Here is a 72,089-nt window from a genome sequence, read left to right as displayed (position 1 = left end):
ACGCTTCCTCGCCGAACGATACTACAATTCGTTTAGGCACTTAAGATAAATGCCGCGGCGAAGCCTTTTGTTCTCCTTCATGGAGTCCGCCAGTTGAGCGCGGACGTCTTTCAATTCCACGTCCAGTCGAACATTGGCATCTTGGAGCATATTCTTATCATGCTTCACTTGCGTCAGAATGCGCTCACCGGCCTTTAGTTGCCTCTGGAGATGCGACTCGTCATCCCCGCCGCCCTCCGGATTTACTCCGGGGTTGTCTACAGAACTTTCTGTTAAATTTTTCATACTAGCCAGTTGCCAACTGGTGTATTTTCATATAATTCAAATAAATATTACCACATGAGGCCTTCTGGGATTCCTCTAGCTTGGCAACTATGGCCCTCAGTCGAGTCTTGCACTCCTCTAGCTCCCGAGACAATTGCTCATTCTTATCTACAAGAACCTGCGCATGAATTGATACTTAAAACTGTTGTTTCAACCGTTTCAAGTCTCAGGAGCTACTTCTATATATATATATGCTTATCAAGCTTTCTTACCCGTATATCTTTGGTATACTAGACTATCGCCCGAGCGAGTCCGCTTTGAGCAGCTCGGATGTATGCGTCTCCCGAATTGAAGGCATCAAATGCCTCTTCGGAAAAGATGTTGTTGCGAAGCACGGCCCGTCGATGCCGATGATCCATGGCACTCTCTACCTCCGAATTGGTGGCGGAGTGCATGTCTGTGTTGTCTGTCGGAGGACTATGCGGCGTCGGCCCTACGTTCGCCTCCTCTCTCGAAGTTGGTCTTGGAGCCCGACTGGTGGAGGCATGGTTGGTAGGATCTTCGGATATAGTCCGGATACTCCTCTTCCTGCCAAGATGTACAAAGGGCACTGTTATACTTCAAACGACAACAAAATTACATGACAGGTTGTTTTCTTACCTCTGTAGAGGCGTGTCGGTTCTAATCGCCTTCCTCTTGATCCTACCCAATCCGGACGGCTGTGGCTGACGGGTCCCTAGGGGCTCGGCCCTGCGCTCTGGACGTCGCTTCTGCAAAAGCACAACATATCAGGGATAAGGTGTGACATCAGGAAGGAATTCTCTTCGGAGGATCGAGTTTTTGGCTTGGCTTACACGCGACGAAGGTAACAGTCCGGGATAATCGGCGATGATAACCACTGGGGCGCCGTCACGGCTCGCCCGATAAAATATCCCGTCAACAAGCTCCATGGCCGCATCTGGGTCTTCCTCGAGTCCTAGATCCAGGGCCCTTTCGGGGTCCTCTGGCTGCGGAGAAGGGCTGGTGATTCCTTCCACGTCCCTCCTCAGTTCCTGCTTGGAAATATCAACGCAGGTAAATTTAGCAAAGAACGCCACAATAAGTGAAGTGATAAAATAAATGACGACTTACCCAGCTTGGGGGATTGTACATGGAGAATCTATCCCGCGGTTTGATGTGGAGGAATTCTTCCTCTTCTCCTTTGTACAGGTCAGACAGTATCCTTGCCAGAGCGGTGGGGGAGTCCAGACCCTTACGGCCGTAGCGGGTGGCATCGTCTGTCCCGTTGTAGTGCCACATGGGATTGCTCTGATATTGAAGCGGTTGCACTCCCCGCATTATGCATATTGCCATCACCTCGACTATCATCAGTCCAGATTTGGCCAGTAACTTTATCCTACTCGACGCGTAGATCGGGACCCCCTACCCGAGATCCACCAGTTTTGACACCGACACAGGGGGCGATGGTTCTGGAGACGCCCTAGGGTGAAATCCCAGACACCGGGTACATGGGGGGCAAGATCCCCATGGATTATGCAGACGGGAGCCACAACAAGTCAGGCTCCCAGCCGGTTACCGCGCCGGAGCCTCCAAAGGTTCCGGATTCAAGTAGGCAGCCCCTCGCTAAGGAGGGCAAGCCGGCCGTGCCGATGATCTCCGTCCAACTAAAGGCATCGGATAATTTGCTGGAAGCGCTTCGCGGAACTTACATTGACGAAGAGCACCGTACTCTTATGAGTACGGTGCTTGAGAAAGTTCGGTCCGCCAAAAGCGGAATGACCGAAGCCTGCACCAGCCTTCTAACTGGCTTTGAGGTAAGTAATGAAAAGTGTGAGAAAATATCACCCGATAGACAGTAGCCCCTGATACTCTGGTTGGTGTTCGGAAAGAAAAGCCAAACGGAGGGTCAATTTATAATCCGCAGGAGTCTAACAATGAATGTCTATGTGAATAAGCAGGCGTTGCTGCTGGCCGCTGCCGCCCGTACGGCGGAGGTCGCCGGACTGAAGAGAGACCTGAAGCAGTCTGAAGAAGAGCTTAGCCTCACGAAGAGGCAGCTCGAAGAGAACAAAGGTAAGTGATACCCCATCCGTGTGTCATGTAGAGGAGAAAAATTGGTGATGCTAACAAAAAGCATCATGATTCTTTAATAGGGGCCACGACCGAAGTGGTGGCCCTGAAGAAAGCGCTATCCGAGGTAGAAGACAAGGCATCCACGGAGCGCACTGAGCATGAAAAGCAAGATGCTCGGGTGGGAGAGGTACAATAAGAGCTCTAGGAGTTCAGCAAGAAGTTCGAGTCCTTGGAGCATGACTTCAAGACGCAAGAGTCCGAGCTTGCCAAGGCCCTCCAGAGCGTGAAAGACGCCAACGCCGAAGCCCAAAAGTCCCTCCAGGAAATCCAGGCGGCCAAGAAGATAGCGGCGGGTAAGGCATTCATTATGCAAAGCAAGCATGTGGAGGAGGCATTTCTTTTACTTAACCGAGTTCGGAGCTCTCCAGGGGCATTTATAGATCTGCCACATAGCATATCGGATGCCACGGAGTTCTACGTAGTGAAGAAGGGAGCTCAACGGAGAAGTTGTTCTGGTCCCAGTATGCCAGAGCCGGACACCCGATGCCCTTGAGTGACCAACTGAAGCAATTGGTCGAACTCCACAAGGCGGCCGAACTGGCCATGAAGGGCCTCATAGTCCGGATGTGGCCTGGTGAGCCCCTGCCCGACAGCTACTTTGGCCTTATAAAGAGGATGGTAAATGCATGTCCACGGCTTGAAGTTATCAAGCAATCCGTCTGTATTGAGGGTGCCCACCGGGCCTTTGCCCGTGCGAAGATGCATTGGGCCAAACTGGATGCCGAGAAGCTGGTGAAGGATGGACCACCTGAGGGTAAGGAGCATCGCTACCCCAAGAAATACTATGATGGCGTTATAAAAGGCGCTCGCCTTGTGGCCGATGAATGTACCAAGGACATAATCTTTGAGTGAATGTACTCATGTCGTTTTTGTAATATGAAAATGAGTTTGTTTGCGCTTATATGACGCTTTGTTGATTTAAAATATTACCTTCTGTGCGGCCGTTTATAAAATTTTGAAAGTAGGCCACTCGTCGGCTTCTGCCCCTGTGTAACTAGTACTGGGGTGTTCGTGGAAAACCCAAACACTCTTTATCCAAATTTTTGGTCCTTTAAGGAGGTGTTTAGGGCAGCGAACAAGGCAATCGGACTATGCAGCTTTATAACTCTCACTTAGCCATAGAAGTCTACAATTTTAAATTTCGGCGAAGCCCCTAGTATTCGGAAAGCCGAATTGGGGCGCTATGCACACCTAAATCAGACAAGGCCGATTCCTCGCCTGAAGTGGAAAAAATCTTTAAGGATTTTAGACCTCTCGAATAGCGACTAGCTCTTGCCGCATCATGACAGTCAGTTTTTGGCTTTCTCTACTGAGGTGCTCGTCCGAAAGAACCGAGACACAACCGCAATAGTTCTCCCTGTGCTACCTTAGCCGATATAACGGAACGTAAGGTACCAAAACAAGGGAGCCGGGCTAACCCAACTATTGTCCCAAGACATGATTCGGAGCTGATGCATATAATGCTATAAGTTCGGGGTGCCACACTGTCGAAAGTGTTTGGACTTATCTTGTCGTATTATGGGGAATAATAAGAAGCCCCTGGCAAACTGAATGTACCGAAGTGTACGGATGGAATAAATATTCAAGGGAAAACATGAAGATAGAAATAACAAGCTGACGTTGTATATTGTTTCCCGATGTTATTTGAATAATATGTCAAAGTGTATGTGTACAATTAATGCGTTAAGCAGAAACAAATAGGACTATTTGACATGTCATATCCAAGGGCGGGCCACATGCGGGTATGTAAAACAGGTATAACGATCATTAATCAGGGACCACCTGGGTATTCCCTTGTGTGCAAAGCCTCTTACCTCCTTGGTTTTCCCTCCTATGATGAGTCCGATGATCAAGCTCTCTGAGGGGGCCGCCCGGAAGTAGGGTCCTGAAAGAGAAAGAAAGTTACAAAGGTATGCGGGCCTCGTCACGGTTGAACCGCACTATGGACCGCCTCGTCATCGCGCCTCCGCCTATGCCCATGGTGTTTTGAGTGCGTAATTGTGTACGAGCGGCACGAATGCCGCTTGAACGGGGCTGGGGCGGAGGCTTGATTGCTAATCGTGCTCTTGGCGTGCCTGATGGTACTGTTGCGGGGTACTTCGGACTCGCTTGACGGTATTCGGGGTTGTCATTGCCGAATTGGCGGTCTACCGAAGAAGGCTGATCTGTACTTCTGCCGCGAGGGCCGCAATATGCTCTTCTGTACCGAGAGAGCGGTCTGTGTTTCCATTGACTGTTATAACCACGTGAGGTCCTGTCATCTTGAGCTTGAGGTATGCATAGTTTGGTACCGCATTGAATCGAGCAAACGCGGTTCGTCCAAGTAGTGCATGATAGCCACTACAGAAAGGGACGATATCAAAGATTAACTCCTCACTGCGGAAGTTATCCGGAGATCCGAAGACCACTTCCAGTGTTATTGAGCCCGTACAACGGGCCTCTACCCCTGGAATTACACCTTTGAAGGTGGTTTTGGTGGGTTTGATCCTTGAGGGATCGATGCCCATTTTGCGCATTGTGTCCTGATAAAGCAGGTTCAGGCTACTGCCACCGTCCATAAGGACTCACGTGAGGTGGAATCCGTCGATAATTGGGTCGAGGACCAATGCGGCTGAACCGCCGTGACGGATGCTGGTAGGGTGGTCCCTACGATTGAAAGTGATCGGACAGGATGACCATTGGTTGAACTTTGGGGTGACTGGCTCCATCGCATAGACGTCCCTTAGTGCACGCTTTCGTTCCCGTTTGGGAATCTGGGTGGCATAGATCATGTTTACCATTTTCACCTGGGGAGGAAATTTCTTTTGTCCCCCAGTGTTCGGACGCCGGGGCTCCTCGTCATCATCGTTGTGCAGCCCCTTGTCCTTGTGTTCGGCATTTAACTTTCCGGCCTGTTTGAACACCCAGTAATCTCTGTTAGTGTGGTTGGCTGGCTTATCAGGGGTGCCGTGAATTTGGCATGAGCGGTCGAGTATGCGGTCCAGACTGGACGATCCCAGATTGTTCCTTTTGAACGGCTTTTTCCGCTAACCGGATTTTGAGCCACTGAATCCGGCGTTGACTGTCGTGTCTTCGGTGTTGTCGCCATTGTTATGACGCTTATGTCTATTGCGTCGTGGCTTGCCGCTACTGTCGCGGACATCTGAAGTGCCAAAGTTTCTTGGCGTGGTGCTACTACGAGCCAGCCAGCTGTCCTCGCCAGCGCAAAAGCGGGTCATGAGTGTCATGAGGGCCGCCATGGACTTTGGTTTTTCTTGGCCGAGGTGTCGGGCGATCCACTCATCGCGGATATTATGCCTAAAGGCAGCCAGGGCTTCGGCGTCCGGACAGTTGATAATTTGGTTCTTTTTAGTTAGGAACCGGGTCCAGAATTTCCTGGCTGACTCTCTGGGTTGTTGGGTAATGTGACTTAAGTCATCAGCATCCGGTGGTCGCACGCAGGTGCCTTGGAAGTTGTCGAGGAACGCGTCCTCCAGGTTTTCCCAACAGCCGATGGAGTTTGCCGGCAGGCTATTCAGCCAGTGTCGGGCCGGTCCTTTGAGTTTAAGGGGAAGATACTTGATGGCGTGTAGGTCATCACCGCGGGCCATGTGAATGTGGAGAAGGAAGTCTTCGATCCATGCCGAGGGGTCTGTTGTGCCATCGTATGATTCGATGTTCACGGGTTTAAACCCTTTTGGGAATTCATGATCCATTACTTCATCGGTGAAGCAGAGGGGGTGTGCGGCGCCTTTGTGCCGGGCTATGTCGCTACACAGTGCGACTAAGTCTTGCCGGTTATGTTCGTCCCAGTCGGACTTGTTGTTAGTGTATCCAGCGTGACGGTCATCGTCAAGTTTTCGGGCGCGCCCCCGTGATCCGTAGATCGATCGTGGTTGTCCTGCTTTGTTTTCCAATATATCTCGCAGGTCCTGCATATTGCCCCGGGCCGTAGTGAATTGGCGTGGGGGTGCGGGCTGGTATTCGGGATGATACGCCGTTTTATCTCGGCCAGGAGGTGGCCAGTCAGCCTCGTCCTGTGCTGGTAGTGTAGGCTCTACGGCCTCCTCCTCGAGTTGAGGTAGCAACTTGTGCTTTGGGTAACCTTTGGTGGGGCACTCGAGTCCGTATTCCTAGGCTGCCAGGACTCGGTCCATCTATCTGTGAGCAGATCTTGATCAGCTTGGAGCTGTTGCTGCTTCTTTTTCAGGCTTCTTGCAGTGGCTATAAGCCGGTGCTTGAAACGCTCCTGCTCTATGGGATCCTTAGGCACGCCTAATTCATCGTCGCCGAGGCTCACCTCGTCTTTGGAGGGAGGCATATAGTTGTCATCCTCCAAGTATGTGTATGTCGCCTGTTCATCTGGGCTAACCTGCCCGTATTCCTATTCGGTCTGCTTGAAGGTAGGCTGATCGGGATTGTATTCCTCTTCGGCACCATCCGGATTATTTTTGTCTCCTGTGCCGGTATTGCTGTGGCGGGGCTTAGAGCGGCGCTGATGACGCCCATGCTTTGATTGCTTCCGTAAGGGGTTATCCTCTGTTGCCTCATCGCCATTGTTTTCTTTGGGAGTGTCCACCATATATATATCATACGAGGAGGTGGCTATCCAGCGCCCTATGGGTGGTGGTTCCTGTTCTTCTCCTGCATCGTCGTCCATACCGTTGATGTCTTCGGAGTCGAAGTCAAGCACGTCGGTCAAATCATCGACAGTGGCTATTAAGTGGGTGCTGGGTGGGTAACGAATTTCTTCGTCGCCTGCTTCCCACTCGAGCCGGACATAGTTCGGCCAAGAATCTCCTGATAAAGAGAGAGACCTTAATGAATTTAGCACGTTGCCTAAGGGCGAGTGCTGAAAGATATCCGTGGCGGTGAACTCCATTACCGGAGCCCAATTGGATTCAATGGGCCCGGATGCGTGCGGTCTGGAACCTACGGCCGGACACAAGTCCGGGGGTCCGGCGACACACATTTCCTTAGAGGTGGAGTCTGTGTTCGGCTCTAACGCCAATGAGTATGCGGCTTCCATGGCGGGGTCTATCCACCCATCCTCGGCCGGCATGATCTGCTCCAGATTTAGGTCCGGAGCCGCCGCAAGTGCGATATCCCGAATACTGTCTGACAACAGATCGTGCTCGTCGATACCATTCGGCGCTCCCGGCGTGGGCCCGAATCCATCGAAGATCAAGTCTCCGCGGATGTCGGCCGTGTAATTCAAGTTTCCGAACCTGACTTGATGGCCAGGGGCGTAGCTGTCGATCTGCTCCAGATGGCCAAGCGAGTTGGCCCACAGTGCGAAGCTGCCGAACACGAAGATCTGTCCGGGGAGAAAAGTCTCACCCTGGACCGCGTTGTTGTTGAAGATAGAAGGAGCCATCGATCCTTATAACAATGACACAGAGGAACTCTAAATGAAAGCACCAATGTCGGTGTCAAAACCGGCGGATCTCGGGTAGGGGGTCCCGAACTGTGCGTCTAAGGCTAATGGTAACAGGAGACTAGGGAGACGATGTTTACCCAGGTTCGAGCCCTCTCGATGAAGGTAATACCCTACTTCCTGCTTGATTTATCTTGATGATATGAGTATTACAAGAGTTGATCTACCACGAGATCGTAGAGGCTAAACCCTATGAGCTAGCCTATGATTATGATTGTTCTTGTCCTATGGACTAAACCCTCCGGTTTATATACACACCAGAGGGGGCTAGGGTTACACAGAGTCAGTTACAGAGAAGGAGATCTTCATATCCGAATCGCCAAGCTTGCCTTCCACACAAAGGAAAGTCCCATCCTGACACGGGACGAAGTCTTCAATCTTGTATTTTCATAGTCCAACAGTCCTGCCAAAGTATATAGTCCAGCTGCCCGGATACCCCCCTTATCCAGGACTCCCTCAGTGACACTCACATATCTATACTGTTATAAAAACAGAGTTGGTGATGATGGTGTTCCTGCCATCCTGTAATATAGGTCATCCGATTTATATCCGATGGATAGGAAGGAAACTATGGCAATTTGGCAAAAAGAGACCCACACCCCTCTCTGCATTTGAAAATAAGGCGTTCCCTCATTCATACTTTCCTCCCACAAGATAAACTACTCATATAAATGCATCTTGATGTTCCGTGCAACGCATGGGCATCTTTCTAGTAGGGAGAAGGAGTTTGTGTGACACATATCTAGCTATATTAAGGGATAGGTAGATAGCATTTGTGCGAGGCATACTTAAAGCATCACAAAGATAAACAAACGGTGTGCATGCAAGTGTCGGAAAAAATGAAGCGAGAAACAATGTGTGTGTGCGCGCGCGTGTGTGCGTGTGTGTGTGTGTGTGTGTGTGTGTGTGTGCGAGAGAGAGAGAGAGCGAAATCTCAAAACAAAAGGTGGTCTGCTAGAATCCCGTTGTATGTACTCATATGGTTCCGGAACTCGAGTTAACCTTAGGCATATGTGTGAGAGACATTACTATACTTTGAGACATTGCTACCACTTGAGCATGCGTTAGTTTTTCCCTTGAAGAGGAAAGGGTGATGCAGCAAAGTAGTGTAAGTATTTCCCTCAGTTTTGAGAACCAAGGTATCAATCCAGTAGGAGGTTCCTCACAAGTCCCACGCACCTACGCAAACAAACAAGAACCTTGCAACCAACGCGATAAAGGGGTTGTCAATCCCTTCACGTCCACTTGCGAAAGTGAGATCTGATAGAAATAATATGATAAGATAAATATTTTTGGTATTTTTATGATATAGATTGAAAAATAAAGTAGATTGGAAACTTATATGATAGATAATAGACCCGGGGACCATAGGTTTCACTAGTGGCTTCTCTCAAGATAGCATAGTTATTATGGTGGGTGAACAAATTATTGTCGAGCAACTGATAGAAAAGTGCATAGTTATGAGAATATCTAGGCATGATCATGTATATAGGCATCACGTCCGCAACAAGTAGACCGACTCCTACCTGCATCTACTACTATTACTCCACACATCGACCAACTCCTACCTGCATCTAGAGTATTAAGTTCACAAGAACAGAGTAACACATTAAGCAAGATGACATGATGTAGAGGGATAAACTCAAGCAATATGATATAAACCCCATCTTTTTATCCTCGATGGCAACAATATAATACGTGCCTTGTTGCCCCTGCTGTCACTGGGAAAGGACACTGCAAGATTGAACCCAAAGCTAAGCACTTCTCCCATTGCAAGAAAGATCAATCTAGTAGGCCAAACCAAACTGGTAATTCGAAGAGACTTGCAAAGATAACCAATCATACATAAAAGAATTCAGAGAAGATTCGAATATTTCTCATAGATAAACTTGATCATAAACCCACAATTCATCAGATCTCGACAAACACACCGCAAAAAGAGTTACATCGGATAGATCTCCAAGAAGATCAAGGAGAACTTTGTATTGAGATTCAATGAGAGAGAAGAATCCATCTAGCTAATAACTATGGATCCAAAGGTCTGTGGTAAACTACTCACAACTCATCAGAGAGGCCTTGGTGATGATGTAGAGGCCCTCCATGGTCGATTCCTCCTCCGGCGGAGCACCGGCGAACGCTCCAAGATGGGATCTCGCGGATACATAAGGTTGCGGCGGTGGAAATAGTGTTTCATGGTGCTCCTGGATGGTTTCGGTGTACGAAGATATATATATAGGCGAAGGAGGTAGGTCAGGGGAGCCACGAGGGGCCCATGAGGCAGGGGTGCCCCCCCCCTCCCAGGGGCGCGCCAAGCACCCTCGTGGCCGCCTCGGCTGCTTCTTGATGTCAACTCCAAGTCTCCTAGATTGTGTTTGTTCCAAAAAGATCGCTTCCGAAGGTTTCATTCCGTTTGGACTCCGTTTGATATTCCTTTTCTATGAAACACTGAAATAGGCAAAAAAAACAGCAACTCGGGCTGGGCCTCCGGTTAGTAGGTTAGTCCCAAAAATGATATAAAAGTGTATAGTAAAGCCCATAAACATCCAAAATAGGTAATATAATAGCATGGAACAATCAAAAATTATAGATATGTTGGAGACGTATCAAGCATCCCCAAGCTTAATTCCTTCTCGTCCTCGAGTACGTAAATGATAAAAACAGAATTTTTGATGTGGAATGCTACCTAGCATATTTCTCAATGTATTTATTTTATTTGTGGCATGAATGTTCAGATCCAAATGATTCAAAATAAAAGTTCATATTGACAAAAGAATAATAACACTTCAAGCATACTAACAAAGCAATCATGTCTTCTCAAAATAGCATGGCTAAAGAAAGTTATCCCTACAAAATCATATAGTCTGGCTATGCTCTATCTTCATCACATAAAATATTTAAATCATGCATAACCCTGATGACAAGCCAAGCAATTGTTTCATACTTTAATGTTCTCAAACTTTTTCAACTTTCACGCAATACATGAGTGTGAGCCATGGACATAGCATTATATGTGGAGTAGAATGGTGGTTATGGACAAGACAAAAAAGGAGAAGATAGCCTCACATCAACTAGGCATATCAACAGGCTATGGAGATGCCCATTAGTAGATATCAATGTGAGTGACTAGGGATTGCCATGCAACGGATGCACTAGAGCTATAAGTATATGAAAGCTCAAAAAGAAACTAAGTGGGTGTGCATCCAACTTGCTTGCTCACGAAAACCTAGGGCATTTTGAGGAAGCCCGTCATTGGAATATACAAGCCAAGTTCTATAATGTAAAATTCCCACTAGTATATGAAAGTGACAACATAGGAGACTCTCTATCATGAAGATCATGGTGCTACTTTGAAGCACAAGTGTGGAAAAGGATAGTAACATTGTCCCTTCTATCATTTTCTCTCATTTTTTTTATTTTGGTGGGCTTCTTTGGCCTCTCTCTTTTATTTGGGCTTCTTTTGCCTCTTTTATTTTTATATAAAGTCCGAAGTCTCATCCTACCTTGTGGGGGAATCATAGTCTCCATCATCCTTTCCTCACTTGGGACAATGCTCTAATATGAATATCATCACACTTTTATTTACTTACAACTTGAGAATTACAACTCAATACTTAGAACAAAATATGACTCTATGTAGATGCCTCCGATGGTGTACCGGGATATGCAAAGAATCAAGAGTGACACAAATGGAAGAATTATCAAGGTGGCTTTGCCACAAATACAATGTCAACTACATGATCATGCAAAAGCAATATGACAATGATGGAGCGTGTTATAATAAACGAAATGGTGGAAAGTTGCATGGAAATATATCTCAGAATGGCTATGGAAATGCCATAATAGGTAGGTATGGTGGCTGTTTTGAGGAAGGTAAATGGTGGGTGTATAGTACCGCTGAAAGTTGCACGACACAAGAGAGGCTAGCAATAGTGGAAGGGTAAGAGTGCGTATAATCCATGGACTCAACATTAGTCATAAAGAACTCATATACTTATTGCAAAAATCTACAAGTTATTGAAACAAAGTACTACGTGCATGCTCCTAGGGAGATAGATTGGTAGGAAAATACCATCGCTCGTCCCCGACCGCCACTCATAAGGAAGACAATCAAAAAATAAATCATGCTCCAACTTCATCACATAACGGTTCACCATACGTGCATGCTAAGGGAATCACAAACTTCAACACAAGTATTTCTCAAATTCATAGTTACTCTACTAGAATAACTCTAATATTACCACCTTTTTATCTCAAAATAATTATTAAGCATCAAGTTGACCATAGTATTCAATTCACTTCCTATGATAGTTTTTATTATACCCAACTTGGATGGCCATCATTCTAGGACCAATTTTATAACCATAGAAAATACCATTATGTTCTAAAAGACCCTCAAAATAATATAAGTGAAGCATGAGAGATCAATAATTTCTTCAAAATAAAACCACCACCATGCTCTAAAAATATATAAGTGAAGCACTAGAGCAAAATTGTCTAGCTCAAAAGATATAAGTGAAGCACATAGAGTATTCTAATAAATTGTCTAGCAAGGATGATTGTGGTAAAATAAAAATCAAAGATTCATATCATACAAAACGCTCCAAGCAAAACATATATCATGTGGTAAATAAAAATATAGCTCCAAGTAAAGTTACCGATAGACGAAGACGAAAGAGGGGATGCCTTCCGGGGCATCCCCAAGCTTAGGCTTTTGGTTGTCCTTGAATTATCTTGGGGAGCCATGGGAATCCCCAAGCTTAGGCTCTTGGCACTCCTTGTTCCATGGTCCATCAAATCTTTACCCAAAACTTGAAAACTTACAACACAAAACTCAACAGGAAATCTCATGAGCTCCGTTAGTGCAAGAAAGAAAAACCACCACTTAATATACTGTAATGAACTCATTCTTTATTTATATTGGTGTTAAACCTACTATATTATAACTTCTCTATGGTTCATACCCCCCCCCCCCGATACTAGCCATAGATTCATTAAAATAAGCAAACAACACACGAAAAACAGAATTTGTCAAAAACAGAACAGTCTGTAGCAATTTGTAACTTTCGAATACTTAGGGAACTCTAAAAAAACCTACAAAAATAGGAAGTCCTAGGTAATTTGTCTATTGATCTAATGCTAAAAGAATCAACTCAAAAACATGTTTCTATGATTTATTAGAATTTTTTTCTCGTGAGGGCAGAAGTTTCTGTTTTTCAGCAGAATCAAATTAACTTTCACCCAAGATGATCCTATAGGTTCTACTTGAGACAAACACTAATTAAAATATAAAACCACATCTAAACAGAGGCTAGATGAATTATTTATTACTAAACAGGAACAAAAATCAAGGAAAAAAATAAAATTGGGTTGCCTCCCAACAAGCGCTATCGTTTAACGCCCCTAGCTAGGCATAAAAGCGAGGATAGATCTAAGTATTGCCATAATAATAAGATAGATCACGACAACTCATCTCATATTATCTACGTTCAGCAGCAAGTTTTCTTTGTTTCAAGCAAAAGTAATCAAAAGGGCTAAATTTAATGGGACAAAAGTCCCCAAGATCAATCTTGGGAGGTATGGGTTCCTCCTTTGGCCATTCATATTGCACAACCAATTCATCATTATAAGCATTCTTTTGACAGAACTTCATGAGTCTATACTCAAGAGAGTATCCTAACTCATTATTTCGAATAGCAAAATCATTATTAAGTTCGAAAATTATATCAACTAGAACAGTGGTAGGAATCTTTTTTCTAAGGTTTTCATTAAAAGCAACATAGTCCAAAGATTGGAAACGCATTATTTCCTCTTGATCGAAGAGGATCGCCTCTATGGGAGGACAGCCAACGTCCACCCTATAGTGCGCAAAAATTTCTTTGGCTTCTTTTATTGTAAATCTAAACTCATGAGCCAAGAAGATAGTAGCTGCACGCTTGACAGAAGAATGCTCAATATTGGAAAATCCTTTCAAGTTAAACTATAAGCATGGCGATAGCATCCGCAAGACTACTAGTTCTATGAAAAATAGATCCACCCATAGAGGGTAAAGCACCGGCACAAGTAAAGAAATCTTGAATAACCCCTTTTCCAATAATATTACCACTACCGATACGAAACCTTTTAGTATGTAAGATGGGTGGTTCTTCAACAGGTTCATCAAAAACATCAAAATCTTCCATGTTATTACTATTGTTCTTATCAATGATAACCTCCCCAGTTTCAGACATAGTGGCGGAAAATATGAAGAGCAAGCAGAAAAGAGGCAAACTAAAAAGAGAGGGCAAATAAAATGGCAAGGGTGAAGTGGGAGAGAGGAAAACGAGAGGCAAATGGCAAATAATGTAATGCGAGGGAGATGAGTTTGTGATGGGTACTTGATATGTCTTGACTTGAGCGAAGACCTCCCCGGCAACGGCGCCATCCTTCTTGCTACCTCTTCAGCATGCGTTGGTTTTTCCCTTGAAGAGGAAAGGGTGATGCATCAAAGTAGCGTAAGTATTTCCCTCAGTTTTGAGAACCAAGGTATCAATCCAGTAGGAGGCTCCTCACAAGTCCCACGCGCCTGCACAAACAAACAAGAACCTCGCAACCAACGCGATAAAGGGGTTGCCAATCCCTTCACGGCCACTTGCGAAAGTGAGATCTGATAGAGATAATATGATAAGATAAATATTTTTGGTATTTTTAGGATATAGATTGAAAAGTAAAGATTGCGAAATAAAGTAGATTGTAAACTTATATGATAGAGAATAGACCCGGGGGCCATAGGTTTCACTAGTGGCTTCTCTCAAGATAGCATAATTATTATGGTGGATGAACAAATTACTGTCGAGCAATTGATAGAAAAGTGCATAGTTATGAGAATATCTAGGCATGATCATGTATGTAGGCATCACGTCCGCAACAAGTAGACCAACTCCTACCTGCATCTACTACTATTACTCCACATATCGACCGACTCCTACCGGCATCTAGATTATTAAGTTCACAAGAACAGAGTAACACATTAAGCAAGATGACATGATGTAGAGGGATAAACTCAAGCAATATGATATAAACCCCATCTTTTTATCCTCGATGGAAACAAAAAATACGTACCTTGCTGCCCCTGCTGTCACTGGGAAAGGACACCGCAAGATTGAACCTAAAGCTAAGCACTTCTCCCATTGCAAGAAAGATCAATCTAGTAGGACAAACCAAACTGATAATTCGAAGAGACTTGCAAAGATAACCAATCATACATAAAAGAATTCAGAGGAGATTCAAATGTTTCTCATAGATAAACTTGATCATAAACCCACAATTCATTGGATCTCGACAAACACACCGCAATAAGAGTTACATCGATTAGATCTCTAAGAAGATCAAGGAAAACTTTGTATTGAGATTCAAAGAGAGAGAAGAAGCCATCTAGCTAATAACTATGGACCCAAAGGTCTGTGGTAAACTACTCACAACTCATCAGAGAGGCCTTGGTGATGATGTAGAAGCCCTCCGTGGTCGATTCCCCCTCCGGTGGAGCACCGGCAAAGGCTCCAAGATGGGATCTCACGGATACAGAAGGTTGCGGTGGTGGAAATAGTTTTTCGTGGTGTGGTCGATTCCCCCTCCGGTGGAGCACCGGCGAAGGCTCCAAGATGGGATCTCACGGATACAGAAGGTTGCGGCGGTGGAAATAGTTTTTCGTGGTGCTCCTGGATGGTTTCGGGGTATGAAGATATATATAGGCGAAGGAGGTAGGTCAGGGGAGCCACGAGGGGCCCACGAGGCAGCCCCCGCCCCCCGGGGCACGCCAAGCCCCCTCATGGCCGCCTCGACTGTTTCTTGATGTCCACGCCAAGTCTCCTGGATTGCGTTTGTTCCAAAAAGATTGCTCCCGAAGGTTTCATTCCGTTTGGACTCCGTTTGATATTCCTTTTCTGTGAAACACTGAAATAGGCACAAAAACAGCAATTCAGGCTAGGCCTCCGGTTAGTAGGTTAGTCCCAAAAATGATATGAAAGTGTATAGTAAAGGCCATAAACATCCAAAACGGCTAATATAATAGCATAGAACAATCAAAAATTATAGATACGTTGGAGAGGTATCAGACACTAGTGGTTGTGGGTGGGCGGAATTAAAGGGGTGGGCGTGTTAGACAGAGAGAGCGTGTGTGTTTCTGTGTGAGAGACTTGTAGGACGGGGTAGAAAGACGAATTCTAACCTTGATGGAGAGAGAAATACAGGAGTGCACGTGTGTGATTCCGATGCTGATAGGGAAATGAGATATGTATGCGTGTGAGAGAGATTGCACAATTCATTCATGTATCACTATCTAGCGATCGTTGACGTGCATCGCTTGAACATAAATCAATATCTACTTCGTATTGTGGCCAAAGGTACAATATCGATTCAACGCTATAAAGATTGGACACTCACATATCACTTTTTTCTATTTAAATAAACATTTTCAGTTGTGCATGCCAAAGTTGTCGGCGTTTTGGGAACGGGGGTCCCCAGACTTGCCTGCCTGCGGCCTGCGGCATGGCTCAAAGGGGGGCCCAGCACGGCCCATCTTCATCAGCACAAGCTCAAGACCCTCGCGAGGGGCCAAACCTTGCGGGGCAGATGACAAGGAGCTTCCTCAGGCACGGCCTCGTCACGCTGGCTCACGAGGAGGCGGAGAGTTCAAGGCGGGGTACCTCGCGAGGTGCCCATGATGCAAGCCATGACGACCAAGGGCGCCTGCCGGGCGCCAGCCCGCGCAGTGTCCTTCTTTCCTCTTTGGTGCAAGGGGAGCAAGCGCAGGCGAGAGCATCAAGCAAAGGCGTCCATTTCGGTGCAACAAGACCAAGACCAGTCCAACGGCAGGATGGAGGTCACCGTGGAGCCCAAGTCGGCGTCACCACCAGAGCCTTTGACAGGCGAGGACCAACTTTAGTCAGGATAAGTGTACTAGATGTTCCCCTTCAAATTGGCCAATTGTTGGCGCCCTTCCCGCTCAATATTTGGGAAGAGGCCCAGGGCCTTCGCCTATAAATAGGACTAGCCACCCACATGGTAAAGGGAGATCGATCAATCCATCCGGCCGGCAAAGAGAGAGATCCATCCGGCCAAAGAGAGAGACCACAAGAACAGACCCTCGGGAGGTTGTTCTCCCTTGTATTGTTCATCATCAGCCCGAGAGGCAATCCACCATACCACACACTGGAGTAGGGTATTACACCACAATGGTGGCCTGAACCAGTATAAATCCTGTGTCTCTTGTGTTGTTCTTCTCGTAGTTTAGATCCTAGCGATTCGGCGAGGAACAGGTAGGTAGAAGGAAAAACCTCCGCGCGCACCCCAGTGTTCGAACCTCAAGGGTCTACCGGAACCCTAAATCCGACAAAAGTTACAGTGATGTTTCTTCAAACAACCAATGTAGCTATCATGTACATGCACCATTGTTACTCTTGCATTCAAACTCATTAGTCTAGGATGATTTAAGGTTCTATTATGAAGTAATATATGTAATATTCATATATGAATTCAACGGGTACGCAATTTATGAAATGGAGGCTATGTAATCATATGAGGTAACACTTTTAAGTAGCAGACTACAATATCCATTTCTTTTTGTGCACCTCTACACTAACACGGCAATGCATTATGTTTAAAGTAAATAACCAATGGCACTAAATTATCTATTTACACGAGAAATACATAGGTTGAGCGTTTGATCCCTTTTTTGTGAACGCGCCACTACACTCGTACGATTGGCCGCACCCGTGTGAACGTCCAAGTTATCGGCGCATCATCCCGAGTTATTGTCTTTTTCTGGGGTGAACTTCACACCAGTTATTAACTGCTGACGCGTGCCCCGTGTACACAGTCTAGCATGACCTTCCCGCTAGCACGGTCCAAAATTAGTTGAAACTGGATACGAACGATCCCGCGGGCGGCAAAATCTCCCGCCTCCTTCTAAAATTTCCGCCACCTTAGTCTTTAGCATGCAAAATTCCCCTTTTGTCCTTTGTGCACGGAGACCAACAGTTACAACACCGCCCTCATCTACATAATAGGTCGGGGCTGCTTTGGTAACTTCCGGTTCCCCCCACTACACGGCACCCCCATTTCCTCTCCCCCTCCCGCAAAAATGACTAACTCCACAGCACCAGAGCATCTTACATCACGTCGTCCGTACTTCATCGGCCTTTCTCCCCTCCCCTCTCAAAACCCTAGACTGCTCATCCACCGGCATACCAATAGCCCATTCACTGCCAGCGTCGTCCACCTCGCCGGATCTGCTTCTGCGGCCGCATCTACCCCTCCCACCTCCCCTAGAAACAAGTAGACTACTCATCCACCACTATAGCACAGCCCATTCAGTGTCGGCCTTGTCCACGGTGCCTGATCTACTTCGCCGGTACTCTCATCAACCGATGCACATCTGCAGCGGCTCATTTGTACTCCCCACCGGAGATGCTTTGTCCACACCCCCTAGAGCCGCCCCACCGATGATGGACTCTGATCCTCTTTGTCGACACCTTCCTCAACCCTACCAGAGCCGCTTCGCCGACACCATTGTCAACCCTACCGGAGTAGCTTCACCTATACCATTCTCAACCCTACAGGGGCCGCTTTGCCAACTCATAAGTCTACGGCCTCAGATCCGCTTCCTCGCACCCTCATCCAACCTACCGGAGCAGCTTCTGATGCCCCGTCCACGGCCGCAGATCTGCATCGTCGACACCATCCTTAACCCAACCACCGGAGCAGCTTCTGACGCCCCGTCCACGGTCGCAGATCCGCATCATCAACACCATCCTTAACCCCAACCACCGGAGCAGCTTCACCTACGCCCTCGTCCACGGCCACAGATCCGCTTCGCCCACACCATAGTCCACCCTACCGGAGCCGCTCCATAAACACCCTACTCGACGGTTCTAGATCTCCTTACCGAACCCCGACAGCCAGCGCAGCATCATCACCCTTGACATTTCTAACCTGATTCCCACCGTCTGGTAAGATGCCAAGCACCCGGCACGGCCTAGGTACTTGTCACCTTTAAACCCGTCCAGCATTACCTGCCCAATGTACTTCAAATATACTAACAGGTCGCTGTTACCTATTATGCAACTGGCAAAAACTACAAGGACGATGTTTCTTCTGTATCTAACAGCTTGGCCAACCAAGATCCTGGACTGAGGCATTGCTATGATCTTGTAATTGCGTCTCTCTCTCTCTCTTGTATTTTTCTGTGCCTGCCAGTGTGCTTTGCTAGGATATTCGACCAGTAATCCCTTTGTGCAGACAATGATTTCTACTACTGGCTGCTAAATTAGATATGTAGATGTCATACATGATACTACCTCGTACCTCCGTTCCTAAATATAAGTCTTTCTAGAGATTCCACTATAGGCTACATACGGAGCAAAATGAGTGAATCTACACTCGAAAATGCATCTATATACATCTGTATGTGGTCCATACTGGAATCTCTACAAAGACATATATTTAGGAATAGAGGCAGTACATTACACAAAATCGTAGGTGGCATGTAGGAATTCCAGTGCACTACATTAGGCTCCCTTGGAGTGTCTGCTAGTCCAGCACACAGTGTCATGGCTGTTTATGCTATGCACACAATCATTAATTGGTGGTTTAAATATGTGCAAGGGATATGCAATGTATTATCATGTAGAGATGACTGAAATTAGCCATGTCAACTTGCAGATAGGGTTACACAATGAAAAAGTACAAGATTTATGTGGCAATTTCATGTAACATCGCAAAAAAAGGAGAGGCAGCGGTGAGCCTATACAGTGTGCTATGGTACGTCACTCCTCCATTGCAATCATCGTGACATGTTATTTGTATGTCAGTTCTATTGGCCAAGTTTCTTAGGGACAGTTATTACGAGTTATCCTAAGAAAATAAGCACTTGTGAATATAAGCTCCATGTAATAAGCCAACCAGTTCTTTTCATTGCGTTTTCAGCTTATCTTTGGTATGATCAGTGAAAAGTCTAGATTGCATTATATATTTTCATTTGCTGCCCATATGAAAATTAATTTGACTTGCAAACATCACAAATTGAACCCAGTGCAATAATTAATATGATAGGAAAACAGACCATCACTATTTGCTCAAAATGCAAATACAAAGATACCATCTACTTGGCACAATCTACTTTGGTCAATGTGTTCCATAGAGATCCCATTGCCTAATTTAAACGAAGAACACATGACCCACATTTAAATGAAGAACAATTATTTATTGAAATTCGATGGTCCAAGTGGCTAGTTATTATCATATAGCAGCACCACCTGAAAGCATCATATAGCAGCAACAGCTCATAGCAACTCATCATACAGCAGCAGCAGTGTGCAATTCATCATACCGCCGCAGCCAAGGAGAAATGAGGACCGTCATCAGGACGAAGGGGCTGGGGGCTTCCAGGAACCACGTGCGATCGCCTGCATCCTAGGCGGAGCTCAAGCCCCAGCCTCTCAACGCATCTTCAAGCAGTCCGCCCACGAGGTGAATGCAGTCCTCCCCAAGCTCGAGGCCACACGCCCTCTCAGGTGGTCGGCGTGCTCCATCACGTTCAACTCAGCGGATCAGCTCAAGTGCGCGGCCACAGCCAGAGTCCTCCCGATGCTTTTTTCCCCAATCATCAGCAACGTGCTAGTCACCAAGACCCTCATCGATGGCGGGGCAGGGCTCAATGTCCTATCCGTGGAAACATTCAACAATCTCCAAGTACCCTACAGTCAGCTTCAGCCCACCAAGCCTTTCTCCGGAGTCACCAACGGCTCCACGGTCCCTATTGGGCAGGTCCGCCTCCCTGTCACCTTCGGGGCACGCGACAACTACCGCATCGAGCTCATCGACTTCGACGTCGCCCACATTCGCCTGCCGTACAACGCCATCCTCGGGTACCCAGCACTGGCCAAGTTCATGGCCGTAACCCACCATGGCTACAACATCCTCAAGATGCTAGGAAGTGGCGGAGTCATCACGGTGCCCTGCGAAGAGAGAGACGCAGTCTGCTCCTTGGAGAGAGCCTTTCAGGCCGCATCACTGGAAGACCCGGATCGTGGAAGCAGGAGGCTTCCCAAGGCCGCCCCCAAGAACAAGAAGACATCGACTGGCCAGGCCCCTCAGGAGGCAGGTCCCTCTAGGCCCGCGCCTGCTCAGGGGGAACCTCCCTCCATCGCATAGGGAAGCGCGCCCGGCGACCTCCTCAGGCAGGGCTCGGGGGCTCTCCCCTGGAGGGCCCTCGACCTTGCCAAGGTCACGAGGGAGGCGCTTGGGCACCACGTGGAGGCGTGCTTTGAAGCACATTTCCATCAAGAAGGAGCAAGGCAAGGAGGGCCAAACCCTTAGGAGTTCGTCAGCAAGACCATTCAGGAGCTACAGGAGTCAAGGGTCACGAGAGGCAGCCGCCGCTTACCCGATGTGGCCCCCCATCCAGGCGAGGATGGTGGGCTGCGCGTCTGCATCGACATACCAGGGCGCAACCAAGCCGCGTCTCAGGAGCGCCTCTGGCCTTCGCGAGTGGGACGCTGCGAGGGCCCGCACCACAGCTATGTTCGCATGCCTTACGGCTTGCCGAACGTGGCTGCTACGTACTGGCGCATCATGAGGGCCATCCTGGAGGCTCAAGAGATCAGGCGTTCCGCAGCCCTGGCGGAGATGGAGACGGTCCGCGAGGAGCCACCAGCGCCTCCGGAGCCTCCCGAGGCCCCAGGGCCTGGGGGCTCATGAGGATCTACTCCCTCAGCCCACCGAGTCTGCTGCATCAACACCCCTTCGTCTTCAGCATCATCAGGTGACATCTTTCTAGTTTCATTTCCAGCTGGGAGCGCCCCCAGGGCTGCATTATTCCCAGGCCGCATGGGTCCGTCCCTGTGGCATGTATCTCTTTTATTTCATGTTCTTAGCTCACTCTGCTGGGGGCGCCCCTCGGGCTGCATTATCCCCAAGCCGCTCGGGTCAGACCCAGTGGCGTGTACCCCTCTTGCATTTATCTTAGGGCCATGTTTTCGACCTGTCATGCTTGTTGCTTGGTGCCTGTTTATGGTACCTTTTTTTCTTCCTGGATGTCGCAAGCTTGCGCGTTAAAGGGGGGGTGCCTGAGCATCGCGACTCAGGGCTCCTACCGGCTCTCCGGCCCTCACCCTCTGGTCTGCCCACGGCAACGCGCCCCGGCACACCAGCGACGGCTGAGACCAGCCCGAGAGCCGGGACCCGAGGACGTAGAGTTTCGACATCTAACCAAGCTTGCGCGTTAAAGGGGGGGTGCCTGAGCATCGCGACTCAGGGCTCCTACCGGCTCTCCGGCCCTCACCCTCTGGTCTGCCCACGGCATCACGCCCCGGCACACCAGCGACGGCTGAGACTAGCCCGAGAGCCGGGACCCGAGGACGTAGAGTTTCGACATCAACCAAGCTTGCGCGTTAAAGGGGGGGTGCCTAAGCATCGCGACTCAGGGCTCCTACCGGCTCTCCGGCCCTCACCCTCTGGTCTGCCCACGGCATCGCGCCCCGACACACCAGCGACGACTAAGACTAGCCCGAGAGCCGGGACCCGAGGACGTAGAGCATCGGCATCTAGCCAAATTTGCAGGAACACACTCCAAGATAAGGCCCAGAGCCAGGCGCAACCCGCCTTGAGGTAGGGCCCCGTGAGTCCCGCACTGGCTCACGGGTGCCCAGATATACCTCGTCAAGCCCTACCGTGCCAGCCACGTGTCAGGGCGGGGTTGTACATGCCCCGGGGGCTCCTCCCGAAGGGGAGCCCCCTCCCACGCACCAGTGGAAGCACCATGCTCCGCGCTGGCTGACAACACTGCCGAGGAGCGGCTATGCCCGTACGCATACAGAAGCGCTATGCTCCGCGCTGGTGATAAACAACTGAGGGTGGCCCCCCGGGCCGCATCAACATCAGGGAGCCCAGAGCTCAATGTCTAGCCTCATCGCAATGCCTCCCCTCGGGAGTGCCGCGTGAGGGGGCTGGGCACGGGGGCGACGCGCATGGGTCACGCCCAGGCGCACGCCACCCAGCCAGGCCCCCCCGGGCCTGGCTCGTCGCGCGTCCCTCCCCGAGCGAAGCCAAGGTATGAAGGCCGTTTGAGCGTCAAGGGGGACTCCTGAGCATCGTGACTCAGGAGCCTAACTGGTCACGTAGCCCCTCACTCCTTGGTCCCGTCCTGGTTTCCGGTCGGGGTTAATGGCGGTTGAGGTATGCGCGGGGCCGGGCTCTACAGACGTAGAACGGTAGACCCACCCCCACATCTCACATCCCTACTTGTTGTTCGCGTGCCAAGGGGGACTCCTGAGCATCGCGACTCAGGAGCCTAACTTATCACGTAGCCCCTCACTCCTTGGTCCCGTCCTGGTTTCCGGTCGGGGCTAACGGCCGCTGAGGTATGTGCGGGGCCGGGCTCTGCCGGCATAGGACACAAGCAAGTAGGAAGGAAATAGCGCAGATTTCAAGGAATTCAAAAGCAAATATTATAGTCCATACTGTTATCACGGCACCAAATGCAAGTTTTAACGCCTCCCCGAGGCCTGATACATGTGCAGAAACTAAAAGCAGGGCGGGAGCCACAACGGAATCACTTGCCGGCCGTGGAGTTGTGCGGAGCGGGTTTGCCTTGTGGAGCTGCCGGGCTAGCAGCGCTCCGCTTCGGCCTGGTGCTGAAGGCCCGGAACTTCCCCATCAGAGCCTCCGCATGACCCTTCACAGCCTCAGCAGCGGCAGCGGCATGCTCGCCACTCGCCGGCTCCAGCAGGCTGTCGAGGTCGACGTTGGGGTCCCTAAGATAGATGTGGGTGAACACCCGTGTCAGCGCCGCAGAAGACAAGAGGCGTGCCTCGGCCTCAGCCGTAGGGCCGAGGCCAAGGGCGACATCGTCAAGGGCATGAACCAGGAAGGGAAGCAGCTTGGCGGGGCCGTCCTCCTCGCCGGCCAGCGGGCTCTCCAGGCCGCTCTCATAAAGCATCTTCAATGAAGCTCGGGCCTTCTCCTCCATCTCCGCAAAGGCCACATGATCCTCGGCAAGAACCCGTGCCTTGCCATCCAACTCAACCTTCCTCGCCTCCAGCTCCTGCTCCAGCGCGCCTAGGCGGTCACGGCGTGTAACGACCCGGATCCGATGCGCCAGGTGTCCGCCAGTTATTCGTCGTCATTGCCATGTAATTTGCTTGCGTGTTGCATTTTGCCATGTCATCATGTGCATTTCATTTTTCATACGTGTTCGTCTCATGCATCTGAGCCTTTTCCCCGTTGTCCGTTTTGCAATCCGGCGCTCCTATGTCCTCCGGCGTCCCCCTCTTCTCTCTTTTCATGAGCGGGCCCGCACGCCTCGCGCCGCCGCCCGTCCGGCCCGCGCCGTCCGCCGCCGCGCGCCTCGGCTGCCCTTCGCCTCCGCCGTCCGCTTCGCCGGACCTCGCCGCCCTGCGCGCCATCGGCGTGGCCCCGCCGCCGCGCCGCCTAGCCTCTGCCTCCGCCGAGCGGCCTCATGCCTCGCCGGAGCCGCTCTAGCCCCGGCTGCCCCGTCGCCCTCCGTGCGAAGCTCCAGGGAGAGGAGCTCCCGAGCTCGCGTCCGCCCTCCTCGTCGGCGCCCTGCGCGTCTGCGAGCGCCGCCCTCTGTGCTCCGGCCGGATCCGGTGCCCCCTCGCCGGCGCCGCCCCGTTCCCGGCCGTCTTCCTCTTCTCCGGCCAAGCCCGACCCCGATCCGACGAACCTCGGCAACCGTGCCCGATCTGGATCTGCGAGGTGAAATTCGTCTAAGTCCCCGTTTCTGTGTAATTTTTATGCCATGTTCATGCCATCGTATCTCTGCACCCGTAGCTCCGTTTTGAGCGTGTAATATGTCAAATTGTTCGCCTCGACGAGTACATCATTTCATTCCATTGCATCATATTCATTTGAGGTCATCTTGATGCCTGAATACTCGTGGTAAGAGTGATTCATAATGTTTTCTGCTGTCTGTTATCAGAATGAGCTCATTTGTCATTTTTGCCATGATTGATGTGTGCATCCTATGAGGGTGATGTCTACATGTGTTTTGAACTATGCTATGTCTTCTTCACAGAGGTGCTTACCATGTATTTTTGTGATCAATGTGGTGACTAGTACAAGCATGCAAACTAGGCATCTTGATGTTGCTGTTTTAGTCCCTGTTCTACTGTTATTTTGATGCCATGTAAACATGATGCTACAGAGAGATCCATGCATATTTTGAGATACTTCAGTAAGGATGTTTTGAACATGTGGTTTTTGTCTATCTATTCATGACCTTTGTTGCAATTATGAAGTAGTCTAGCATGTCATTTTCGTGCTCTACTTTTGCTTCAAAATGTTTCCTGGCAGATTGTTTACGTGTTATTCAATTTGGCCAAGGTTGCTATAGTTGATCCTTGCATGCTATGAACTTGTTCTTGACTTGGTTTGTTTCACAAACATGTCTTCTTGATTATGCTATGCTTATCTTGTCATGCAATGACTTGTGGTGAGTGAATCGAGCTTGTTAAGTAGGGTACATGATGTTGCTATTTTGCTAGGCTGAATCTGTTATTTCGTGATGCTATATAAACATGTTGCTACTAGTCATTCTATGCATAATCTGGAGATGTTCTATAAACATGTTTTGATCTACATGTCATCCTCTAACCATACATGCCCCTGGTTGCATTTATAGCTTGCTATACCTTGTTCATATCTTGCTCCAAAGTTGCTTGATAATGTTGCTGTCAGCCTGTTTACATTAAGTTCAGTTGTTTCCATGTGTTTTCCTGGTGTTCTATGCACCCTATGACCTTGCTCTTGCCATGCTTAGCTTCACAAATATGCCTTCTTACTGTTGGGTTCCTTTCCATGCCATGTATTTCTCTGTAGTGAGTTGCACAAGCTCATCTACATGCCTTCGTAATTCTGTTTCTGCCATGTTTGAATCTGTAATATAACTTGCTATGTTTACGTGGGTGCCATCATATTTTCTGATCCTTTTTGGCTTATGGTCAGTAAGGGACTTTTGATCTATGCATTTAGTAGATTCATGTCATGCCTTTGTTTACCATTATAAGTTCCTATAACATGTTGTTTGATAGCTCTGAACATTGCATCGTGATGTTATTTTCTGCAAAGTCTGTAATTGTTATAACTTGCAATCTTACCATGTGTGTTTGAGCATGTTCTAGTGATTTCTGTAGATAGCTCAGTGTTCATGTTTTGTTATGCTTTACCTGTACATCATGTCCATGCCTTTTGTTTTCATATTGTGGTGCTGTAGCATGTTGTTTTGGTGCTTGCATTATGCCTAGTTGCTGTTTTGGACAGCTTGTCCTTTAAACTTATATGGGGTGTGTGTGTTGAACCGTTGCTCCGTTTTGAGTGTGCTCTATATGAAACTTGCTTGTTTTTGCATGTAGTTTCATATTATCATGTTGTATCCTTGTTTTGGAGTGTTTGCTTGATGTTTGTATGCATTTTGCATCAATGCCATGTTTAACTTGTTTTGCTCATATCTTCTAGACCGTAGCTCCAAACTAAATGAACTTTATATGTAACTTGACTAGAATCTCGTGTAGATCATCTTTGTGCATCTTAACTTGCTGTTTAACAACTTGAACATAAGGTCTATTCAGATCTGGACCAATTATGAAATATGCATATGAGGACTTACCGGAATTGTTATATGTTGTTCCCGGCCTCATTTAAACTTGCCTTGATGTGTTGCTCTTGTTTTGCATCATCTCTTGCCATGAGTAGCTTCATGTAGCTTTGTCATGCATCATGCTTGTTGTGCATCATGCCTTGTTCATGCGTGGTGTGTTTACCATGTTGTGTGCTTCTTTTCGATAGTTCCTGTTTCGTTGCGATCGTGAGGATTCGTTCGTCTACGCTTGGTTCGGCTTCATCCGTTCGTCTTCTTCATGGACTCGTTCTTCTTCCTTGCAGGATTTCAGGCAAGATGACCGCTACCCTGGATCTACTACTATCATTGCAATGCTAGTTGCTTCGTTCTATCGCTATGTTGCGCTACCTATCACCTGTTTATTAAGCCATCCCAAATTGCCATCAACCTCTAACCTTTGACACCTTTCCTATGCAAACCGTTGTTTGGCTATGTTATGGCTTTTGCTCAGCCCCTCTTATAGCGTTGCTAGTTGCAGGTGAAGTTGAAGATTCTCTCCATGGTGGACAGGATTTTGGTCGGGATATCACAATATCTCTTATATTATTAATGCATCTATATACTTGGTAAAGGGTGGAAGACTCGGCCTTTTGCCTAGTGTTTTGTTCCACTCTTGCCGCCCTAGTTTCCTTCATATCGGTGTTATGTTCCCGGATTTTGCGTTCCTTACGCGGTCGGGTGATTTATGGGACCCGCTTGACAGTTCGCTTTGAATAAAACTCCTCCAGCAAGGCCCAACCTTGGTTTTACATTTGCCTCACCTAGCCCTTTTTCCCTTGGGAGTCGCGCTCCCGAGGGTCATATTTATATTATTATCCCCCTCGGGCCAGTGCTCGTCGTGAGTGTTGGTCCAACCTGTCAACCGCCGGTGGCCACCAGGGGCAACTCTAGGCTGGCCTGCCGGAAGTTTGGACAATCCGGTGTGCCCTGAGAACGAGATATGTGCAGCTCCTATCGGGATTTGTCGGCACATCCGAGCGGCTTTGCTGGTCTTGTTTTACCATTGTCGAAATGTCTTGTAAACCGGGATTCCAAGTCTGATCGGGTCTTCCTGGGAGAAGGTCTATTCCTTCGTTGATCGCGAGAGCTTGTCATGGGCTAAGTTGGGACACCCCTGCAGGGTATAATCTTTAGAAAACCGTGCCTGCGGTTATAGGCAGATGGGAATTTGTTAATGTCCGGTTGTAGATAACTTGACACCAGATCCGAATTAAAACGCATCAAACGTGTGTGTAGCCGTGATGGTCTCTTCTCGGCGGAGTCCGGGAAGTGAACACGGTTTCTGGGTTATGGTTGACGTAAGTAGGAGTTCAGGATCACTTCTTGATCATTACTAGTTGATGACCGTTCCGCTTGTTTCTCTTCTCGCTCTTATTTGCGTATGTTAGCCACCATATATGCTTAGTCGCTGCTGCAGCCTCACCACTTTACCACTTCCTTTCCCTCTAAGCTTTGCTAGTCTTGATACCCATGGTAATGGGATTGCTGAGTCCTCGTGGCTCACAGATTACTACAACAACAGTTGCAGGTACATGTTTTGCGATGATCATGACGCGAGAGCGATGCTTGCTTGCGTTGAGTTCTTCTTCTGCTTCTTCTTCGATCAGGGGATAGGTTCCAGGTCGGCAGCCTGGGCTAGCAGGGTGGATGTCGTTTGAGTTTATGTTTGTGATTCATCCATAGTCGGATGATGCTCTTATATATTGTGATGTTGTATTCATGTGGCATTGTATGCCTTATGTATGTATCCCCATGTATTATGTAATGTTGATGTAATGATATCCACCTTGCAAAAGCGTTTCAATATGCGGGTCTATCCTTGGTGGGACCTTCGAGCTCCTTTTGGATAGGGTCGCATATTGGGCGTGACAAGTTGGTATCAGAGCCTCGACCGACCTTAGGAGCCCCCTTGATTGATCGTGTAGTTTGGCCGTTGTTGAGTCTAGAAGAAAACTGTTTTTGGAGTCTAGTTATATCGGAGAGTAGGAATTCTTTTTACTCCTCTGCCCCTTCGTCGCTCTGGTCAGGAATCCTGATGTAGGTGTTTTGAATTACTTCTCTTCCCCTTCAAATTTTTTCTTTAGGTTCACGCAGTTGGTTTTCCGATCGTTGTTCCTCAGCTCTTTTCATCCGGTGCATTTCTCGTCAAGTCAACTCGAGCCTCTTCATCTTTGCCAAGTTCAATCTTCAGTTGTTTTCTTTTCCCACCCACCCACCCTTCTTATTCTTGGAACCGGAATCCGTAATCGAGTATCCATCCTACTCGTGCGAAGCCTTTGCTTTCTTTCCTCAATGATTTCAACCGGTGTTTTTCTCTTCAAGATATTCGTCGATTTCCCCTTCCAAGTTGTCTTTGCTTTCCCGCCCTCCCACCCTCTTCTTCCCGGAGCCTGAGTCTGTTTCGAGCATCAATTTCATTCTTGTGGAGCCTCTTCAGTCTTTCGTAAATTGTTTCAACCGGTGAATTCTCTTTTGTTTGACATTCCTCATCTCTTTTCCGGTGGATTTCAATTCAAGTTTTTTTCGGGTGATCATATTCTTTTCCTCAGCTCAAGTGTTTTCCCTGCTCGTTTGCCTCTCACCATTTTATCCTTCCGGAGTGTTCAAGACATCTCAGGAGATTCGTCTGTGTTCCAATTAATTCGAGGTTGTCACCTCATTCAAATATTTCAATTGTTCGGGTGCATCATCTATCTGTTCAACATCTTTTTCCAACGGTGTTTTTCTCTTCAGTGGGCCGTAACCCACAGGTTTTTTCCAGGATCTTACCTGACTCTTCTAATTCCCCGGGAGTTATTCTCAATTCTTTTCAAGTGTGACGTAAGAATGAATTTCATCAGTCAGATGCCTTTCCAAGATCAGTTTCTTAATCATTTCATTGTTGGCTCAACCTCTTTGTTTTTCATTCTCCCGGAGTATCTCAGTAATTTTGGTGGTGTTTCTCGTCGTCTTTCTCATCTTTGAAGATCGCAGAGGAGTTTTCCTCTAAATCTCGCCCTTTCTCCCGAAGATTCGTCGTTCTAGCTTCTTGTTATCCTCGAGAATTATTCCTTTTGTCAGTTATTCTTTTCTTACCCATCCGGAGTATGTCAGGAGTTGTTTTGCATTTCTTTTCACCGGAGGCCATCGTTCCAGAAGAATTTTTCGTCCTCACATTTCAGCTACCGTTATCGAGTTATCCCGGTGCATCTGTCAAGTGTTCTTTAATCAGCTCATGATCTCTTTGTTCTTTTGCATCTAAATCCCCTCGAGTTATTGGTTATTCTAATCCTTACCGGTGTTTCATTCTCTGCCGTCAGTCATTTCTGAATTCTTACGGTGGTTCGTTCAAGATTCTTTTTCCTTGATTAACATTCAATCCATTCGTTCTTTTCAATCCTACCGGTGGTTTATGAAGACCTTCTCAAGTTTGCGATATGTCTACTTCTCAATCCTTTTCAAGAAGAATAAGTAGTATGCAAAAATCCATTGCTAGTCATCAATTTAATTTGATGAAGGATAAGCATACAATAAATCTTATTCTTATTTCATCCAAGTGATTAATTCCTTCCTTCGGAGTTTGTTCTTGGTGAATAAATTCTAGTTCCAAGTGTTTTCATCTTTTCTTTTCCAGAGTTCAATTTCCTCGGTCATTTCGTCGGAACCCAATCTATATCATCGCAAGGCTCATCTTATTCTATTCATCCTTCATTCTATCTCATCATCCTTTTGTCACCGGAGTTTTTCATGGTGGTTCTTCATGATTTAATTCATTCTTCTAGAGTTCATCAAGATTCTTGTTGGTGGAGTTCAAATATTTGTTCTTCTCGCGTCTCGAAGTGCAATTAATTCTCCGTATTCTTTTGAAGTGGAGTTTTGCATTTCTTCGTTCTTCTCAGCTATTCAATCTTTTCCGCTTGTGGTCGGTGATCACCTCATAATTTTGAGATGTTTTCCATAAGTCCACAACAAGCTTATTCTTTTGTTGTTGATTTTCTCAACAACTCCGTTCAACGCTTCCTTCTAAGTTCTTTTCATTCTACTCTTTTAATTATTTCCGGAGGTTTTGTGTCATGTCTTCATCAAGTATCATTCCATCCCCTCAAGCTTGTGTTCTATTCCGCCATGTTTCAACCGGAGTGCTACCTAAATCCTTTTAGTCTTATTCGTTTCTTATCTCGTCTAACTGGAGTTGTTTCATAGTCTATCCGATTCAGTGAGCTTTCGATTCTCGTCATTCTCGTCGTTCCTCTCTTCTTCTCGAGTGCTCTCGATTCTTTGCTTCTTCTATTCAGTTCTTGTTTCACCTCATCCCTTTTTCACTCCCGTCTCGGTCCTAAGATCTCGGGACGAGATCTCTTGTTAGTGGAGGAGTGTTGTAACGCCTCGGATCCGATGCGCCAGGTGTCCGCCAGTTATTCGCCGTCATTGCCATGTCATTTGCTTGCGTGTTGCATTTTGCCATGTCATCATGTGCATTTCATTTTGCATACGTGTTTGTCTCGTGCATCCGAGCCTTTTCCCTGTTGTCCATTTTGCAATCCGGCGCTCCTATGTCCTCCGGCGTCCCCCTCTTCTCTCTTTTCGTGAGCGGGTGTTAAATGTTCTCGGAATGGACCAAGGCTTGCCAAGTGGCCTTCGTATACCACTGGTAGACCGCCTGTCAAGTTTCGTGCCATTTGGAGGTCGTTTGATACTCCAACGGTTAACCGGGTAACCGTTAAAGCCCCCTTCTCTTTGCAGCCCAACACCCCTTCCAAACTGGCCCAAAAACCCAGCAAACTCCCCTCCATGCTCTCGGTCGTTCGATCACGATCGTGTGGGCGAAAACCGCTCCTCATTTGGACTCTTCTAGCTCCCTCTACCTATAAAAATGTCTTCCCCTCTCCATTTTCGAATGATTTTCCCCCCAAAACCCTGAAATCGCCCTCCGCCGCCACCGGACGCGTCCGCGACGGCCGGACATGTCCGCCGCCGCCGCGCCCAGCCAACCCCGCTCCGCCACGTGGCGCCCCTGCGCCCGCCGCCGCCGAAGCCCGCGGGGCCCGCGCCGCCGCCCGCCGCCGCCCACGGGGCCCGCGCGCCTCGCGCTGCCGCCCGTCCGGCCCGCGCCGTCCGCCGCCGCGCGCCTCGGCTGCCCTCCGCCTCCGCCGTCCGCTTCACCGGACCTCGCCGCCGCGCCTCCTGGCCCCCGCCTCCGCCGAGCGGCCCCATGCCTCGCCGGAGCCGCTCGAGCCCCGGCTGCCCCGTCGCCCTCCGCGCGAAGCTCCAGGGAGAGGGGCTCCCGAGCTCGCGGCCGCCCTCCTCGCTGGCGCCCTGCGCGCCTGCGTGCTCCGGCCGGATCCGGTGCCCCCTCGCCGGCGCCGCCCCGTTCCCGGCCGTCTTCCTCTTCTCCGGCCAAGCCCGACCCCGATCCGACAAACCTCGGCAACCGTGCCCGATCTGGATCTGCGAGGTGAAATTCGTCTAAGTCCCCGTTTCTGTGTAATTTTTATGCCATGTTCATGCCATCGTATCTCTACACCCGTAGCTCCGTTTTGAGCGTGTAATATGTCAAATTGTTCGACTCGACGAGTACATCATTTCGTTACATTGCATCATATTCATTTGAGGTCATCTTGATGCCTGAATCCTCGTGGTAAGAGTGCTTCATAATGTTTTCTGCTGTCTGTTATCAGAACGAGCTCATTTGTCATTTTTGCCATGATTGATGTGTGCATCCTATGAGGGTGATGTCTACATGTGTTTTGAACTATGCTATGTCTTCTTTACAGAGGTGCTTACCATGTATTTTGTGATCAATGTGGTGACTAGTACAAGCATGCAAACTAGGCATCATGATGTTGCTGTTTTAGTCCCTGTTCTGCTGTTATTTTGATGCCATGTAAACATGATGCTACAGAGAGATCCATGCATATTTTGAGATACTTCAGTAAGGATGTTTTGAACATGTGGTTTTTGTCTATCCATTAATGCCCTTTGTTGCAATTATGGAGTAGTCTAGCATGTCATTTTCATGCTCTACTTTTTCTTCAAAATGTTTCCTGGCAGATTGTTTACGTGTTATTCAATTTGGGCAAGGTTGCTATAGTTGATCCTTGCATGCTATGAACTTGTTCTTGACTTGGTTTATTTCACAAACATGTCTTCTTGATGATACTATGCTTATCTTGTCATGCAATGACTTGTGGTGAGTGAATCGAGCTTGTTAAGTAGGGTACATGATGTTGCTGTTTTAATAGGCTGAATCTGTTATTTCGTGATGCTATATAAACATGTTGCTACTAGTCATTCTATGCATAATATGGAGATGTTCTATAAACATGTTTTGATCTACATGTCATCCTCTAACCATACATGCCCCTGGTTGCATTTATAGCTTGTTGTACCTTGTTCATATCTTGCTCCAAAGTTGCTTGATAATGTTGCTGTCAGCCTGTTTACATTAAGTTCAGTTGTTTCCATGTGTTTTCCTGGTGTTCTATGCACCCTATGACCTCGCTCTTGCCATGCTTAGCTTCACAAATATGCCTTACTACTGTTGGGTGCCTTTCCATACCATGTATTGCTCTGTAGTGAGTTGCACAAGCTCATCTACATGCCTTCATAATTCTGTTTCTGCCATGTTTGAATCTCTAATATAACTTGCTATATTTACGTGGGTGCCATCATATTTTCTGATCCTTTTTCTCTTATGGTCAGTAAGGGACTTTTGATCTATGCATTCAGTAGATTCATATTATGCCTTTGTTTGCCATTATAAGTTCCTGTAACATGTTGTTTGATAGCTCTGAACATTGCATCGTGATGTTATTTTCTGCAAAGTCTGTAATTGTTATAACTTGCAATCTTACCATGTGTGTTTGAGCATGTTCTAGTGATTTTTGGAGATAGCTCAGTGTTCATGTTTTGTTATGCTTTACCTGTACATCATGTCCATGCCTTTTGTTTTCATATTGTAGTGCTGTAGCATGTTGTTTTGGTGCTTGCATTATGCCTAGTTGCTGTTTTGGACAGCTTGTCCTTCAAACTTGTATGGGGGGTGTGTTGAACCGTTGCTTTGTTTTGAGTGTGCTCTATATGAAACTTGCTTGTTTTTGCATGTAGTTTCATATTATCATGTTGCATACTTGTTTTGGAGTGTTTGCTTGATGTTTGTATGCATTTTGCATCAATGCCATGTTTAACTTGTTTTGCTCATATCTTCTAGACCGTAGCTCCAAACTAAATGAACTTTATATGTAACTTGACTAGAATCTCGTGTAGATCATCTTTGTGCATCTTAAATTGCTGTTTAACAACTTAAACATAAGGTCTATTCAGATCTGGACCAATTTCGAAATATGCATATGAGGACTTACCGGAATTGTTATATGTTGTTCCCGGCCTCATTTAAACTTGCCTTGATGTGTTGCTCTTGTTTTGCATCATCTCTTGCCATGAGTAGCTTCATGTAGCTTTGTCATGCATCATGCTTGTTGTGCATCATGCCTTGTTCATGCGTGGTGTGTTTACCAAGTTGTGTGCTTCTTTTCGATAGTTCCTGTTTCATTGCGATCGTGAGGATTCGTTCGTCTACGCTTGGTTCGGCTTCATCCGTTCGTCTTCTTCATGGACTCGTTCTTCTTCCTTGCGGGATTTCAGGCAAGATGACCGCTACCCTGGATCTCACTACTATCATTGCTATGCTAGTTGCTTCGTTCTATCGCTATGTTGCGCTACCTATCACCTGTTTATTAAGCCATCCCAAATTGCCATGAACCTCTAACCTTTGACACCTTTCCTATGCAAACCGTTGTTTGGCTATGTTACCGCTGTTGCTCAGCCCCTCTTATAGCGTTGCTAGTTGCAGGTGAAGTTGAAGATTCTCTCCATGGTGGACAGGATTTTGGTTGGGATATCACAATATCTCTTATATTATTAATGCATCTATATACTTGGTAAAGGGTGGAAGACTTGGCCTTTTGCCTAGTGTTTTGTTCCACTCTTGCCGCCCTAGTTCCGTCATACCGGTGTTATGTTCCCGGATTTTGCGTTCCTTACGCGGTCGGTTGATTTATGGGACCCCCTTGACAGTTCGCTTTGAATAAAACTCCTCCAGCAAGGCCCAACCTTGGTTTTACATTTGCCTCACCTAGCCCTTTTTCCCTTGGGAGTCGCGCTCCCAAGGGTCATCTTTATATTATTATCCCCCCCCCCCGGGCCAGTGCTCGTCGTGAGTGTTGGTCCAACCTGTCAACCGCCGGTGGCCACCAGGGGCAACTCTGGGCTGGCCTACTGGAAGTTTGGACAATCTGGTGTGCCCTGAGAACGAGATATGTGCAGCTCCTATCGGGATTTGTCGGCACATCCGAGCGGCTTTGCTGGTCTTGTTTTACCATTGTCGAAATGTCTTGTAAACCGGGATTCCGAGTCTGATCGGGTCTTCCTGGGAGAAGGTCTATTCCTTCGTTGATCGCGAGAGCTTGTCATGGGCTAAGTTGGGACACCCCTGCAGGGTATAATCTTTCGAAAGCCGTGCCTGCGGTTATAGGCAGATGGGAATTTGTTAATGTCCGGTTGTAGATAACTTGACACCAGATCCGAATTAAAACACATCAACCATGTGTGTAGCCGTGATGGTCTCTTCTCGGCGGAGTCCGGGAAGTGAACACGGTTTCTGGGTTATGGTTGACATAAGTAGGAGTTCAGGATCACTTCTTGATCATTACTAGTTGACGACCGTTCCGCTTGTTTCTCTTCTCGCTCTTATTTGCGTATGTTAGCCACCATATATGCTTAGTCACTGCTGCAGCCTCACCACTTTACCCCTTCCTTTCCCTTAAGCTTTGCTAGTCTTGATACCCATGGTAATGGGATTGCTGAGTCCTCGTGGCTCACAGATTACTACAACAACAGTTGCAGGTACAGGTTTTGCGATGATCATGACGCGAGAGCGATGCTTGCTTGCCTTGAGTTCTTCTTCTGCTTCTTCTTCGATCGGGGATAGGTTCCAGGTCGGCAGCCTGGGCTAGCAGGGTGGATGTCGTTTGAGTTTCTGTTTGTGATTCATCCGTAGTCGGATGATGCTCTTATGTATTGTGATGTTGTATTCATGTGGCATTGTATGCCTTATGTATGTATCCCCATGTATTATGTAATGTTGATGTAATGATATCCACCTTGCAAAAGCGTTTCAATATGCGGGTCTATCCTTGGTGGGACCTTCGAGTTCCTTTTGGATAGGGTCGCATATTGGGCGTGACACGGCGCTTCTTGAGCTTGGCGTCCCAGTCCTTGACGGCCGCCTCGCGAGCCTTCATGCCGTCCTCTTGCTCCAGGAGAAGGCGAGTTTCCTTGGCGAGCCGGTCCTGCAGGCCCTTCGGCTCGCCCTCCAGCAACTCGCAATGACCTGGGCATTAGCTGCCTCCTCCAAGGCGGCGGCGCGGGCAACCTTCACCCCAAGGACGGCCTGCTTCTCCTCATCAACCTTCGCGGGCAACCTCGCAACTAAGTTCATGATAATTAAGTTCATCTAATCAAATTATTTAATGAACTCCCACTCAGATTAGACACCCCTCTAGTCATCTAAGTGTTACACAATCCGAGTCGACTAGGCCGTGTCCGATCATCACGTGAGACAGACTAGTCATCATCGGTGAACATCTCCATGTTGATCGTATCTTCCATACAACTCATGTTCGACCTGTCGGTCTCTGTGTTCCGAGGCCATGTCTGTACATGCTAGGCTCGTCAAGTTAACCCTAAGTGTTCTGCATGTGTAAATCTGTCTTACACCCGTTGTATGTGAACGTAAGGATCTATCACACCCGATCATCACGTGGTGCTTCGAAACGACGAACTTTAGCAATGGTGCACAGTTAGGGGGAACACTTTCTTGAGATTATTATAAGGGATCATCTTATTTACTACCGCTGTTCTAAGTAAACAAGATGCATAAAACATAATAAACATCACATGCAATTATATAGTAGTGACATGATATGGCCAATATCATATAGCTCCTTCGATCTCCATCTTCGGGGCTCCATGATCATCTTCGTCACCGGCATGACACCATGATCTCCATCATTGTGTCTTCATGAAGTTGTCACGCCAACGACTACTTCTACTTCTATGGCTAACGCGTTTAGCAATAAAGTAAAGTAATTTACATGGCGTTCTTCAATGACACGCAGGTCATACAAAAATAAAGACAACTCCTATGGCTCCTGCCGGTTGTCATACTCATCGACATGCAAGTCATGATTCCTATTACAAGAACATGATCTCATACATCACAATATATCATTCATCATTCATCACAACTTCTGGCCATATCACATCACATGACAATTGCTGCAAAAACAAGTTAGACGTCCTCTAATTGTTGTTGCATCTTTTATGTGGCTGCAATTGGGTTCTAGCAAGAACGTTTTCTTACCTACGAATAACCACAAGTGATTTTGTCAACTTCTATTTACCCTTCATAAGGACCATTTTCATCTAATCCGCTCCAACTAAAGTAGGGGAGACAGACACCCGCTAGACACCTTATGCAACTAGTGCATGTCAGTCAGTGGAACCTGTCTCACGTAAGCGTACGTGTAAGGTCGGTCCGGGCCGCTTCATCCCACAATACCGCTGAAGCAAGAAAAGACTAGTAGCGGCAAGCAAGTTGACAAGATCTACGCCCACAACAAAATTGTGTTCTACTCATGCAATAGAGAACTACGCATAGACCTAGCTCATGATGCCACTGTTGGGGAACGTTGCAGAAAATTAAAAATTTTCCTACGGTTTCACCAAGATCCATCTATGAGTTCATCTAAGCAACAAGTCATGGGAGAGAGATTGCATCTACATACCACTTGTAGATCGTGTGCGGAAGCGTTCAAGGGAACGGGGATGATGGAGTCGTACTCGTCGTGATCCAAATCACCGATGACCAAGTGCTGAACGGACAGCACCTCCGCGTTCAACACACGTACGGAACGGACGACGTCTCCTCCTTCTTGATCCAGCAAGAGGGAAGGAGAGGTTGAGGAAGAAGGCTCCAGCAGCAGCACGACGGCGTGATGATGGTGGAGAGGCAGTACTCCGACAGGGCTTCGCCAAGCACTCAACGGAGGAGGAGAGGTGTTAGGGAGGGGAGGGGCTGCGCCTTGGATCAGGTGTTCAGCCCTCCCCTCGCCCCTCTATTTATAGGGGAAGGGGGAAGGGGGCCGGCCCCCTCTAGATGAGATCTAGAGGGGGGCGGCGGCCAGGGAGGGGGGCTTGCCCCCCAAGCAAGGGGGCACCCCCACTAGGGTTCCCCCCCCCAACCCTAGGCGCATGGGCCCAAGGGGGGGCGCCCAGCCCACCAGGGGCTGGTTACCTGCCCCTTGCGGCTCACGTGGCCCTCCGAGAGGGGTGGCCCCTCCCGGTGGACCCCCGGAACCCCTCCGGTGGCCCCGGTACAATACCGATATGCCCCTGAAACTTTCCGGTGTCCGTATGACAACTTCCCATATATAAATCTTCACCTCCGGACCATTCCGGGACTCCTCGTGACGTCCGGGATCTCATCCGAGACCCCGAACAACATTCGGTAATCACATACAAGTCTTCCTAATAACCCTAGCATCACCGAACCTTAAGTGTGTAGACCCTACGGGTTCGGGAGACATGTAGACATGACCGAGACGGCTCTCCGGTCAATAACCAACAGCGGGATCTGGATACCCATGTTGGCTCCCACATGCTCCTCGATGATGTCATCGGATGAACCACGATGTCGAGGATTCGATCAACCCCGTATACTATTCCCTTTGTCAATTGGTACGTTACTTGCCCGAGACTCGATCATCGGTATCCCAATACCTCGTTCAGTCTCGTTACCGGCAAGTCACTTTACTCGTACCGTAATGCATGATCCCGTGACCAGACACTTGGTCACTTTGAGCTCATAATGATGATGCACTACCGAGTGGGCCCAGTGATACCTCTCCGTCATACGGAGTGACAAATCCCAGTCTCGATCCGTGTCAACCCAACAGACACTTTCGGAGATACCTGTAGTGCACCTTTATAGTCACCCAGTTACGTTGTGACGTTTGGTACACCCAAAGCACTCCTACGGTATCCGGGAGTTACACGATCTCATGGTCTAAGGAAAAGATACTTGACATTGGAAAAGCTGTAGCAAAACGAACTACACGATCTTGTGCTATGCTTAGGATTGGGTCTTGTCCATCACGTCATTCTCCTAATGACGTGATCCAGTTGTCAATGACATCTAATGTCCATAGTCAGGAAACCATGACTATCTGTTGACCAACGAGCTAGTCAACTAGAGGCTTACTAGGGACGTATTGTGGTCTATGTATTCACACGTGTATTACGATTTCTGGATAATACAATTATAGCATGAATAAAAGACAATTATCATGAACAAGGAAATATAATAATAATCCTTTTATTATTGCCTCTAGGGCATATTTCCAACAGTCTCCCACTTGCACTAGAGTCAATAATCTAGTTACATTATGATGAATCGAACACCCATAGAGTTCTGGTGTTGATCATGTTTTGCTCGCGAGAGAGGTTTAGTCAACGGATCTGCGACATTTAGATCCGTATGTACTTTGCAAATATCTATGTCTCCATCTTGAACATTTTCACGGATGGAGTTGAAGCGACGCTTGATGTGCCTAGTCTTCTTGTGAAACCTGGGCTCCTTGGCAAGGGCAATAGCTCCAGTGTTGTCACAGAAGAGTTTGATCGGCCCCGATGCATTGGGTATGACTCCTAGGTCGGTGATGAACTCCTTCACCCGAATTGCTTCATGCGCTGCCTCCGAGGCTGCCATGTACTCCGCTTCACATGTAGGTCCCGCCACGACGCTCTGCTTGCAGCTGCACCAGCTTACTGCTCCACCATTCAACATATACACGTATCCGGTTTGTGACTTAGAGTCATCCAGATCTATGTCCAAGCTAGCGTCGACGTAACCCTTTACGACAAGCTCTTCGTCACCTCCATAAACGAGAAACATGTCCTTTGTCCTTTTCAGGTACTTCAGGATATTCTTGACCGTTGTCCAGTGTTCCTTGCCGGGATTACTTTGGTACCTTCCTACCAAACTGACGGCAAGGTTTACATCAGGTTGTTGGGGAACGTAGTAATTTCAAAAAAAAATCCTACGCACACGCAAGATCATGGTGATGGCATAGCAACGAGAGGGGAGAGTATTTTCCACGTACCCTCGTAGACCATAAGCGGAAGCATTAGCACAACGCGGTTGATGTAGTCGTACGTCTTCACGATCCGACCGATCCAAGCACCGAACGTACGGCACCTCCGAGTTCAGCACACGTTCAGCTCGATGACGATCCCCGGGCTCCGATCCAGCAAAGCTTCGGGGATGAGTTCCGTCAGCACGACGGCGTGGTGACGATGATGATGTTCTACCGGCGCAGGGCTTCGCCTAAACTCCGCGACGATATGACCGAGGTGGAATATGGTGGAGGGGGGCACTGCACACGGCTAAGGAACGATCCGTAGATCAACTTGTGTGTTATGGGGTGCCCCTGCCCCCGTATATAAAGGAGGGAGGGGGAGGTGCGGCCGGCCCCCTTGGGGTGCGCCTGGAGGAGTCCTACTCCCATCGGGAGTAGGACTCCCCCCTCTTGCCTTGGTGGAGAAGGAAAGGGGGAGGGGAAAGAGGAAAGGGGGGCGCCGCCCCCCCCCCTTCCTTGTCCTATTCGGACTAGGGGGGGAGGGGGCGCGCGGCCTGCCCTGGCCGGCCCTCCTCTTCTCCCTCATGGCCCACTAAGGCCCATTAACCCTCGGGAGGGTTCCGGTAACCCCCCGGTGTTCCGGTAAAATCCCGATTTCACCCGGAACCTTTCCGACGTCCAAACATAGGCTTCCAATATATCAATCTTTATGTCTCGACCATTTTGAGACTCCTCGTCATGTCCGTGATCACATCCGGAACTCCGAACAAACTTCGATACATCAAAACTTATAAACTCATAATAAAACTGTCATCGTAACGTTAAGCGTGCGGACCCTACGGGTTCGAGAACTATGTAGACATGACCTAGAACTATTCTCGGTCAATAACCAATAGCGGAACCTGGATGCCCATATTGGTTCCTACATATTCTACGAAGATCTTTATCGGTCAAACCGCATAACAACATACGTTGTTCCCTTTGTCATCGGTATGTTACTTGCCCGAGATTTGATCGTCGGTATCCAATACCTAGTTCAATCTCGTTACCGGCAAGTCTCTTTACTCGTTCCGTAATGCATCATCCCGTAACCAACTCATTTGGTCACATTGCTTGCAAGGCTTATAATGATGTGCATTACCGAGAGGGCCCAGAGATACCTCTCCGACAATCGGAGTGACAAAACCTAATCTCGAAATACGCCAACTCAACATGTACCTTCGGAGACACCTGTAGTACTCCTTTATAATCACCCAGTTACGTTGTGACGTTTGGTAGTACCCAAAGTGTTCCTCCGGTAAACGGGAGTTGCATAATTCTCATAGTTACAGGAACATGTATAAGTCATGAAGAAAGCAATAGCAATATACTAAACGATCAAGTGCTAGGCTAACGGAATGGGTCATGTCAATCACATCATTCTCCTAATGATGTGATCCCATTAATCAAATGACAACACATGTCTATGGTTAGGAAACATAACCATCTTTGATTAACGAGCTAGTCAAGTAGAGGCATACTAGTGACTATATGTTTGTCTATGTATTCACACATGTATCATGTTTCCGGTTAATACAATTCTAGCATGAATAATAAACATTTATCATGATATGAGGAAATAAATAATAACTTTATTATTGCCTCTAGGGCATATTTCCTTCAGTCTCCCACTTGCACTAGAGTCAATAATCTAGATTACATAGTAATGATTCTAACACCCATGGAGTCTTGGTGCTGATCATGTTTTGCTCGTGAGAGTGGCTTAGTCAACGGGTCTGCAACATTCAGATCCGTATGTATCTTGCAAATCTCTATGTCTCCCACTTGGACTTGGTCCCGAATGGAATTGAAGCGTCTCTTGATGTGCTTGGTCCTCTTGTGAAATCTGGATTCCTTTGCCAAGGCAATTGCACCAGTATTGTCACAGAAGATTTTCATTGGTCCCGATGCACTAGGTATGACACCTAGATCGGAAATGAACTCCTTCATCCAGACTCCTTCATTTGCTGCTTCCGAAGCAGCTATGTACTCCGCTTCACATGTAGATCCTGCCACGACGCTTTGTTTAGAACTGCACCAACTTACAGCTCCACCGTTTAATAAAAACACGTATCCGGTTTGCGATTTAGAATCGTCCGGATCAGTGTCAAAGCTTGCATCGACGTAACCATTTACGACTAGCTCTTTGTCACCTCCATATACGAGAAACATATCCTTAGTCCTTTTCAGGTATTTCAGGATGTTCTTGACCACTGTCCAGTGATCCACTCCTGGATTACTTTGGTACCTTCCTGCCAAGCTTATTGCTAAGCATACGTCAGGTCTGGTACACAGCATTGCATACATGATAGAGCCTATGGCTGAAGCATAGGGAACATCTTTCATTTTCTCTCTATCTTCTGCTGTGGTCGGGCATTGAGTTTGACTCAACTTCACACCTTGTAGTACGGGCAAGAACCCTTTCTTTGCCTGATCCATTTTGAACTTTTTCAAAAATTTATCAAGGTATGTGCTTTGTGAAAGTCCTATTAAGCGTCTTGATCTATCTCTATAGATCTTGATGCCCAATATGTAAGCAGCTTCACCGAGGTCTTTCATTGAAAAACTTTTATTCAAGTATCCCTTTATGCTATCCAGAAATTCTATATCATTTCCAATTAATAATATGTCATCTACATATAATATCAGAAATGCTACAGAGCTCCCACTCACTTTCTTGTAAATACAGGCTTCTCCAAAAGTCTGTATAAAACCATATGCTTTGATCACACTATCAAAGCGTTTATTCCAACTCCGAGATGCTTGCACCAGTCCATAAATGGAACGCTGGAGCTTGCACACTTTGTTAGCACCTTTTGGATCTACAAAACCTTCTGGCTGCATCATATACAACTCTTCTTCCAGAAATCCATTCAAGAATGCAGTTTTGACATCCATTTGCCAAATTTCATAATTATGAAATGCAGCAATAGCTAACATGATTCGGACAGACTTAAGCATCGCTACGGGTGAGAAAGTCTCATCGTAGTCAACCCCTTGAACTTGTCGAAAACCTTTCGCAACAAGTCGAGCTTTATAGACAGTTATATTACCATCAGCGTCAGTCTTCTTCTTAAAAATCCATTTATTCTCAATGGCTTGCCGATCATCGGGCAAGTCAACCAAAGTCCATACTTTGTTTTCATACATGGATCCCATCTCAGATTTCATGGCCTCTAGCCATTTTGCGGAATCTGGGCTCATCATCGCTTCCTCATAGTTCGTAGGTTCATCATGGTCAAGCAACATGACTTCCAGAATTGGATTATTGTACCACTCTGGTGCGGATCTTATTCTGGTAGACCTACGAGGTTCAGTACAAACTTGATCTGAAGTTTCATGATCAATATCATTAGCTTCCTCACTAATTGGTGTAGTTGTCACAGGAACCGGTTCTTGTGATGAACTACTTTCCAATAAGGGAGTAGATACAGTTATCTCATCAAGTTCTACTTTCCTCCCAGTCACTTCTTTCGAGAGAAATTCCTTCTCTAGAAAGGATCCGATTTTAGCAACGAAAATCTTGCCCTCAGATCTGTGATAGAAGGTGTACCCAATAGTCTCTTTTGGGTATCCTATGAAGACACATTTCTCCAATTTGGGTTCGAGCTTATCTGGTTGAAGTTTCTTCACATAAGCATCGCAACCCCAAACTTTAAGAAACGACAACTTTGGTTTCTTGCCAAACCACAGTTCATAAGGTGTCGTCTTAACGGATTTTGACGGTGCCCTATTTAACGTGAATGCGGCCGTCTCTAAAGCATAACCCCAAAACGATAGCGGTAAATCAGTAAGAGACATCATAGATCGCACCATATCTAGTAAAGTACGATTACGACATTCGGACACACCATTTTGTTGTGGTGTTCCGGGTGGCGTGAGTTGCGAAACTATTCCGTGTTGTTTCAAGTGTAGACCAAACTCGTAACTCAAATATTCTCCTCCACGATCAGATCGTAGAAATTTTATTTTCCTATTACGATGATTTTCTACTTCACTTTTCAGACTTGTGTTTCATCAAGTAGATATACCCATATCTGCTCAAATCATCTGTGAAGGTGAGAAAATAACGATATCCGCCGCGAGCCTCAACATTCATTGGACCACAAACATCAGTATGTATGATTTCCAACAAATCAGTTGCTCGCTCCATAGTTCCGGAGAACGGCGTTTTAGTCATCTTGCCCATGAGGCACGGTTCGCAAGTACCAAGTGATTCATAATCAAGTGATTCCAAAATTCCATCAGTATGGAGTTTCTTCATGCGCTTTACACCGATATGACCTAAACGGCAGTGCCACAAATAAGTTGCACTATCATTATTAACTCTGCATCTTTTGGTTTCAACACTATGAATATGTGTATCACTACTATCGAGATTCAATAAAAATAGACCACTCTTCAAGGGTGCATGACCATAAAAGATATTACTCATATAAATAGAACAACCATTATTCTCTGATTTAAATGAATAACCGTCTCGCATCAAACAAGATCCAGATATAATGTTCATGCTTAACACTGGCACCAAATAACAATTATTTAGGTCTAAAACTAATCCCGATGGTAGATGTAGAGGTAGCGTGCCGACCGCGATCACATCGACTTTGGAACCATTTCCCACGCGCATCGTCACCTCGTCCTTAGCCAATCTTCGCTTAATCCGTAGTCCCTGTTTCGAGTTGCAAATATTAGCAACAGAACCAGTATCAAATACCCAGGTGCTACTGCGAGCATTAGTAAGGTACACATCAATAACATGTATATCACATATACCTTTGTTCACTTTGCCATCCTTCTTATCCGCCAAATACTTGGGGCAGTTCCGCTTCCAGTGTCCAGTCTGCTTGCAGTAGAAGCACTCAGTTTCAGGCTTAGGTCCAGACTTGGGTTTCTTCTCTTGAGCAGCAACTTGCTTGTTGTTCTTTTTGAAGTTCCCCTTCTTCTTCCCTTTGCCCTTTTTCTTGAAACTGGTGGTCTTGTTAACCATCAACACTTGATGCTCCTTCTTGATTTCTACCTCCGCGGCTTTTAGCATCGCGAAGAGCTCGGGAATAGTCTTGTTCATCCCTTGCATATTATAGTTCATCACGAAGCTCTTGTAGCTTGGTGGCAGTGATTGAAGAATTCTGTCAATGACACTATCATCAGGAAGATTAACTCCCAGTTGAATCAAGTGATTATTATACCCAGACATTTTGAGTATGTGTTCACTGACAGAACTATTCTCCTCCATCTTGCAGCTGTAGAACTTATTGGAGACTTCATATCTCTCAATCTGGGCATTTGCTTGAAATATTAACTTCAACTCCTGGAACATCTCATATGCCCCATGACATTCAAAATGTCGTTGAAGATCCGGTTCTAAGCCGTAAAGCAAGGCACACTGAACTATCGAGTAGTCATCAGCTTTGCTCTGCCAGACGTTCTTAACATCGTCAGTTGCATCTGCAGCAGGCCTGGCACCCAGCGGTGCTTCCAGGACGTAACTTTTCTGTGCAGCAATGAGGATAATCCTGTAATTTCTACCATCATCTTTCAACTTTGCTTTCTCAAGGAACGCATTAAAATTCAACGGAACAACAGCACGAGCCATCTATCTACAAACAAACATAGACAAGCAAAATACTATCAGGTACTAAGTTTCATGATAAATTTAAGTTCAATTAATCATATTACTTAAGAACTCCCACTTAGACAGACATCTCTCTAGTCATCTAAGTGATCACGTGATCCAAATCAACTAAACCATGTCCGATCATCACGTGAGATGGAGTAGTTTCAATGGTGAACATCACTATGTTGATCATATCTACTATATGATTCACGCTCGACCTTTCGGTCTCCGTGTTCCGAGGCCATATCTGTATATGCTAGGCTCGTCAAGTATGACCTGAGTATTCCGCGTGTGCAACTGTTTTGCACCCGTTGTATTTGAACGTAGAGCCTATCACACCCGATCATCACGTGGTGTCTCAGCACGAAGAACTTTCGCAACGGTGCATACTCAGGGAGAACACTTCTTGATTATTAGTGAGAGATCATCTTAAAATGCTACCGTCAATCAAAGCAAGATAAGATGCATAAAGGATAAACATCACATGCAATCAATATAAGTGATATGATATGGCCATCATCATCTTGTGCTTGTGATCTCCATCTTCGAAGCACCGTCATGATCACCATCGTCACCGGCGCGACACCTTGATCTCCATCGTAGCATCGTTGTCGTTACGCCATCTATTGCTTCTACGACTATCGCTACCGCTTAGAGATAAAGTAAAGCAATTACAGGGCGTTTGCATTTCATACAATAAAGCGACAACCATATGGCTCCTGCCAGTTGCCGATAACTTCGGTTACAAAACATGATCATCTCATACAATATAATATAGCATCACGTCTTGACCATATCACATCACAACATGCCCTGCAAAAACAAGTTAGACGTCCTCTACTTTGTTGTTGCAAATTTTACGTGGCTGCTACGGGCTTTAGCAAGAACCGTTCTTACCTACGCATAAAAACCACAACGATAGTTCGTCAAGTTGGTGCTGTTTTAACCTTCGCAAGGACCTGGCGTAGCCACACTCGATTCAGCTAAAGTGAGAGAGACAGACACCCGCCAGCCACCTTTAAGCACGAGTGCTCGTAATGGTGAAACCAGTCTCGCGTAAGCGTACGCGTAATGTCGGTCCGGGCCGCTTCATCTCACAATACCGCCGAACCAAAGTATGACATGCTGGTAAGCAGTATGACTTGTATCGCCCACAACTCACTTGTGTTCTACTCGTGCATATAACATCAACGCATAAAACCTGGCTCGGATGCCACTGTTGGGGAACGTAGTAATTTCAAAAAATTCCTACACACACGCAAGATCACGGTGATGGCATAGCAACGAGAGGGGAGAGTATTGTCCACGTATCCTCGTAGACCGTAAGCGGAAGCATTAGCACAACGCGGTTGATGTAGTCGTACGTCTTCACGATCCGACCAATCCAAGCACCGAACGTACGGCACCTCCGAGTTCAGCACACGTTCAGCTCGATGACGATCCCCGGGCTCCGATCCAGCAAAGCTTCGGGGATGAGTTCCGTCAGCACGACGGCGTGGTGACGATGATGATGTTCTACCGGCGCAGGGCTTCGCCTAAACTCTGCGACGATATGACCGAGGTGGAATATGGTGGAGGGGGGCACCGCACATGGCTAAGGAACGATCCGTAGATCAACTTGTGTGTTATGGGGTGCCCCCCTGCCCCCGTATATAAAGGAGGGAGGGGGAGGTGCGGCCGGCCCCCTTGGGGTGCGCCTGGAGGAGTCCTACTCCCACCGGGAGTAGGACTCCCCCCTCTTGCCTTGGTGGAGAAGGAAAGGGGGGGAAGAGGAAAGGGGGGCGCCGCCCCCACCCCCCTTCTTTGTCCTATTCGGACTAGGGGGAGGGGGCGCGCGGCCTGCCCTGGCCGGCCCTCCTCTTCTCCCTCATGGCCCACTAAGGCCGATTAACCCTCGGGAGGGTTCCGGTAACCCCCCGGTGTTCCGGTAAAATCCCGATTTCACCCGGAACCTTTCCGATGTCCAAACATAGGCTTCCAATATATCAATCTTTATGTCTCGACCATTTTGAGACTCCTCGTCATGTCCGTGATCACATCCGGAACTCCGAACAAACTTCGATACATCAAAACTTATAAACTCATAATAAAACTGTCATCATAACGTTAAGCGTGCGGACCCTACGGGTTCGAGAACTATGTAGACATGACCTAGAACTATTCTCGGTCAATAACCAATAGCGGAACCTGGATGCCCATATTGGTTCCTACATATTCTACGAAGATGTTTATCGGTCAAACCGCATAAAAACATACGTTCTTCCCTTTGTCGTCGGTATGTTACTTGCCCGAGATTTGATCGTCGGTATCCAATACCTAGTTCAATCTCGTTACCGGCAAGTCTCTTTACTCGTTCCGTAATGCATATTCTCGTAACCAACTCATTTGGTCACATTGCTTGCAAGGCTTATAATGATGTGCATTACCGAGAGGGCCCAGAGATACCTCTCCGACAATCGGAGTGACAAAACCTAATCTCGAAATACGCCAACTCAACATGTACCTTCGGAGACACCTGTAGTACTCCTTTATAATCACCCAGTTACGTTGTGACGTTTGGTAGTACCCAAAGTGTTCCTCAGGTAAACGGGAGTTGCATAATTCTCATAGTTACAGTAACATGTATAAGTCATGAAGAAAGCAATAGCAACATACTAAACGATCAAGTGCTAGGCTAACGGAATGGGTCATGTCAATCACATCATTCTCCTAATGATGTGATCTCATTAATCAAATGACAACACATGTCTATGGTTAGGAAACATAACCATCTTTGATTAACGAGCTAGTCAAGTAGAGGCATACTAGTGACTATATGTTTGTCTATGTATTCACACATGTATCATGTTTCCGGTTAATACAATTCTAGCATGAATAATAAACATTTATCATGATATGAGGAAATAAATAATAACTTTATTATTGCCTCTAGGACATATTTCCTTCACAGGTCTGGTATACAGCATGGCATACATAATAGATCCTATGGCTGAGGCATAGGGGATGACGCTCATCTCTTCTTTATCTTTTGCCGTGGTCGGGCATTGAGCCGAGCTCAATCTCACACCTTGCAGTACAGGCAAGAACCCTTTCTTGGATTGATCCATTTTGAACTTCTTCAAAATATTATCAAGGTATGTGCTTTGTGAAAGACCTATGAGGCATCTCGATCTATCCCTATAGATCTTGATGCCTAATATGTAAGCAGCTTCTCCAAGGTCCTTCATTGAAAAACACTTATTCAAGTAGGCCTTAATGATGTCCAAGAATTCTATATCATTTCCCATCAAAAGTATGTCATCTACATATAATATGAGAAATGCTACAGAGCTCCCACTCACTTTCTTGTAAACGCAGGCTTCTCCATAAGTCTGCATAAACCCAAACGCTTTGATCATCTCATCAAAGCGAATGTTCCAACTCCGAGATGCTTGCACCAGCCCATAAATGGATCGCTGGAGCTTGCATACTTTGTTAGCATTCTTAGGATCGACAAAACCCTCCGGCTGCATCATATACAGTTCTTCCTTAAGATGCCCGTTAAGGAATGCCGTTTTGACGTCCATCTGCCATATCTCATAATCATAGTATGCGACAATTGCTAACATGATTCGGACGGACTTAAGCTTCGCTACGGGAGAGAAAGTCTCATCGTAGTCAATCCCTTGAACTTGTCGACAACCCTTAGCGACAAGTCGAGCTTTATAGATGGTGACATTACCATCCGCGTCCGTCTTCTTCTTAAAGATCCATTTATTTTCTATCGCTCGCCGATCATCGGGCAAGTCAGTCAAAGTCCATACTTTGTTTTCATACATGGATTCTATCTCAGATTTCATGGCTTCTAGCCATTTGTTGGAATCTGGGCCCGCCATCGCTTCTTCATAGTTCGAAGGTTCACCGTTGTCTAACAACATGATTTCCAGGACAGGGTTGCCATACCACTCTAGTGTGGAACGTGTCCTTGTGGACCTACGAAGTTCAGTAGCAACTTGATAAGAAGTACCTTGATCATCATCATTAATTTCCTCTCCAGTCGGTGTAGGCACCACAAGAACATTTTCCTGAGCTGCACTACTTTCCGGTTCAAGAGGTAGTACTTCATCGAGTTCTACTTTCCTCCCACTTACTCCTTTCGAGAGAAACTCTTTTTCCAGAAAGGATCCGTTCTTGGCAACAAAGGTCTTGCCTTCGGATCTTAAGTAGAAGGTATACCCAATGGTTTCCTTAGGGTATCCTATGAAGACGCATTTTTTCGACTTGGGTTCGAGCTTTTCAGGTTGAAGTTTCTTGACATAAGCATCGCATCCCCAAACTTTTAGAAACGACAGCTTAGGTTTCTTCTCAAACCATAATTCATACGGTGTCGTCTCAACGGATTTAGACGGTGCCCTATTTAAAGTGAATGTAGCTGTCTCTAGAGCGTATCCCCAAAATGATAGCGGTAAATCTGTAAGAGACATCATAGATCGCACCATATCCAATAGAGTGCGATTACGATGTTCGGACACACCGTTATGCTGAGGTGTTACAGGCGGCGTGAGTTGTGAAACGTTTCCACATTTTCTTAAGTGTGTACCAAATTCGTGACTTAAATATTCTCCTCCACGATCCGATCGTAAGAATTTTATCTTTCGGTCATGTTGATTCTCTACTTCATTCTGAAATTCCTTGAACTTTTCAAAGGTCTCAGACTTGTGTTTCATCAAGTAGACATACCCATATCTACTCAAGTCATCAGTGAGAGTGAGAACATAACGATATCCTCCGCGAGCCTCGACGCTCATTGGACCGCACACATCGGTATGTATGATTTCCAATAAGTTGGTTGCTCGCTCCATTGTTCCGGAGAACGGAGTCTTGGTCATTTTACCCATGAGGCATGGTTCGCACGTGTCAAATGATTCATAATCGAGAGACTCTAAAAGTCCATCAGCATGGATCTTCTTCATGTGCTTGACACCAATGTGACCAAGGCGGCAGTGCCACAAGTATGTGGGACTATCGTTATCAACTTTACATCTTTTGGTATTCACGCTATGAATATGTGTAACATTACGTTCGAGATTCATTAAGAATAAACCATTGACCATCGGGGCATGACCATAAAACATATCTCTCATATAAATAGAACAACCATTATTCTCGGATTTAAATGAGTAGCCATCTCATATCAAACAAGATCCAGATACAATGTTCATGCTCAAACTTGGCACTAAATAACAATTATTGAGGTTTAAAACTAATCCCGTAGGTAAATGTAGAGGTAGCGTGCCGACGGCGATCACATCGACCTTGGAACCATTCCCGACGCGCATCGTCACCTCGTCCTTCGCCAGTCTCCGCTTATTCCGCAGCTCCTGCTGTGAGTTACAAATGTGAGCAACGGCACCGGTATCAAATACCCAGGAGTTACTACGAGTACTGGTAAGGTACACATCAATTACATGTATATCAAATATACCTTTAGTGTTGCCGGCCTTCTTGTCCGCTAAGTATCTGCGGCAGTTCCGCTTCCAGTGACCCTTCCCTTTGCAATAAAAGCACTCAGTCTCAGGCTTGGGTCCATTCTTTGACTTCTTCCCGGCAACTGGCTTACCAGGCGCGGCAACATCTTTGCTGTCCTTCTTGAAGTTCTTCTTACCCTTGCCCTTCTTGAACTTAGTGGTCTTATTGACCATCAACACTTGATGTTCTTTCTTGATTTCAACCTCTGCTGACTTCAGCATTGAGAATACTTCAGGAATGGTCTTCACCATCCCCTGCATATTGTAGTTCAACACAAAGCTCTTGTAGCTTGGTGGGAGCGACTGAAGGATTCTGTCAATGACCGCCTCTTCCGGGAGGTTGATCTCCAACTGGGACAGGCGGTTGTGCAACCCAGACATTTTGAGTATGTGCTCACTGATAGAACTGTTTTCCTCCATCTTACAACTATAGAACTTGTCGGAGACTTCATATCTCTCGACCCGGGCATGAGCTTGGAAAACCATTTTCAGCTCCTCGAACATCTCATATGCTCCGTGCTTCTCAAAACGCTTTTGGAGCCCCGGTTCTAAGCTGTAAAGCATGCCGCACTGAACGAGGGAGTAATCATCAGCACGTGATTGCCAAGTGTTCATAATGTCTTGGTTCTCTGGGATGGGTGCTTCACCTAGCGGTGCATCTAGGACATAATCTTTCTTGGCTGCTATGAGGATGATCCTCGGGTTCCAGACCCAGTCTGAATAGTTGCTGCCATCATCTTTCAGCTAGGTTTTCTCTAGGAACGCGTTGAAGTTCTTGTTGCCATGAGCGTTGGCCATTTGATCTACAAGACATATTTTGCAAAAGTTTTAGACTAAGTTCATGATAATTAAGTTCATCTAATCAAATTATTTAATGAACTCCCACTCAGATTAGACATCCCTCTAGTCATCTAAGTGTTACACAATCCGAGTCGACTAGGCCGTGTCCGATCATCACGTGAGCCAGACTAGTCATCATCGGTGAACATCTCCATGTTGATCGTATCTTCCATACGACTCATGTTCGACCTTTCGGTCTCTGTGTTCCGAGGCCATGTCTGTACATGCTAGGCTCGTCAAGTTAACCCTAAGTGTTCTGCATGTGTAAATCTATCTTACACCCATTGTATGTGAACGTAAGGATCTATCACACCCGATCATCACGTGGTGCTTCGAAACGACGAACTTTAGCAACGGTGCACAGTTAGGGGGAACACTTTCTTGAGATTATTATAAGGGATCATCTTATTTACTACCGCCGTTCTAAGTAAACAAGATGCATAAAACATAATAAACATCACATGCAATTATATAGTAGTGACATGATATGGCCAATATCATATAGCTCCTTCGATCTCCATCTTCGGGGCTCCATGATCATCTTCGTCACCGGCATGACACCATGATCTCCATCATCATGATCTCCATCATTGTGTCTTCATGAAGTTGTCATGCCAACGACTACTTCTACTTCTATGGCTAACGCGTTTAGCAATAAAGTAAAGTAATTTACATGGCGTTCTTCAATGACACGCAGGTCATACAAAAATAAAGACAACTCCTATGGCTCCTGCCGGTTGTCATACTCATCGACATGCAAGTCGTGATTCCTATTACAAGAACATGATCTCATACATCACAATATATCATTCATCATTCATCACAACTTCTGGCCATATCACATCACATGACAATTGCTGCAAAAACAAGTTAGACGTCCTCTAATTGTTGTTGCATCTTTTACGTGGCTGCAATTGGGTTCTAGCAAGAACGTTTTCTTACCTACGAATAACCACAACGTGATTTTGTCAACTTCTATTTACCCTTCATAAGGACCCTTTTCATCTAATCCGCTCCAACTAAAGTAGGAGAGACAGACACCCGCTAGCCACATTATGCAACTAGTGCATGTCAGTCGGTGGAACCTGTCTCACGTAAGCGTACGTGTAAGGTCGGTCCGGGCCGCTTCATCCCACAATACCGCTGAAGCAAGAAAAGACTAGTAGCGGCAAGCAAGTTGACAAGATCTACGCCCACAACAAAATTGTGTTCTACTCGTGCAATAGAGAACTACGCATAGACCTAGCTCATGATGCCACTGTTGGGGAACGTTGCAGAAAATTAAAAATTTTCCTACGGTTTCACCAAGATCCATCTATGAGTTCATCTAAGCAACGAGTCATGGGAGAGAGATTGCATCTACATACCACTTGTAGATCGCGTGCGGAAGCGTTCAAGGGAATGGGGATGATGGAGTCGTACTCGCCGTGATCCAAATCATCGATGACCAAGTGCTGAATGGACAGCACCTCCGCGTTCAACACACATACGGAATGTACGACGTCTCCTCCTTCTTGATCCAGCAAGGGGGAAGGAGAGGTTGAGGAAGAAGGCTCCAGCAGCAGCACGATGGCGTGATGATGGTGGAGAGGCAGTACTCCGGCAGGGCTTCGCCAAGCACTCAACAGAGGAGGAGAGGTGTTAGGGAGGGGAGGGGCTGCGCCTTGGATCAGGTGTTCAACCTTCCCCTCGCCCCTCTATTTATAGGGGAAGGGGGAAGGGGGCCGGCCCCCTCTAGATGAGATCTAGAGGGGGGGCGGCGGCCGAGGAGGGGGGCTTGCCCCCCAAGCAAGGGGGGCACCCCCACTAGGGTCCCCCCCAACCCTAGGCGCATGGGCCCAAGGGGGGGGCGCCCAGCCTACCAGGGGCTGGTTCCCTGCCCCTTGCGGCTCACGTGGCCCTCCAAGAGGGGTGGCCCCTCCCGGTGGACCCCCGGACCCCCTCCGGTGGCCCCGGTACAATACCGATATGCCCCCGAAACTTTCCGGTGTCCGTATGACAACTTCCCATATATAAATCTTCACCTTCGGACCATTCCAAGACTCCTCGTGACATCCGGGATCTCATCCGGGACTCCGAACAACATTCGGTAATCACATACAAGTCTTCCTAATAACCCTAGCGTCACCGAACCTTAAGTGTGTAGACCCTACGGGTTCGGGAGACATGCAGACATGACCGAGACGGCTCTCCGGTCAATAACCAACAGCGGGATCTGGATACCCATGTTGTCTCCCACATGCTCCTCGATGATGTCATCGGATGAACCACGATGTCGAGGATTCGATCAACCCCGTATACTATTCCCTTTGTCAATCGGTACATTACTTGCCCGAGACTCGATCGTCGGTATCCCAATACCTCGTTCAGTCTCGTTACCGGCAAGTCACTTTACTCGTACCGTAATGCATGATCCCGTGACCAAACACTTGGTCACTTTGAGCTCATAATGATGATGCACTATCGAGTGGGCCCAGTGATACCTCTCCGTCATACGGAGTGACAAATCCCAGTCTCGATCCGTGTCAACCCAACAGACACTTTTGGAGATACCTGCAGTGCACCTTTATAGTCACCCAGTTACGTTGTGACGTTTGGTACACCCAAAGCACTCCTACGGTATCCGGGAGTTACACGATCTCATGGTCTAAGGAAAAGATACTTGACATTGGAAAAGCTCTAGCAAAACGAACTACACGATCTTGTGCTATGCTTAGGATTGGGTCTTGTCCATCACGTCATTCTCCTAATGACGTGATCCCGTTGCCAATGACATCTAATGTCCATAGTCAGGAAACCATGACTATCTGTTGACCAACGAGCTAGTCAACTAGAGGCTTACTAGGGGCGTATTGTGGTCTATGTATTCACACGTGTATTACGATTTCCGGATAATACAATTATAGCATGAATAAAAGACAATTATCATGAACAAGGAAATATAATAATAATCCTTTTATTATTGCCTCTAGGGCATATTTCCAATAGTCTTCCTCTCTCGGATCTTGGCCATCTTATAGATGTCCCTTTCACCTTTCTTCGTGCCTAACCGTTGGTAGAGGTCCTCATATGCCTGACCCCTTGCTTCACTGGCAGCTCGCTTTGCGGCCTTCTTCGCCATCTTGTACTTCACTATGTTGTCTACACTCCTGTCCAGGTATAGGCGTCTGAAGCAATCTTTCTTCTCTTTAATCGCCTTTTGGACATCATCATTCCACCACCAGGTATCCTTATCTTTACTTCTCCTTCCCCTTGACACTCCAAACTCCTTCGAGGCCACCTTACGAATGCAAGTCGCCATCTTCATCCACACATTGTCCGCATCCCCTCCTTCCTCCCAAGGGCCCTCCTTAATGACCCTCTCCTTGAACGCCAGAGCTACCTCCCCCTTGAGCTTCCACCACTTCGTTCTAGCGACTTTGGCACGCTTACCCCGCTGGACATGAATCCGAAGCAGAAGTCAGCAACCACCAGCTTATGCTGAGGTACAACACTCTCTCCAGGTATCACCTTACACTCTAGGCACACACGCCTATCTTCTCTTCTCGAGAGGATGAAATCAATCTGGCTAGAGTGTTGGCAACTATGACAACTACTAAAAGTCACCAGATGCGATTCTCTCTTTCTAAAGAGGGTGTTAGCTACAATCATGTCGTAGGCTAGAGCAAAGCTTAAGACGTCTTCTCCTTCTCGTTTCCTGATGCCATACCCAAAGCCCCCATGCACCCCTTCAAAACCTGTGTTAGATGTACCTACATGGTCATTGTGGTCTCCTCCTATGAAGAGCTTCTCGCCAATCGACACACTCCTAACCATGTCTTCCAGGCCTTTCCATAACTCCTTCTTGGTGTTCTCATTGTGGCCTACTTGCAGAGCATACACGTTGATAACATTGAGAACTAAGTCCCCAACTACTAGCTTGACCAGGATAATCCGGTCCCCACGTCACTTGACGTCTACCACTTCATACTTGAGGCTCTTGTTGATCAAGATGCCTACACCATTTCTGTTTGCAGTCGTCCCCGTGTACCACAGCTTGAAGCCGGTATCCTCCACCTCCTTCGCCTTTTGCCCCCTCCATTTGGTTTCCTGGACGCAAAGGATATCAACACCTCTCCTCACCGCTGCATCAACTAGCTCCCGAAGCTTTCCTGTCAGAGACCCTACGTTCCAGCTACCTAAGCGAATCCTCCTAGGCTCGGCTAGCTTTCTTACCCTTCGCACTCGTCGAGTCAAATGCAAAGACCCTTGCTCATTTTCCACTACATCCGGGCGCCGATGTACCACACCACTAAGGATGCGACGACCCGATCCTCGCTCACTTGCCATCGTATCCGGATCAAGATACGGCGCATCACCAGGGGGTGACGACCCGACCCTTGCCCATTAACAAAAATATTTTCAAATTTTAAAAATATATGTGAATTCAAAAAATAGACATGAAATTTAGAGATGTTCCTAATTTCAAAAAAGTATTCATTTTTTTAAATCATGAACTCAAAAATTTCCATGAATAATAATTATCTTATGAATTTACCTTTTTAATGAATATTAAGTAATGCTCATGAATTAAAAAAATATTTCTGAATTTCACTATATCCTAAACTTGAAAAATGCTCACGAATTTTAAAAATGTTTGATTATTCATAAAATTTTAAAATGAACACACAGATCTAAAAAAATAATATACCAAAAGTAATCCGAAGAAAATCATAGAAAGAAACCTGTTCCGATGGAAAACACGTAGGAGAAACGCCAAATGGGTCAGTTCATGTAGCAGTACTACCGAGGGTGTGCGTTTGCGTGGTATTCCGGTGTTACTACGAGGGGAATAGTAGGATTGGTCGCGGCGAATTTGTCAAAATAACTAATTACGTGTTACCTCTTACAAAAGTCATTCCCACCTTCTCTGCCGCTGACAACTGGTGCATTTCATGTGCGCTATTTATTGCAACCTTGGATTTCCTTTTTTTTTCATAGATTCTATTTTCGTAACATTTTATCGCTAAAACCATGCATTTAAATCACAAACCATTTTCACCTTTGAATTTTTGCGTTAAGATCTTTGAAACTAGATATCATATTAATAGGTTACAACGAACTTTTTCCTCAAAAAATAGGAATAAAATAACAAAAAAAATCCAAAAAATCCGAAAAAACAAAAAAATAATCCAAAACCGAAAACCCGAAAGCACAACCATGCTTTTATATTTTCTAGGAAGCACATTTGAGCTTCCTGTGGAAGCATAGACTGTGCTCTTCTCGCAAATAAGCAATGTTTACTGAAAAGAAAAATCCGCCAAAACTCAGAAAAAACCAAGCAAAAATTGAAAAGCCAAAAAAAACAATAACACATGCAGGAAAGGAAAAAAATTGAAATTCCGAGGGTGACCTAGTGCACAACACGTGGGGGTTGTTGGGCGCAATACTTGGTGCGCTCTCAAGCCGAAAAAGTGACCTCTCGTGGGAGTCATCCAAAAAGTAATCCCTTAATTAGCGAAATTACTACGTAAGGAGTACTTGTTGCAAAGACCACTCCCACCTACCCAGGTTGCGACAAGTGGCGCGCTGCATGTGCACAACCTGAGAGTTTTCCCCTTTTCGTAGATTCATTTATTCAAAACGCTTTATCTCTTAAACTGTGCATCCAGATCTCGAACCGTTTTCACCGTTGGATTCCTCGCATCGAGATCTTCAAAACTATATCCCATGTTGATAGGTTTTCACGAACTTTTTTTATGAAAAAAAACAAACAAAAAAACCGAATCGGGAGCACAGAATTTTTTCCCTTGTCGAAAGGGGCACGCCCGTGCCTCCCGCGGAATCACAACTGTGCCTCTCGTGAAAGGAAAAAAAAGAGAAAAAACATTTTTTTTGTTTCCGAGGAGGCACGGCCATGCCTCTAGCGAAAGCACAACCATACTTCTCACGGAAGCAAAATCATGCCTCTCGCGAAAGATAAAAAAACAAAATACATGTTTTCTGTTTCCGAAAGGCACAATCATGCCTCTCGTGAAAGCACAACCGTACCTCTCGCGAAAGCAAAACCGTGCCTCTTTCGAAAAAAACAGAAAACACATTTTTTCCCGTTTCCGAGATACACGGCCGTGCCTCTTGCAAAAACAAAACCGTGCCTCTCTCGAAAGCAAAACCGTGCCTCCCACGGAAGGAAAACAAACAGAAAATGCGTTTTCTTTCAGTTTCCGAGAGTCACGGCCGTGAATCTCGCGAAAGCAAAACCGTGCCTCTCGCGAGAAAAATAAAATAAAATACGTTTTTTCGCGCAATTTTTTTTTTCAGTTTTTTTGTTCCAAAAGTTAAGGAAGATCGGTGGAAAACCGAAACGTCGAAAACCCGAAAAAACCCGTTTAAAAAGCCAAAAACGCGTGCGAAAAAATAAAAATAAAAACAAAATCCGGAGGAAACATCCAGAGCGCGACACGCAGCGGGCGGCTGAGAACGCGCCAAGTGAGGAGCGCTCGTTAACTAGTTGCTCGTTAACTCCCCGAATCTGCACCTCCTCACGTTAAATGCTCAATTGCTGTATGGGCCTCAGTTACCTTCGAAGTTCGAACCTAAAGCCCAACTTATCCCGCTAATATCCAATGTCGCGGAGACCCAACGAGCCAGCCCAGTCACTTGTGACATGAGAATGGCAGCCCACAAGGCCTATATATAGCGCGCGACCCCTCTCTCGCTCGCCCTTGTAACCCTAGCCGCCTGCGCGCCGCCACACGAACCCCCCACCCAACCCGAGCGAGCACCGGCCGAGGAGGAAGAGGAAGGTGAGATGGCTCGCGGCACGGCGGCGACGGCGGCGGCGGCTGCCAAGGGCAAGAAGAAGGGGTCCGTCTCCTTCGTGATCGACTGCACCAAGCCCGTGGAGGACAAGATCATGGAGATCGCGTCGCTGGAGAAGTTCCTCCAGGAGCGCATCAAGGTCGCCGGCGGCAAGGCCGGGAATCTCGGCGACTCCGTCACCGTCACGCGCGACAAGAGCAAGGTCACCGTCACCTCCGACGGCGCCTTCTCCAAGAGGTATACGCCGCGCGCCCTTCCACGCTCCATCGTCCCTTTGCCTGTGTGTGATAGATCTGAGAACTAAGCATGAGCTTGGATTGGTTCATTTTGCGGTGACGTAGTTGCGATTGGCCAATATGTCTGTTGTTTCGATTGTTGCTGTATATTGCTCTGTACCGTATGAGATACATGCCCAAGTTGTCTGTAGCTGCAGGAAGAACCATCTCTATCATGACTGAGCGTTCTAGCTTTCACCTTTGTACAGAGCGTTCTAGCTTTTCCTAAATGCAAATGTCTAACTCAATTAGCTGAATATTTTTCGATTGTCAACAGTATTCAAAACTTGAATGCCACAATATATATCATGATCCTTTAAGTGTATTGTTTGCACTTTATTTTGTTTGTGCAGCTTGAGTATTTGTAGCTAACACCATTGGAACATAAAACGAGATAACTTGCTTTGTCTGAATGCCCTAACTTATCATTGCCTTGGCATTGGAGCTTATCTTTACCTTTCCTAAACACTGAACATTTAGGCCAGTTAGTTATATTCATTATTGAACATTGGTTGAAGTGGAAGAAAGATAGACGATGGCTTGTTTTCTTTCTGTTTGTACAACAATTTGCATGCTATTAGCACTGCCCATCTTTTATTGCCATTTAGCCTAATCACATCATTCTTCTGCTTTCTCAGGTACCTCAAGTACTTGACAAAGAAGTACTTGAAGAAGCACAACGTGCGGGACTGGCTTCGTGTGATCGCAGCCAACAAGGAGCGCAACGTGTACGAGCTCCGGTACTTCAACATCGCTGAGAACGAGGGCGAGGAGGAGGATTAGAGTGCATTGTTATATTGTAGTGCTTGTTGAGTTTTGATACTTGATCTGAGTACCTCCTAGTTATCCACCTATCTTATGTTGTGCTCTGTTGAACATGAATGGTTTAATTTGAAGAATCCTTATATTTTGCCTCCCCTTGACTGTGGGTCCATATGTCTGAACCTATAGACAAATATTATGGAGATTTGTTCCAGTTTTCACCTGAACTGCTGTGTGTTAGGGTGGTGCTTTTCACTCTTGAAGTTTTGGTCAATCTGATTTTGAGCCCCTTGCTCCATTAGTGCTACGCTAATGTCTGTGTGAACATTTTTAGCCATCCTGCTCACTGGTCTGGATGTCTCCTGGAATCCTGCAAATGGCATCAAATTGGGGTAGATGGCCGCCATGTTGGACTATAACATCCTCCGCCATCTTATGTTGCGCTCTATTTAATATGGATGATTTAATTTGAAGAATTCTTATATTTTGTTGCCTCAACTAATATGGTTCTCGTTTAATTTGAAGAATTTTTATATTTTGTCGCCTCAACTAATATGGTTCTGGGTTAATTTGAAGAATTCTTATATTTTGTCGCCTCAACTAATATGGTTCTGGGTTAATTTGAAGAATTCTTATATTTTGTCGCCTCAACTAATATGGTTCTGGTTTAATTTGAAGAATTCCTATATTTTGTCGCCTCAACTAATATGGTTCTGCTTTTCATTCTGAAGTTTTCTCCTGTCTGATTTTGAGACCTTTTGGTGATGATTTGCAGTTGCCACTCAAGTGCTGGCCTGAGTTCTCCCATTCTCAAGATCCTGATAAGCATGTTTCGATAACGTCGACCTTCCAAGAAATTCAGCCTGATGTTTGCTGCTATCAAATTGACATACCATATTAATAGGGATGATATCATTCGGCTAAGCTTTTATCCAAACAGCATTAAAAACCTTGAATTGGTCCTAGTTTCCAACATCTCATTGCTCATTATGCTTGAAAAACATTAACAGGCGATTAATACTCTGTACAAACAACACTAAAGCCGTGAATTGGCCCCAATTTTCTTAAGAGAGAAGCAGAAGCAATTTCCTTTGCTAGCATCATGACAGGCGTTGCCGACGAAAGGCTACTGACTCAGCATCCACCACCCCATTCTTCTCTCCCAAATTCCCAGCCCTAGTTTCGGCTCGCCCTCTTAATCGTAACGTTTAGCCTATCAACGTCTTGTCAAAATTGTGGTAGGTAACCTGTCCTTGCACAAGCCAGCAAACAATTCTTTAGAAGAACCCTCTTGTGAGCTGAGTGAAAGTTCCGGTACAAGTGCGTAACACAAAACATGATGCTTTGAATTTAAACTCCTTTTGTGTTGCTGGATGGCTTATATGACATGATAGTACAGGCTGCCGTGTGGTCAAAAACCCTACTGTTCCGCTCTAGCAAGATGAAAAGCGAAGCGTCGCGGCGATGACTATATTGACTTCCTTGCGGTTCGCCGAGCCGACGGACGATGTGACAAAAGGCCACCACTCCTGAAGCTCCCGCGGTCCCGCTCCCGCCGGAATGAACCGATGCAGGCAAAATGGCAGGAGGGTGTGGTGCCACACTTCGCGAGAGAACGAGCAGCCTAGAAACATTAGACGATCTGGCAGGTTCATAGCTGGCACTGCGTGGTGTTTGGGAGTCCACGACGCAACAGACGATCGGCAGTCCATAGCCGGTTCATAACTGCTAGCCATGTGAAAATCTTCACCTCAAGGGGAGCCCATGACTGCCATATCTCCGCTGCGCAAGGGGCGAACTCACGCCCTTGGAAGAATGCCCGGTATGTGTCACGTGACGAGTAGGATCCTTTTGCTGCTAGTTTCCACGCAAAGGTATCGGGTGCTGCCGTGAGCTGGTAGTGGCCTAGCGCCTCCCAAAGGTCAAGGAACTCTGCAAAGGCCAGGACAGTGGGCGCTTCTCTTAGAGCATCTCCAACAGGCACGCAACCCGCGGCGCGCTAAAAATCAGAATACAGCGCCGGATGAGCCAGGTTTTGCCCGCGACGGTGCGCAGCGGCCGCCGTAAAATAAAGCGCGCCCGAACCACTCCAGCAGGTGCACTATATTTCATTTTTTTTCTTGACGATTGGATACATAGCATACAAATATGGAGATAGTTCGACACATATCCTGCTTTTACGGTACAAAATGCCTACATCTAGACTTCTCCAACGATATATAGTTCTACTTCGTCCACATAGCCTGCTTCTACGATACAAAATAAAACGAAAAACTACTACTACTCGTCATTCTCCGACTCGGACTCTGCCTCGATGATGTCCTCCTTCGACGTCTGAGCATAGGCGTCAAGGAACCGCTCGTCGCGGGAGTCCCATGACGACGCATCTCCTAGCGCCATGTTGTATTTAGCGACCGCCTTCCGCGTTCGCTTGTCCTCGCGATAGGCGGCTCGCTCCTTCCTTCTCTCCTCCCTCTTCGCCCTCCTCTCGGCGAAGAACTGTTCCTCGTTGATGATGTCTTGCGGGAAGCGTTACCTCCACAGCGCCATGGCTTCCTCGTCCATCTCGGCCAGGCTAAGACGGCGCTCCCGCCTCCGGTGTTTGCGACGATCCTCGTCAGTGATAAGCCGCGGGAAAGGCACCAACACCCGTGCCCACTCCCACGTCACCACGTCGGTGAAGTTCATGTCCCAACGGGACCGCCGGAGGCGCCACGCCGCAGCGTCGTACGCGTGAGCGCCATCCTGGGCAGTGTAGAAGGTTCCGAGGCCGAGGCGCACGCCGCCGCCCGACCGAATTGAGGCGGAATAGGTGCCGGACGGGCGCACGCAGATGCGTGGTAGCCCGAACCTCCCCGGCGGCGAGGCGGCATGGTGCGCGGTGGTGTCATGTCGGCGGCGAGGAGAGAAAGCAGTGGAGGGAGCGAGAGAGAGCGGCAGAGGGCGCTGCAATTTTATAGGCGCCGGACGCGGTGCGCCAAATCTAGCGCGCGAGCTGCCGCCTTTTCCCGCGCGCGCTAGTTTGCCGCCACCGCTGGAGCGCGCGAAAACGGGCCGCGCGCGCTAAAAAGCCAGTTTAGCGCGCACGTCTTTTAGCGCGGCTGTTGGAGATGCTCTTATAGACTGTACCCAGGTGTGGCCATGCTACGTCTTGAGCTTGCGTTGGTTTTTCTTGAAGAGGAAAGAGTGATGCAGCAAAGTAGCGTAAGTATTTCCATCCGTTTTTGAGAACCAAGGTATCAATCCAGTAGGAGGCTCCTCAAAAGTCCCACACACCTACACAAACAAACAAGAACCTCGCAACCAACACAATAAAGGGGTTGTCAATCCCTTCACGACCACTTTCGAAAGTGAGATCTGACAGAGATAATATGATAAGATAAATATTTTGGTATTTTTATGATATAGATTGGAAAATAAAAGATGCAAATAAAAGTAGATGGAAAATTTATATGATAAAAGATAGACCCCGGGGCCATAGGTTTCACTAGTGGCTTCTCTCAAGATAGCATAAGTATTACGGTGAGTGAACAAATTACCGTCAAGCAATTGACAGAAAAGCGCATAGTTATGAGATTATCCAGGCATGATCATGTATATAGGTATCACGTCCGTGACAAGTAGATCGAAATGATTCTGCATCTACTACTATTGCTCCACACATCAACCGACTCCTGCCTGCATTTAGAGTATTAAGTTCATAAGAACAGAGTAACACATTAAGAAAGATGACATGATGTAGAGGGATAAACTCATGCAATATGATATAAACCCCATCTTTTTATCCTTGATGGCAACAATACATACGTGTCTTGCTGCTCCTGCTGTCACTGGGAAAGGACACCGCAAGATTGAACCCAAAGCTAAGCACTTCTTCCATTGCAAGAAAGATCAATCTAGTAGGTCAAACCAAACTGATAATTCGAAGAGACTTGCAAAGATAACTTAATCACACATAAAAGAATTCAGAGGAGATTCAAATAGTTCTCATAGATAAACTTGATCATAAACCCACAATTTATCGAATCCCGACAAACACACCGCAAAAAGAGTTACATCGAATATATCTCCAAGAAGATCGAGGAGAACTTTGTATTGAGATTCAAAGAGAGAGAAGAAGCCATCTAGCTAATAACTATGGGCCCGAAGGTCTGTGGTAAACTACTCACAACTCATCGGAGAAGCCTTGGAGATGATGTAGAGGCCCTCAGTGGTCGATTCCCCCTCCAGCGGAGCACCGACGAAGGCTCCAAGATGGGATCTCGCGGATACAGAAGGTTGCGGTGCCCACGAGGTCCGTGGATATATATAGGAGGAAGAAGTAGGTCGGTGGACGCTCGAGGGGCCCACGAGGGTGGGGGGCGCGCCGAGCACCCTTGTGGCCGCCTCCTTTGTTGCTTGACGTCCACTCCAAGTCCCATGGACCACGTTTGTTCCAAAAAGATCGCTCCCGAAGGTTTCATTCCATTTGGACTCCGTTTGATATCCTTTCCTTCGAAACACTGAAATAGGCAAAAAAAAACAGCAATTTGGGTTGGGCCTCCGATTAGTAGGTTAGTCCCAAAAATGATATAAAAATGTAGAGTAAAGCCCATGAACATCCAAAATGGGTAATATAATAGCATGGAATAATAAAAAATTATAGATACGCTGGAGACGTATCAGGCCGCGCAGTGCATTTGCGACACACAGGCCATGAGCCGCAGGTCGAACAAACCTCATTATGTTGGGGGCGAGCTGCTCGATGTTTTGTCCGTTGATCAATCGATCCGACCAGAAATGCAGCCTTTGTCCATCACCAAGGGAGTAGTGCAAGGCCGCGTGAGCACGGTGCAGAGTTTCGGGGCACAACGACATAGGATGACCGTACCAAGGCTTGTCCAAGCCCATCTTCTCAAACCAAAGCCATCGCATGCGCAAGGACTGGTTCAGTAGCCTGAGATTTGGCACGCCAAGGCCGTCGCAAGGCTTGGGAAGGCACACAATGTGCTAAGCCACCAAGCAACACCCCCCTTTGCGTCTTCGATTCCACAGCAAAAGGAGCCGCGACACAGCTTGTCCACACACTTGAGAAACCAGAGTGGGAGGTCAAGGGCCATCATGTGGAAGATAGGCATCACCGAGAGCTTGGAGTTCACAAGCACTAGACGTCCCGCACACCGAAGGAGTGAGGCACACCACGTAGGCAGCTGAGCGGTGGAGCGGCGATGTTGTTGATGAGGGGCTATAGCTGATCCTTTGGTGAACGCAACGAGGGATAATGGAAGCCCCACGTAGGTGATCGGGAGCTCCTTGACGCAGCAGCCCGAGGCGGTAATGATCCCTTGTAGGTCATCCATAGCGCAAAAGATGGGCGAGAGGGAGCTTTTCGTGAAGTTGCAATGGAGGACCAAAGCGTTACCAAAGCAATTCAGCAAGGCCTTGGCCACCTCCATCTCACGAAGCAAGGGATGGACCAGGAGCATAACGTCGTCGGCATAGAGGGATAGCCGGTGGTGAACTCCCCAGCATGATAATGGGCTGAAAAGGTTTGCCGATTTAACCTTGTGGACGAGGGTAGTGAGGACGTTCATGACGATGACGAAGAGAAGGGGTGAGAGCGGGTACCCTTGCTGTAGCCCTTTGCCGTGCAAGAAGCTTTCGCTCATGTGGCCATTTACCAAGACTTGGGTGCTTGAGGTGTGTAGGAGCATGTAGAGACGCATGATCCACCTCGGGCCAAACCCTCTATGCGGCAGAACTTGGAACATAAATTGCCATGACACCGAGTCGAAGGCCTTGGCAATATCGATTTTGAGCATGATGGTTGGGACCTTGCACCGGTGGAGCAATCTGATGGACTATTGGGCGAGAATGAAATTGTCAAGAATTGATCGAGCTCTGGTTAGGCGCCACCACACTTGGGATAACAGGTGACAACTCCGCGGCCAAGGCCTTTGTAAGTATTTTTGCAAAGCTATGGATGAGACTAATCGTCCAAAAATCTTTGATGTCAACAACGTCATCTATCTTAGGTAGAAGGATGATGAAGGCTTCATTTAGACACTCGAGGCCCTGTTCGTACGCGTCATCGAAAGCGTGCACTACTACTTCTTGAGCTTGCGTTGGTTTTTTCATTCAAGAGGAAAGAGTGGTGCAGAAAAGTAGAGATAAGTATTTCCTTCAGTTAAGAGCCAATGTATCAATCCATTAGGAGAAACACACAAGTCTCCAATAGTTGTACCTGCACAAACAAACAAATATTTGCATCCAACGCGACAAAGGAGTTGTCAATCCCTTCAGGTTACTTGCAAGGATGAGATCCGATAGTGATAGATATAAAAGATAAGTAAAAGTGCGAAGTAGAATAAAAGTAAATAAATTGCAGCAAGGTATTTTTGTGTTTTTGATTTTGTAGATCTGAAAATAATATGATAAAAGATAGACCCGGGGGCCATAGTTTTCACTAGAGGCTTCTCTCTTGAAAGAAAGCATACGGTGGGTAAACAAATTACTATTGAGCAATTGATAGAAAAATGCATAGTTATGAAGATATCCAAAGCAATGATCATTTATATAGGCATCACGTCTGAGACAAGTAGACCGACTCCTGCCTGCATCTACTACTATCACTCCACACATCGACCGCTATCCAGCGTTCATCTAGTCTAGTGTATTAAGTTAACAAGAACGGAGTAACGCCTTACGCAAGATGACATGATGTAGAGGGATAGATCCAATCAATATGAACAAACCCCGTCTTTTTATCCTTAATGGCAACAATACAAATACGTGTTATGTCCCCTTCTGTCACTGGGATTGAGCACCGCAAGATTCAACGCATAACAAAACACCTCTCCCATTGCAAGAACAATAAATCTAGTTGGCCAAAACAAATCAATAGATCGGAGAGAAATACAAAGCTATATAAATCATGCATAAAGAGTTCAAAGAAGACTCAAATAATATTCATAGATAATCTGATCACAAACCCACAATCCATCGAATCTAAATAAACACACCGCAAAATAAAATTACATCGAATACATCTCGAAGAACATTGTATTGAAGATCAAAGCGAGACAAGAAGGCATCTAGCTTTCTAGCTATGGACCTGTAGCTCTGTGGTAAACTACTCACACATCATCGGAACGGCAACAAGGTTGATGTAGAAGCCCTCTGTGACCGAATCCCCCTCCGACAGAGTAACGGAAAAGGTCCCTAGATGGGATCTCACGAAGACAGAAACTTGCAACAATGGGAAAAGTATTTTTGGTGTGCACTCTGGTCTACGGGGAATATTTGGATATTTAAGAAGAATTAGGGCTAGAGGAGCCACGAGGGGCCCAAGCTTGTGGCCACCTCGTGGCCCTTCTGGCCTCCTCCCGAAGCTTCCAGGGTATCTTGTTATCCAAGAAAATTCGTCAAAAAGTTTCGTTCCATTTGGACTCCGTTTGGTATTTATTTTCTGTAAAGACAAAACAAGGGGAATACAGCAACTGGCACTGGGCACTAGGTTAATAAGTTAGTCCCAAAAAGGATATAAAATAGCATAATAATGCATATAAAACATCCAAGATTGATAATATAATAGCATGGAACAATAACAAAATTATAGATACGTTGGAGACGTATCATGCATCGCCCTCATCACGACCTCCTTGATAACGGGCAAGCAAGATTGGTAGAATCTGGTGGAGAACCCGTCTGGCCCAGTTGTCTTGTCAGGGTGCATCCCTTTGATGATGGACCAGATGAGCTGCTCAGACAGGGGGCCTCACGCGCCGACACATTGATGTGTGGAAGGTCCAGACTATGCAAGTCAACTGAATGCCCCCTAAAGGAGGGCACCCCAAGGAACCGCTGGTAGTAGTCTCCTGCAATGGCACACATGTCGTTCATGGAAGTCTCCTCCCGGTCCCCATCCTTGAGCCTGGAGAGGTGGTTACGCCGCTGGCAGTGACTAGCGAAGATTTGTAAGAATTGAGTGTTGGCATCGCCTTCATGTAGCTAGTTGATGCGCGAATTTTGGCGGGCAATTGTGCATTGGAGGGAAGCAAGCCCCAATGGTTTCTTTTTCAGCTTACGCCTAATCCAAAACTCCGCGTATGAGAGTTGACGCGTGTCCATAGCCCGGTCGAGCTCGAGGATCAACTCGTTGGCAAGAAACATTTGCTCCTTCCCAACACGCACATGGCTCCATTTTGAGAGGAAGGGGTCCACAAAGGGGTCATCCTTGGGGGGTGGAGTGTTCCAGGTGGCTTGCATGACGTCTTGGAAGCCCGGTAAGGATGGCCGGTAGCTCTGGAAGTGGAAGCGAGATTTCCAGTGGAAGGACATGTTTGTGGACATCATGATCAGACAATGGTCTGAGAAGGAAGAGGAGAGGGCCTGCAGCAAGTGCTTGTGATGCCCGTCGTCCTAGTCCGCGGTAGGGAACCACCTGTCAATCTTGACAGGGGTTGGAGTGCGCCACTCGTCGCTCCACGTGTATCTCCGCCCCACAAGGCTGGCCTCTTTGAGTTCAAGATCATTGAGCAAACGACGGAAGTGTGTAGGTGCATCTAGTGCCACCCCTAGTTGGTTTTGGAGTATTGACGACAAACTTGGTTGGGGGACTAATGTGTTTGTGGGATTCATAGGAGAACACATGTAGAAGTCCCTATCAATTCGATTTACCCACCAAAGATGACCCCTAGAAATGTATGAAGACATTGAAGACAATGGTGATTCGTTAAGACATTTGTGTTGAAGATAATGACACGTGAAGACATTCACTTGAAGACAATGGAACGTGAAAACATAATGTGTTGGTTGTTTCATTTTCTTCTTACCTGAGTCATAGGAACCATCGAACTATTAAGTGAGGTCGAGGTAAACAAAGTCAGAAAGCTGACATGATGCTCAACCTAAAATCCTATGTCTTCGAGTGAAGACAATGAGAGAAAATCTCTTCCAGAGTTGGTTGAGTCAACTTTACTTGGAGCCCAAGTCAAGTTGCCACGTGTGTTTGAAATCCGACCGTTGGACACGTGTCGGTTGTCCATTGACCCAGGGTCATTTCAGACACATCATGTTGAGTTGCCTCCTGGCTATAAATAGCCAGCCTCTCCACCATAAGTTGGTGGCTGCTCCAGGTATTGTGTATGGCTTTTGTCCTTTGAGAGCAACCCACCTCCAAAGCCTTTGAGAGAGAATCCTTGCGAGGACAAACCCAAAACACCTAGAGCCCAAAGTGTTTTGAGCATCACTGAAGCCTTCCTGTTCCGTGTGAACCGAAGACTTATTACACTTGAAGACTGTGATCTCTGTGATCTTCCAGTCAGTTAGGCGTCGTGTTCTGGGCATCCAAGAGTCATTGTGGATTGCCAGTGAAAGAAGTCTGTGAAGGTTTGAAAGTCTACCTTGAAGACTTACGTGAGTGATTGGGCGAGATCTGCGGGTCTTAGCTCAAGGGGAATAAGATGAAGATGTGGTTTTCTAAGTTCAATCTCAACCTCCCTAACCAGACGTACAGTTGTCACAACAACTGGAACTAGTCTAACAAATCCTTTGTCTTCATTGAGTAACTGGTTCTATCACCTCACTCCTTTACTTACTATTTAGTTTCATGAAGTCTTTGCTTGTGTGTTTTGTTCAAAGACATTCTCTGTGATTGCATGTTTGTCTTCACAATATCTTCCAAATCTGATTTGTTCTACCTAGCTGCTACTTGTCTTCTTGCATCACCTGTATGGTACTTAGACATTGATGACCCACAAGTATGTGGGGTCAATTGTAGCCTTTTCGATAAGTAAGAGTGTCGAACCCAACGAGGAGCAGAAGAAAATGACAAGTGGTTTTCAGCAAGGTATTGTCTGCAAGTGCTAAAATTGTAAGTAGCGGAGTAGTTTGATAACAAGATAATTTGTAACGAGCAAGTAACAATAGTAGTAACAAAAGTGTAGCAAGGTAGACAAATCCTTTTGAGGCAAAGGACAGGCCAACGGCTTCTTATGATAAGCAAAGTGTTCTTGAGGGTACATGGGAATTTTATCTAGTCACTTTCATCATGTTGGCTTAATTCGTGTTCGGTACTTTGATAATTTGATATGTGGGTGGACCGATGCTTAGGTGTTGTTCTTACTTGAACAAACCTCCTACTTATGATTAACCCTCTCGCAAGCATCCGCAACCACAAGAAAAGTATTAAGAATAAATTCTAACCATAGCATTAAACTTTTGGATCCAATCGGAATAGCGCATAAACTGGGGTTTAAGCTTCTGTCACTCTCGCAACCCACCATCTAATAACTACTCCACAATGCATTCCCTTAGGCCCAAATATGGTGAAGTGTCATGTAGTCGACGTTCACATGACACCACTAAGAGAATGGCAACATACATATCATCAAAATATCAAACACATATCAAGTTCACATGATTACTTGCAACATGATTTCTCCCATGACCTCAAGAACGAAATTAACTACTCACAAATGATAAACATGCTCAAGATCAGAGGGGTATTGAATAGCACTAGATCATTGCTGGCACGCGTTGTTGTGCCCATTTTGTCTCAATGGTTTGGTTGTTATACAAGGATAGAAAGAAACATGTTTCCATTTGTTTAGTATAATGCATTTTCTCACATCATTTTGCAATTTAAGCGATATGCTTCCATCTCTATTGAGGTCGTTTTCTAAAACAAAGAAACACCAAATAGAACAAGAATTGAAAAAGAAGTTCATATAAGAATGTTTTTCATAGTTTCTTTACTTGGATTATTTTTCCAAGATTTCTATTATGAGTGTACTATCACCCCCATCCATCTATTTGATGGAATAAATGGATGTTTGTAAATGTACGTATGCAATAAAATGGAATTAAATCTGCATAACTCATCCATGTCAATAATAAAAACTGATTAGGAAGATAAAAAGATTCCTTCTCAAAACATGGAATGCTTCTTATTTCAAAATTGATAAACATGTTAGGTTACTGATAATCACACAACAAAGATCTTATGAAAACCATACAACCAAACACGAAACAAGCAAATATGGGTTACTGACCCTTCCAGCATAATGGCCATTCGGATAACTTTAAAACTAAATGCATGATGTAAACAGTAGAACATCCATTAAGCTTGTACTAATATCTAAGCATGCTACAACTGAAATGATTCGAAGTCGGCGAAAACACACTTAGCTACGTCTGAATCCAAGACTTCAATTGTAAATATACTTCTTCTTTTTTAGGGATTTTGTAAACATACTTTTATAATGTTTCATGGAACCTGTAAATTTAACTGAAAACTATATTGAACGATGATAGACATAAAGGCTCATTGAAGTCAATGATACCATGCACGATATCATTTTTACTAAAAATTATATTGACCTTGTTTCACATATAGGGGTCACCCAAAACTCTTTATTACCATAGCTTAATTTCACACCAACGGAAATGGTAAGAACAAAGGTTTATAATCCGCGTCAAGAAGTGAGAATCACCAATCCCGTACACTACTTGCAGTATATCCCCAAAGGCTTCATTTTCATCTGTTTGTGACAATACCATATAACCATATTCACTTAGCTGAATTTCTGCAACCCTAATTAGAAGTTTTAAAATATGGGAAGGGCTTGGTTTAGCTGAGAAGAGGTTCAGATGTTACCTTTTTAAGGATCTTAAGCTCAACTACGGTCCAAGCTAGCAGTTGGGATGACCAGGATTGAAAATCACATAGTAGCTTTTCTACAACACTATTTGCATAAAAAAGAGGTAGAAAAGGCACAAAATAATGGCAGCTGAGAGCCCATAGATAAAAGAAATTTGTACCTTTGGATTTAGCATTAACACCCCATAAGTGGCTAACAATTTTCTTAGGTCGGCGCTGCTTTCTATCCATTAAGCAACAACGAATGATTATTTTCTTCAGTTAAGTGACTATGGTCACATGTATCACATAATTCATGCATTAAAAAAGCTTATTATACTCCAAGAAATCTCTTGACAGTTGATAAATTATACTGATTATGCCTGTAATGGACCAGCTCATACAAGTAACTAATAAATCCTTGATCCAATCTAATTTAATTAGCTCTTGATTCTGCAGAAAAAATTACCTAATAGACGCCTGCACTGTGATATGAACGCGGCAGAGAAGAGGCGCCCCATGCACGCCAAGAGATTGCAGACGGACCCCGCTGCCTCTAGTCCTTGTGCCATCACCACAGACGCATCCCAAAAAAGCCCCTCCTTCAACGGATACTCCACTACTGATGTAACCTTTCGCATATATCAACAAAGAGTACCATGGCATCCAGCCATGAATGATATATAAACATAATCTAAGCAAGAATACATCTACAAGAATGCAAAATCATGAAAAGGTGAGGTATGGCTGTCCACGTGAAGTATAGTACTTACCTGACCATCAGACATTGAAGATTGAGTGAAAGAATTCTCTGATCTAAATTTCAGAACGAGTGTCGAAGATTTACCCCAGATTGTCCATAACCTGGATGAGAACCGCACGTACAAAATTGGGATTGAGAAGATAATAACACAATGTAATGGTTGGGTGAAAGAGGGATCATAACTGGGAAGGAGAAAATGCATTT

The 72,089-nt window shown here is 46.5% G+C and overlaps 1 protein-coding gene across 1 annotated transcript; it reads left to right on the top strand.

Moving 5' to 3' along the window:
- The first annotated feature begins 58,364 nt into the window (after positions 1 to 58,364).
- Positions 58,365 to 59,729, top strand: LOC123043723 (60S ribosomal protein L22-2). The gene is made up of 2 exons (XM_044466263.1): positions 58,365 to 58,702; positions 59,379 to 59,729. Exons 1-2 carry the CDS (start codon positions 58,455 to 58,457, stop codon positions 59,521 to 59,523), a joined length of 393 nt encoding a protein of 130 aa, XP_044322198.1. The 5' UTR covers positions 58,365 to 58,454; the 3' UTR covers positions 59,524 to 59,729.
- The last annotated feature ends 12,360 nt before the right edge of the window (positions 59,730 to 72,089 follow it).

This window comes from Triticum aestivum, chromosome 2B, assembly GCF_018294505.1.
Source record: "Triticum aestivum cultivar Chinese Spring chromosome 2B, IWGSC CS RefSeq v2.1, whole genome shotgun sequence".
Lineage (NCBI taxonomy): Eukaryota > Viridiplantae > Streptophyta > Magnoliopsida > Poales > Poaceae > Triticum > Triticum aestivum.
The sequence above is the reverse complement of the archived record's forward strand: the minus strand, read 5'-3'. Positions and strand labels throughout refer to the sequence as shown.

Bases quoted from the DNA above. Each gene is read 5' to 3' on its own strand.
- LOC123043723 (XM_044466263.1), top strand. From the start codon at position 58,455: ATGGCTCGCGGCACGGCGGCGACGGCGGCGGCGGCTGCCAAGGGCAAG. The intron at 58,703-59,378 runs GTATACGCCGCG...CTGCTTTCTCAG, and splicing joins GACGGCGCCTTCTCCAAGAG to GTACCTCAAGTACTTGACAA.